Source organism: Chelonia mydas, chromosome 6, assembly GCF_015237465.2.
Source record: "Chelonia mydas isolate rCheMyd1 chromosome 6, rCheMyd1.pri.v2, whole genome shotgun sequence".
NCBI lineage: Eukaryota > Metazoa > Chordata > Testudines > Cheloniidae > Chelonia > Chelonia mydas.
In genome coordinates, this window is record NC_051246.2 from 89,362,137 (window position 1) to 89,434,225 (window position 72,089).

General features: G+C 44.0%; 2 protein-coding genes and 1 long non-coding RNA gene across 3 annotated transcripts; 1 reads left to right on the forward strand and 2 right to left on the reverse strand.

The window, feature by feature from the left end:
• Positions 1-6,833: 6,833 nt before the first annotated feature.
• LOC122466316 lies at positions 6,834-10,016 on the reverse strand. Its single transcript, XR_006291730.1, has 3 exons — positions 9,094-10,016; positions 8,373-8,487; positions 6,834-7,159 (listed from the first exon to the last, which is right to left on the reverse strand). It is a non-coding gene; the product is annotated as an uncharacterized LOC122466316 (long non-coding RNA).
• An 8,608-nt stretch (positions 10,017-18,624) lies between these two features.
• SSTR1 (somatostatin receptor 1) lies at positions 18,625-23,585 on the forward strand. Its single transcript, XM_007065243.3, has 2 exons — positions 18,625-21,755; positions 22,437-23,585. Exon 1 carries the CDS (start codon positions 18,999-19,001, stop codon positions 20,205-20,207), a length of 1,209 nt encoding a protein of 402 aa, XP_007065305.2. The 5' UTR covers positions 18,625-18,998; the 3' UTR covers positions 20,208-21,755; positions 22,437-23,585.
• Positions 23,586-31,409: 7,824 nt separating this feature from the next.
• Positions 31,410-37,264, reverse strand: CLEC14A (C-type lectin domain containing 14A). The gene has a single exon (XM_027827602.3). The coding sequence runs from the start codon at positions 37,120-37,122 to the stop codon at positions 35,668-35,670; it is 1,455 nt and encodes a 484-aa protein (XP_027683403.3). The 5' UTR covers positions 37,123-37,264; the 3' UTR covers positions 31,410-35,667.
• Between the last annotated feature and the right edge of the window lie 34,825 nt (positions 37,265-72,089).

Here is a 72,089-nt window from a genome sequence, read left to right on the forward strand (position 1 = left end):
CCACAAAGAGGAAACACTGCAGCTCGTGTGGTATGAGAGATTGGAACAGGGTTTGGAGAAACTGGTGAGCTAATCCCTAGATGAACCCCAAGGAGATGAGTGGACTAAACCCAGGGACAAGCTCCTTTAAATGTCTGACAGCTGCAGTCCAATTGTAAATTTAAGCACTGCCTGTACTGCTTAAAGTTGTCATTTTAAAACACTGAGTATGCTAGAAAGTACCTTCCAATGTAATTATTACAAAAATAGAGATTCAGAAAAGACTTTTATGTCCTCTACTCCATGCCCTCTGCCAAAGCATTTCCCTACAGTATAGTCTCCTGGACTTGGTCCCATCTAGTTTTAAATAACTCATTTAATGTGCTTCTCTCCCTTTCTTGATGGTAATCAGTTCTTTTTAAACGTATGCTGACTGGATGCCATTTGCCAGTGTGAGCTGTGGAAGCTCAAGAGCTTGTCTCTCTCATCAACAGAAGTTGGTCCAGTGAAAGATATTGCCTCACAACAAATTGTCTCTCTAATATCCTGGGACTGACATGGCTATACCAACACTGCTCACTGCTACTTTTTTTAGCAGCCCTGATCACAATCAGGGACTAACCACGTCACTAAATATACAAGCAGTAGGAGAGGATTATCAGTTATGGAGGGAATGGAATGGGATCGGGGGGAATTCATGTTTGCATACAAATAGCTTTAAATGAAGTAGAAAATATTGTTCTGGAAGCAGGGAACATCATGATTTTATAGACTAGCTATGCTGTATGATGCACAATGAAGTTTTATTACTTGTTTCATTCAGTTTGTAGCAACCAATCTGAATGTGTAAGTTGACAGGGCGATGAAGGGCAATGACAGGCGGTCCGGTAGCAGCGGTTGAGATGGGGACCACAGGATGGGCGGATGAAGGAGATAGGCAAAGGAGGGGCGGCAGGGTCAACCCAAGGGACCCACCCACCTTATTCTCCATCACGGTCAATGGGGATGAGAACAAACACTGGAGGGGGAAAGGGAAGGGTCGACTGCTCCTCCCCGCTAGGCTGCAGGTAGAAGAGGAGAGTGCCAGAAGAGGAGGTGGGGGCACCTACCAAGGCAGGGAAGGAGGGTTGCAGTGACTGACATAAGATGGGATTATCGGCTCCTCCGGCTGCACTAGGGGGTGGGGGGAGATGACGGACAGGCTATAATGTCATTGGGGAGTACGATGAATACTGGGGTTCAATGGAAAAGGGGGAGGGGCACAAGCGGGTAGGTGGGGGACATGGGTGCATGGAGCAGGGAGGCTAGCTGGGGCAGGGGTACCACAGAGGGAGAGGTGAGAAGCAAACATGCTGGGGACAGGGCAAGCAAACGAAAAGCGCTAGGTCTGGGGACTAGGGTAGGGCAGGCAAACAAGCAAAACTCCCAAGGGAAAAGGGCAGGGTGGGCAAACAAACTAAAGCTACTGGGGGGGCTAGGGCAAAAAAAGGGGCAGGTAGTAAGGGGAAAGGGGGGGAACTGCTGCAGGGAGACTGGTGGGCAAGGCAAAGGATGGGAAAGTCCACCAGCTGAAAGTAGCAGGAGAGGCAAGGTCAAGCCCAAGGGGAGGGAGGAGACACATGCGCTGGCAAACGCAGTTCTCTGCTGACTGCTGTCACAGGCCCAAGCCGTGGAAAACGGGCAAGGCAGGCAACTGAGTCTCGGAGTAAGGAGCAGAGGCAGATGGAGGAAGGGGCAGCAGTGGTGGGGAGGTTAGGGGGGGACAGACGGACCAGGGGTAGGCTTCCCGCCACACCCCCTGCCTCCCCACAGCAACAGTCAATACCCCCACCACAAGAGCAAAGTTGAAAAGTTACTCAGTTTTTCAGGAGGCCCCCTCCACAGTGTCCTGCAGGGTTCCTGTGTGATTCTCCAGCAACAAAGGTCTCCTTCTTCCTCCTCAAGGCTCCCAGGCAGCAGCACCAGCAGGTGGTCCAGCAGCCAGGCAGGAGGGACCCCTCAGGTGGTGGCAGCAGAAGCAGGGGCGGGGTCCCTCACTCCCCCTCTGGGGAGCAGGCCAGCAGCCCCCTCAAGCAGCAGCAACCAGGGAGTCCACTGGCCAGCAAGGGAATGAGTGTGGGGGGGGGGGGGGTCTGGCCCAGATGAGAAGCTGAGGCAGCAAGAGCCCTGGGCCCAGCAGCCGCAGCTCCACACCTGCAAGAGCGAGCAAAAGAAATGAAATGGCAAGTATCGTAATATAGCACAGCTTTTTTCAGTGATCTGATCTGAATGTTTTTCACTTCCTAAAGCTGAAATAAACATCTGGATGGAGAAAGTAAAAAGCCACTTATTGACCACTGAACCCCAGCTTGATCCTGTCTCTCATTAATTTGGTTTATATCATCCTTTTTTTTTTTTTTTTTTAACAGAATAGATGCTAATTTCTCAATCAAGTGTAAAAAGACAGACTTTTCCTTTTGGGAACCAAAGCTTTCAAACATACCATTATCAAAATGAATCACTTCCATCTGTATATTTTCGTTTTGTTGTCAACCACCAGTAGAAGTGATGTAAAGTTCAGTCACTGTGCTAAAAGTAAAATGATAATCCGAGATCCAGGACAACTAAAATACACTCATTTTATCAAATGACAGACTTAAAAAAAATTTTGTCATTACTCAAAAGCCAAAATCTCATCTGGCTCACAATCCATGCAATGGGTTTCACGGGGTATAAATCCGCTCAAAATGTGCATCTATGAGATTTAAGTGGTTAGAAATTTTCTTTTGTATCATAACATTATGGAAAATGCATAGGTTTTTTAAAAAAAAAAAAAATACAACTACATAACTTAGCCCAAACACCTTCTAATTCAAATAATTCCTAAGAAAATCCTGTAATAATGGTTGCAAAGAAGCAATCACCCATTAATTAAGAAGATTTATGCTTCATTGTCTTTGAATATTGTATCAGGCATCTACAGTTTGAGGATGGAAAGTTTTGTAAAATTATTTAGTGGGAATCCACCAAAAGTATTCAGCCCATCAACATCTTTCCAGGGTTTGCAGAGCGGCATGGTGTGACTGGGATTATACAAATTAGAGCAGTTTCAAGGCCTGTTACAGCAGTACGGAGCTGCAAATAATGGCAGGATATTACTGACAACTACTATTCATATATAACCCCAGCCACTACAAAGAAAAAGGTGAAACAGATCTATAGAATTTTTTCAGCTCAAATTAGGCCACTAGACATCTAAATGCTCTAATTTTGTGCACACAATTAATTTCTAGTAGAAATTATAGCCCTAAATGAGGCTTTTTTTTGCATACAGGTACCTTACTTTTGAATTGTGGAGTCTTTTGGTTGTTAGAGTGAAACTGTCTGGGGGAGGTTTTAAACATAATTGGCTAGAGTTCAACACATGAGTTGATGCAGCTGTAATTTATAAATTGCACTTGATTTCTGCCATCTAATATGTCTCCTAAAAAATATACCTAAAGTACTATAAATACATTAAACTAGAAGGTGTCTGTGTCAACCCGTATTTTTCCATTAACAAAAATACACTCTTGTGCCCTAACTCTGACCTCCACTGGAGCTCAGCCTCCATAAATGTGCGACAAAGTTGTCTTAACCACTTCCACAGGGAATACCCCTGGCATAAAGGTGTTCTCCTGGTGGTGCAGGGCCAGTATAATAGCCTAAACCGCTCCTTTGCACAGTTCCTGGTCTAGGGCCATGCTACAGGAGTGGCTGGGGTAAGAGGGAAAAGGACAGATTGTGGTATAGCCGCTCTGTACTCTTACTAGTCTAGATTTGTGGAGCAGCTCATTGGAGGCTGTGAGAAGTCACTGTAAATCAGAACAGCCCATAGGGCTGGTCTAAATTATTCCTAGGACTGGGCAGGCAAGCTGGTAAGGCCAGAATTTGGGAGGTGCAAAGGCCATTTAGGTGTCTCTCACCCCCCACTGAATTGTGCCTTCTTGGGAGGTGGAATTGCTTCCTGACTGCTCAGAAGACCTAACACTTGGAAAGGAGAAACTGCTTCCTTTGCAAACAAAGTAGTTTGCTTTGGAAGCTTGCAAAATGTGGTTACTTTCTCTTTAAAAGCCCTTCCCACAATGGCAGTGTTCTTGTGACCATCTTTCTTATTCCGCCTTGATTTCTTGGTCACTTAATCTGGTCTGTCTATGGATTATGAGCCTGAGTGACAGGAGGGATAATGCTGTTGTCCACAACTATGAAGCCGAGTAAGAAAAGAGAATTTGATAAGAAAAATAAGGAACTCAGTTTTGGTTGTGTTAAGATGAGCTGGCAATAGGCCATCCATGACATTTGGGTCCAACCAAGTAGTGACCAAAACAAATCAGCAGGGAATTGTGGAAAAGAGACCTTTACATCCCCTAACACTGATTTTTCTGAAGATTGGTCTGGCCCCTCTCATAAATTATAGCATCCTTGAGGCTTCTTTCATTCATGCCAGCTGCCAATAGCCCCGAGGGCCCATTAAAGCAACTGGGAATCAATGAAGACTAAGGATGCGTTGGCCATGCCCCATTTTCCCTGACCGTGCCTGTGACGTTGCACTCCATAGGTTTTATGGAAATATTCTAATGAGTGATTATAATGTAACTGGAATATGCTTCATGCAAAAGGTCTCTTGTAAGATATCATTACAAAGCTTATAATCTACTGAGTGTATTCATCCTATTTGTATGTATGTATCATTCTTGTATCTAAAACCAGAGTTATACTTCATATTTCTAAAGTCCTATTGTAATTATGCAAAGTGTGGGCCATTAATGGTGTTTAGAATCTTGATGGCTCTCATTGACTAGGACAATTGTAAATGGCTCTGTTTACTTGCAAGCCTTCCTGCATTCATGTGAGTCAGGCCAGGAAGAATGGAGGCTTGGAGTCCCACAGGACATGTGACCATGTCACCTGGTACTGGAATCCATCTTAAACCTGGTACTTTTCCATTTAGAAGGAGGAGTGCGAACCCAGAGAGACAAAAGATTCCCGCCTTGTGCCAAAGCTGTAAAAGGAGATGGAACAGAATGAAGGAGGCTGCCAGCCATGAGAAATCCCCTTGTTACCACTTGAGCTGGAACTAACAAGGACTGTACCAGGGGAAAGGATTGGGCCCACACTAGAAGAAGTCTAGTCTGTGAAAGAAGCTTATTGGAACATCTCGGAGGGTGAGATTTACCTGTATTCAGTTTCTTAATGTATTAGGCTTAGACTTGCGTGTTTTGTTTTATTTTGCTTGGTAACTTACTTTGTTCTGTCTGTCATTACTTGAAACCACTTAAATCCTACTTTTTATACTTTCACTTTTGTTTATTAATTAACCCTGAGTAAGTGATTAATACCTGGGGGAGCAGACAGCTGTGCATATCTCTCTATCAGTGTTATAGAGGGCAGACAATTTATGAGCTTACCCTGTATAAGCTTTATACAGAGTAAAACAGATTTATCTGGGGTTTGGATCCCACTGGGAGCTGGGTGTCTGGGTGCTGGAGATAGTACTTGCTGAGCTGTTTTCAGTTAAGTCTGCAGCTTTGGGGGCATGGTTCAGACCCTGGGTCTATGTTGCAGCAGGCTAGCATGTCTGCCTCAACAAGACAGGGTTCTGGAGTCCCAAGCTGGCAAAGAAAATGGGCTCAGACGTAGTTTCAGCACATCAGGTGACAGTCCCAAGAGGGTCTCTGTGACCGAACCCGTCACAGTGCCCCCTCAAACACATACAATGGCTGGGAGAGAAGATGATGTAGGAACTATCCCAGCAGTTCTGCGCCACACAAGGTTCCCCTACTTAGCCTTAGTTGATATCTAAAGTTGCACAAGTTTAACTAAAGGTTTGATTTTTAAACCAAGGTGGTTAAATCAGTGTAAAACTCTATGGCTACTGTTAATTCTATTTAGATCTGGCCTTTTGAGTTAAGCTAACTAAGGCCTTGTCTACCCACTAACTTTCCCCAGTTTAACTTAAAGGTTTGATTTAAAACCAGTTTAGTTAAACCAATGCAAGTTGAATGCAGGTACTCTTATTTAAGTTTGAGAGGCTTATTTCAATTTAGCTTTATCCAGGACTAGCCTAAACTAACACCTGGTCTACACTACAAAGTTAGGTCAACTAAGTCAACATGCATTGACTTATTTTTACATGTCTACACTGAAACTTGTCTCCGACCAATGTACACTCCCCATTATGGTGGTGCAGTAACACCATAAGCCCAAATGCTATTAAGTCATGGCTGACATACTGTGTTTGATACAATGCAAGTCTAGACCTATGTTGACCCTAACAGTCCTCCAGCAGCTGCTCCACAATGCCCAACTGTGATTGCTCTGGTCAGATCTCTTGAGCCTGTGGGAAGAAGAGGATGTGGACATCTATGAAAAGATTGCACAGGGGATGCAGGTGTAGGGGTACAACAGGGAGCAGCAGCAGTGCTGCAGGAAAGCGAAGGAACTGTGGAAGGCATATCAAAAAGCTAAGGAGGCTAACAGTCATTCTGGTGCTGAGCCACTGAGTTGCTTCTTTTACAAGCCACATGTCATACTTGGCGGAGACCCTATCAGTAGCCTGCAGACCACCATGGATACCTCAGTGGAGTGTGAAACAGAGACCTCTGCGATGGACAGAGGAGGAGGTAAATGCAGTGGAGGCTCCAGCTATGCCATGAGCCAGGATCTATTCAAGACTCCACCCCAGTCTAGTCAGTTCCATCAGCTGAGCATGAACAAACCTGATCCAGGGCAAGGCCCCTCAGATAAGTATGTGCATACATTCTCCATTAAAATGTTTAAATGTAAAGATGGCCCAACCCCAAGTTAGGAGGACACAGGTATCTATTTTTCTTGGTTTTACTTGTACAAGAAGGGGTAGAAGAAAAGAAAATTATCTGATTTTCATTCCCTACTAGGGTTAGTGGGGCAGAGCATGTGGATCAATTTGTTTACATATATAGGAATGTCCGTTGTGTCCTCCTGAGAGATATCGATGACACTTTCATGGCAGTACTCCGCAATCCTCTCCCGAAGGTTTCTAGGGATGGCAGTCTGTCTTCTTCTGTACTAGGACAGTTTCCCACACCAGTCCATGACGACTTCAGCAGACACAGCTGCAGAAAACAGGCTAGTGGCATATGGGCCTGGGCAGCTTCAGCAGTGTTCTCTGTGTCTTTGTAACCTTCAGGAGTGAGATATCAGCTAAAATCACCACCATCTATGGAAAATAGTGCCAGTATTCCCTGCCATTGCCCTGAACTCACACCCATGGAAACAGGGACTGGAATTTTATTGCTTTACACAACTGAAAAATTCCCTCCTCATTTTGCCCCAGCCCTGGCAACTCGTATTTACTTTGGCTGCGGCTGGGGAGCTGTGCTGTGCAGAGACGCTCCAAAGCTGAAGTGTCAATGAGCATGTCTTATTTAAAACTCCTGTGGGAATAAGGGAAAGGAGTTCTGAAACTTATCTTGTGTTTTCCACTGTGACTGTAAACACAATGATACATCTGTCTGTTTTATCTGAGGCTGCTGCCACTGGGGCCTTGAATGGTGCCCCCTCCACACACAGAGGGCCTAGACGGCAGGGGTGAAAGTAAGGGGGTACGAGCCAGTACGGTGTACTAGTAAAAGGTAGCCACCAGGACCAGCCCATACCGCTGACTTTAAAGCGCTGCCCCAGCAGCGCTTTAACGTCGCTGCCCCTTTTGCGCCCCCACCGGGTCCCTACCAGCAGGGTTGCCAATGGGGGAAGGGCCCAAAAGGGGCAGCAACGACCCGGCTGGGGGGCACAAAAAGGGCAGCGATGTTAAAAAGCTGCCGCAGCAGCACTTTAATATCGCTGCCCCTTTTGCCCGCCCCCCCAGCCACTGACAGTGGGGGGGCAAAAGAAATAGCTGTCCCGGGGCCACAATTTAAAAGGGCCCAGGCCTCCGGCTGCCTCTGCTGCTACTGCGGCTGCGCCGGCCGGAGTCCCGGGCCCTTTAAATCGCCCCTGGAGCCACGGGCCAGGGAGCACAGACAGACTGGCTGGGGGATGCTGACCCCCATCCCCACACCTTCCGCCCGAAGCCTTGCCCCTTTCGGGGGGGTCAGAACAGCTCCGTACCAGTAAAATCTGCATTTTACTTTCACCCCTGCTGGAGGGTGAATATAGCAGACAGCCTGGAGAATGAAAGAGTGGACAAGAGAACAGCTGGGACTTCTGGGCCTGAAAAGGAGAGGGAGATGCACCAGGACATAGTGAGGCTTCTCGGGCAGCAAACAAATGCTGCAGACTCTTGTTGTCCTATGAAGGCTAGCTATAATATTCTCTCCTCACTGTATGCCCATCATTTAAATGACTGTGTAACCCCACTTTCTTCACTGGGTTACTCGGGAGCAGGCAACACTCACCTGCGTGCCTGGGTACCTGATGTTGTTGACATTAAAGGAGATCCTGAGTATCCCAGTGGTGATGTCGGATAAGTGGGAATCCTCTATCCACCCCTCTGCTGCAGTCCCTTTACTTCTAAAGGAAGTTAAAGTTGGCAGTGCCTGCACCTGGCTGGCCCCTGTACACACTCAATAGCATGCCTTGGGAACCTCCAGGAATAAACCCCTTCAAATAGTAATAATAACTCAAATACCAATTACAAATAATGTACACCCAATATACGTAAATTAGAGCTAACATTCCTTTACTTAACAACCTAAAGAAACAGGGTATAACAGACTAAGATTAAATGTCACTACTAATTTAAATCCACAGGGGCAGTTGAATAAAATCAATTAAATACAATATACAGTAATGAAACTTATCTAACTGGCATTTACACTGCCACCATTTACCCCACCCCGGAGTGTATGCCCCTCTGGATTTCCGAGTCCTAGACACTTGCGTGGGAGCGCTTGAAGATCTGCAGCTGGAGACAGCGCTCTGTTGGTTCCGTGTATCAGCCCAGACACGGCACAAAACTGCACAACCCCTCTGACGATTGGAGCTGGCCCCACCAAATGCAGCAGCTCTGGGTCCTGGTTCGGTGGGAAGATCACTCTGCATCTCCTCAGACTCAGTCTCTCTGCTATGCCCCCTCCCTTGCAAGTACTTTCCCAAACAAGAGTGGGGGATACTCACAGTTCCTTCACTGCAGGCCCAGCACTAGGCATAGCAACAGTCTCTGCCCTGGCTCCAGTGAAGCCACCAATAGCCTCTGAGGCTCCCTGCTGGATCAAAGCCCCTGCAGGCTCTCAGCAGCAGCTTCTGGCTTCCTAGCAGCAGATCCTGGTATGGACAGAGCTCCACAGCAGCAATCTCACTCCTTTCCCCAAAATGGAACCCACTTCCTGCTCTCCTTGCACGAGGAAGTCTCTCCCCCTTTCCCCAAGGCATCATGGGAGTTGTAATCTCTAAAACTAGATTGCAGCACATGGGCTTTTCTCTTGGAACGCCCCAAAAAAAGTTCAGAGGCCCCTCCAGTAACGGGTGCCTACAACTACTAATAGGAATTCTGAACATGTGCTTAGTGGAGAATAAATGTGTTATTTGTTTACAGAATTCATGAGCTATAAGCATTGTCACTAAGGGGCTATGGGAACTGGTAAACAAGCCACACATGAAGTGGCACGTGATAATCAGAGTTGGTACCCTGGTTAAAACAGGAGTCCTAATTGAACCCATATGAAAGTTAATAATTTAAATAGCATTTAAAAATAACACAAAGGCAAGGCGGAATTACACATAGGGGTTTTTTTCTTTACTTGGGACTGATGATTGTAAACACACTCAGCATTTCTACAGGCTCTCTGGGAGTACCACACAAGGTAATCCCATCCTTTTGGAAATCCTTATAACCTAGCCCAGTCCCCTCTGGCCAATTTGTTAAAGGCATAGTCTCTATTTAAGGAAAAGAAACAAAAATAACAGCACGGGAACATATTACCCCATGCCCAACAGAAAATTCATGCTAGTGAGATGGGATTGCGAACCTTCCTTGAAGAGGAAAAGAGAAAAGTGAATGTACATAGGGACTGGAACTAGGAGTGCTTGAAGTGGTTTCCATCATATGCAGGATTTACAGTTTGGTTCAATGGCTCTCAGCACCTCCACCATACAAATTGTTCCAGCACCTCTGTGAACATAACAAATATTTGCTGGCTAGCAGTTGAACACAGACAAAAAACTGCACACTACACCATCTAATAAACTGGCTTCTCTCATTTTCTGGATCCTGAAGACAGGCCACAGAACACAAAATCTGCAAAAAGAAGGAATAAGATGCCCCCACATATTCAGCTTCAGGAGCTCCAGGTTCAGGAACTTTTACAGCTGGGCATTTCTCATTCTCTACACAGAAACAATAATGCAAAATGGAAATCCTGTATCCCTTATTTTTTCCTACAGTTTCAGGTATCCCTCCCTTAGACAGACAACCTGATTTCATTCTCTGTCCTCTGTACCTTTCCACTGCACACACTCAATTCCTGACCTATTCTTTCTGGCTACAGCGACTCCAGTCTCTGGTGCCAAGTTCTCAACCACTGCTGCTATCATTTCCCTAGAAATTCACTCCTCTGTGCTCCACTCCTCCACCTCCTCACTGATACTGCAGCTAGTTTTCCTGTGCTTTGAGGTCTGCTTCTAACCCTTCTCCATACCCTCTGTAGTAATAACTCTTTCTCCAGGACGGGTGCCCTCATCCACTCTAGCTCCCTCCCTGCTCTCTGTGCAGTTACTATTCCTCCCCATTTATGGAGTTCCCAGTCTGCTTCCCTTACAGCTCCCGTACAGCTATCCCTCGCATAGCTAGGTCCCACACTTAATCCGATTGCAGCCATCATTTCCCAACCAGACTCCCTAATTCATCCCCATTTATTTCCCATTCCTACTGTATCCATCCCTATTCCTCACTGAGGGCCTTACATTTAGTTATAAGTTACACTATGAGTTGTCACCATCATTTCAATGAGACTGTGTGGCCCTATGCCTTATTTACTGCACACGATTCAAACCCTGCACTGAAGGCAGAATTATAAATTCCCCTATGGTGCTCATCATTATAATATCTGAGTTCTTCACAAACATTAATTAGTTTAACTTCTTGTGGGGTAAAAGGGTGGTATCATTACCATTTTACAGTTCGAGAACTGAAGCACAGAGCTTGAGGTCAAAAGCTCTACTACTTTAGGGTGCCCAATGTCAGATAACTACAACCTGTTTTTTTCATCAGATGGTACTTTGTATATTCAAAGCACAGTTCCTATAGACTTTAGATGCAGCTGAGTTTTTTCAGCACTTCTACAAATCAGACCCCAAGATATCAATTTGGGCATCCAGAAAATGAGGAACACACAATTAGTGACTCAGCTGTGAAAAGTTTAGTTTGAGTGACTTGGATAGCACCACATAGGGACTCTGTGGCAGAGGCAGGTATAGAATTGAGTTACTCCAGAGCAGCATTTAACTGCCTTAACCATGTGCCCATTCTTTCGCTTCCTGTAATCCCCTGCCTCATTCACTGCTGGCACCAGAGGAGGTGGTAGCAGTGCCCATCTTGTAACTTTCAGCCCAGTGTTTAGTGCATTTACCTGGGATGTAGGGGACTCAAGTTCAATTCCCCAGTCTGCCTGATAAGGAGAAAGGATTTGAAGAGGGATCTCCTGCTGCCCAAGGCATGCTTTAATCACTTAGCTATGGGATATGCTGATGTGGGGGTGCCCTCAGTCTCTCCTGTTGAAGCTGTCCCACTATGAATAAATAGAGAGTGATTGGACCCTGGGCCTCCCACTTCTCAGGAGGGTCCCCCAAACATCAGGCTGCAAAGTCGTTCTTTTTCTGAGGCTCAATGGCAATACAGGAGGCTGCTCCTCCTCTAGCCATTATGGAGGCACCTCATCCCTACAAGAAACTACGTAGGCACCAAAACTGCCTGACTCCAGGAGATGGGTTCCCATTAGTGGAGCTCTAAGCAGAGATAGATGCAGTGATGCTACACCACATATTCTTCATAGAGATATTGTTATGATATGAATATGGCATAACTAAGATGTGTTTTATGCAAGATGGGTCTTGTGAAATATCATTGGAAAGGTTATGATTTGCTGAATATGATTATCCTATTTGTATGTATGTATCATTTCTGTATTTTATGTTAGGAATATTGACTATGTAACAATTACAAGTGAGTTTACACCTGGGGATCGCTCACCAGATAGTATGCAATCAGCCTGGAATGGGCCATTAGGGAGAACAATAGGACTTTGAAGATGCTAATCTCCCACCTTCCTGAGAAGTTTCCTGGGATGCCACAGCCTTTGACTCACGGCTGCTTTGATGCTGCAGGGTCATGTGATCAAGTCACCTGGTACTGGACTCCATCTTATACTACCAGTATTTTTCCACTGGGGGCAGGGGGAACCACACTGGAAAACAAAGGGTTTCTGCCATATGTAAATCCTATTTCAGGCAGGGAAGTGAGTTAATCAGGGTTTGTTCATTCTTCCCTGAATCCCCGCCCAGGATGACTGCTGGAAACATCTAAGAAACAAAGACAAAAGAGGAGATGGAGAAGAGCTGAGCCCAGGCTGGAAAAGGTGTCCGGCTTGTGAAAGAAATGCCTAAAACACCATTTAGGATGAGAAATTATTACTTGTAACCAGTTTCTTTAGTGTCTTAAGCTTACATTGTGGTTTTTGTTTTATTTGCTGGGTAATCTGCTTTGATCTGTTTGCGATCCATTATAATCACTTAAAATCTACCTTTTGTAGTTAATAAACTTGTTTTTGTTTTTTCTAAAACCAGTTTGTGCAACTCATAACTGGGACGGGGTAAAGCTGTGCATATCTTCCTCCACATTGAGGGAGAAGGTGAATTTCAATAAGCTTACACTGTGCAGCGAAATATGATATAATTTTGGGATTGCACCCCCTGAGGGGGTGTGCACTTGAGTGCTGGGCAATTCCCTAGCTGAGTCTTCCCATGCAGAGCTGATTTCAGTGTCAGTGTCTTTCTGCAGCTGGGTGTGTCCCTACCTGTGTCTGTGTGCTGGAGGATGCTTGAGGGCCTGACCCAGCAGGACAGTGTAAGGGAGCCCAGGCTGGTGGAACAGGCGGGCTCAGTGGTACCCCAGTACATCAGTTGGCACCCCGGGGGGGGGGAGCAACCTGTGACAGATGCCTCCCTGCAGCCCAGACTTAGGCACATATCTCAAGACATGGGAGGGTTCAGCACACACCCTTCTCATCAGCATCCCCCACTGGCTAGTTTAGGTGGCTCCCTGTCTAGCATGCTGGCTTTGTGGATTGCATTCTTAGGCACTTACCTCTCTTGATTCATTCTGTAGGGAGCCTAGGCACCTAACCCAAGCTTTGTGGATGACAGTGGGGTTCCTGTGAATTTCTAGGCACCTAAAAGTTAGGCATCACAATGCTCAGCATTTTAACACCTTTGTGGATCTGGTCCTTAGACTTTCATAGAAGCAGGATTAGACCCTGCATTTTGGGTGAAATCTTGTTCACATGAGTAGTCCCAGCAATGCAACTACTCATGTCATAAAAATGAGCTGAATTGGGACCTTTATATATAAGAAAAAACAGATTCTTATGTACGGCCTAGTTTTGCAGCCTTTTTTATTCAGTCAAAATTCTCATTGAGTTCAGTAGGTACTTTTGAACTCAAACCTGATCCCCAGACCACTGGAAACAATGCATTTAAATTAGGCTGTATGATATTTTCTAGAATAAGGACTGCAACATCCTTTAAATTGAATAACTGTAGGCATAGTTTAAATTGTAGGGAGAAGGCATGTTTCTAAAATACTATAAAATTCTTTCACATTCTTTCATTCAAAATATACACTGCAGGTAAATTATAGCTACAACACAAGACATTATAGCCAAGATTTTCAAAAGTGATTAGTAATGTGGGTACCCTCATTTTTGGATGCCCCGAGATACCTTAAAGGGGCCTGATTTTTGAAAGTGCTGAGCATCCACCTCTGAAAAATCAGGCAACTTGAAGGTATCTCAAATTGGGTACCTAAGAACACTAATTATTTTTGAAAATATTGGCTGAAATGCATTCTCTAATAGCCTAAAAATGAAGGAGAATTTTATTACACAGAACACTGATGTAAAAAGACTGGATGATTCAATATTACAAATATTTTCCAACATAAATGTATTGCTGGTTCCAAGAACCATAATCTGAAAACTGGAAATTCTCTCATTTCAATATTGTTTGTCTGTTGTACAAATCTGAAAAATAAAGTTTTCAATGCAATCGTACTTATTACTGTAGTCATTTTATTGACACTATATGATGTACTGCTTATGCGATTTACAACTACACATATGAACAACATGTGTTAAAATAATCATGTATCGGGGAGAGATTTATGGCCTTCATTTTCCTCTTGCTCATATCAATGTAAATCTGGAATAGTTCCACTGAAGCCAATAGATACACCAGGGTAAAACTGAGATGAGCAGTGAATCAGACCCTATTTTTTAAGCAGTTTAGAAAAGTACCTTTGTTTCAATTAATTAAGCAACTCAATACAAGGTACTTGTTTTTGTTTGATTGATTGTTTCCTAGTACTTTCAGTGCTACCCTGAAAGTAACAATAGAGGCTTCAGAAATGAGAAACATGGCCACAAGTCAACCACAAGTATGACTACTCCAGCATTTAATTTTCCTGGGCATGCAGTGAGACCCAGTAACGCACAGGAAGTTTAATGGAATTAGCATCCTTGCAGGAGTTACAATTTAGAGATAATATATTTCAAATTATTGCATTTAGAAATAGATCATACTATGCCCACACCTATTTCCATGGAAGTCAGAGGCAAAACTCCCATTGGAAGAAGGATCAGGCCAACTGTTAGAATTGTAAGGAATTAAATTACAGAAATTGAACGGAATGGGCCAATTTCATCCCATGGCGTAAACCCACTGAAGTCAGGGCCTCGTTTAGGGCCTGATCCAAAACACACTGAAATCAAAGGAAGTGCTTCCATTAACATCATTCAATACTGCTCATCAATCATTTCAGATTTTAAAAGTGGCTAATAGGATATATGAACAGTTTCAAAAACATTCTCTTTCACATCATATAAACTGGTTCGGTGTTTCATGAGGTGCAGAAGGAAGTTGTGCAAAAGAAAGCATCAGGTGAAAGAGAAAGTTCTCATGAAATATGAAGGAAACTTCTAGGTGTAAGTAAGTGTGTCTGTTGGAGGGGGGGTCGGAGGAGAGAGGAACATGCTGTGAAAACATGGTGGTGATGACAGTTTTATTATTGCAGCAGCAGCTTCAGAGTTGATCCTCTTTACTGCCATTTTCGATCAAAAAGAGCTAACATTTGTATTCAAAATATTGTCATATACCACCTTATAACAATAAGAAAGAAAGAAACCCCTTAACCAATACCTCATAATAAATAGATGCTCCTGTGTGTAAAAATAAGTTCTCATTTAAATGAAAAACTGGATGATATATGAATGATAGATTTCTAATAGACTAAATGGTCTCAAGCAACCAGATGTTCTTTTTGAGGGGCTTGCAATTATTTACTCAAACCCCAGTGCTTATCAGTGATGGAAAATTGGTTCGTGTTCTCCCGGAACAGATTTTAATGCAAATCACTTCTTCAGTTAAACTTATATAACACTAGATTTTTGAACAGTGCCATTCAGTACATTGTGAGTAATGATTTTGAAGAATGTTGTACAAATATGAACCTCTTTCCTTGTAATCTAGATGTCCCAATGCCAACATGTTGTCCCAAATAATATATGATCTCCAAAATCCAAATGGAAAGGAATAAGTCTCTGTTAAAACAACAAATGACGTCCACAAATGTTGCAGCATTAAGCTAAAACACTCATGTACAGCAATAGCCTATGAATATTAAGATCATTTGCAAATCCTGCTCACTAAATTCATTATTGTATTGGAACAGAAATCAAAATGAAGAAAATAAACCCACACAATTCCCAATAGTCACAGAGACTATGGTGCACACACAGAAATCATGTACAATTAGAGACATCATTGTTGTCCAACAGAAAGAGATTTTTACCATAGCATCATTATATATATAAAATCACTATGAACTACTTCTCAGTTATGAAAGGAAAATGCTTGCCAGAGTAGTGTGTGTGTGTGTGTGTGTTGGAGAGGGCAGACGATGATGATATGTGTATGTACTGGAGTTCATAGATGGTGGTGGTGGTGTGTTTGTTGGAGTGAGTGAATGTGTATAAACAAAGTTTGTGTGTTGGAATAGGTAGGTGCTGATAATATGCATGCAAGGAAGGTAGATGGTAGTGTGGGGGTGTGCATTTGTGTGGTGATGAGTATGGTGTTTGCATCTCTGAGGTGGTTCTGGTAGGTGGCAGTAATCTATGTGTGTCTATGTAAGTGGTGGCAATGTGTGTGTAGTGGTAGTACGGAGGGTATGTGGTGGTATGTGAGGCGTCAATAGAATGGTTAGTAAGTGGTGTGTGTTTGTGTAGTTGTGGTAGGTTGTGTGTGTTTGTGTAGTGGGTATGTAATGATGTGTATGTGTAGTGATGTTGTGTCATGTCTAGTGGTGATAGAAAGGGTAGCTGGTGATGTATACTGGGGCGTGTGTGTGTGTGTACAGGTGATAGAATGGGTATGTGTTGGCATGTAGTAGAGGTGCTACATGTAGGGGCAGGGTGTGCGTGTGTGATGGTGGTGCTGTGTCTAAGGGAAGGTTGTGTGTGGACGTGCTGGTGGCACTGTGTGTAGAGGCAAGGTCGGTGTGTGGAGGTGGTGCAGTGTGTAGGGCCAGAGGTGTGTGTGTGGAAGTGCTGGTGTTGCTGTGTGGAGACAGTGTGTGTGTGTGTGGTGGCACTGTGTGTAGGGGCAGGGTGTGTATGGCGGTGCTGTGCTCGGGGCAGGGTGTGTGTGTGTGTGTGGCGGTGGCACTGTGTGTAGGGGCAGGGTGTGTACGGCGGTGCTGTGCTCGGGGCAGGGTGTGTGTGTGTGTGGCGGCACTGTGCCTAGGGGCAGGGTGTGTACGGTGGTGCTGTGCCCAGGGGCAGGGTGTGTGTGTGTGTGGCAGTGGCACTGTGTGTAGGGGCAGGGTGTGTACGGCGGTGCTGTGCCCAGGGGCAGGGTGTGTGTTTGTGTGTGGCAGTGGCACTGTGTGTAGGGGCAGGGTGTGTTTTGTGGTGCTGTGCCCAGGGGCAGGGTGTGTGTGTGTGGCGGTGGCACTGTGTGTAGGGGCAGGGTGTGTATGGCGGTGCTGTGCCCGGGGCAGGGTGCGTGTGTGTGTGGTGGTGGCACTGTGTGTAGGGGCAGGGTGTGTACGGCGGTGCTGTGCCCAGGGGCAGGGTGTGTGTGTGTGTGGCGGTGGAACTGTGTGTAGAGGCAGGGTCTGTACGGCGGTGCTGTGCCTGGGGACAGGGGATGTGTGTGTGGCGGTGTCACTGTGCGTAGGGGCAGGGTGTGTATGGTGGTGCTGTGCCCAGGGGCGGGGTGTGTGTGTGTGGTGGTGTCACTGTGTGGAGGGGCAGGGTGTGTACGGCGGTGCTGTGCCCAGGGACAGGGTGTGTGTTTGTGTGTGGCAGTGGCACTGTGTGTAGGGGCAGGGTGTGTTTTGTGGTGCTGTGCCCAGGGGCAGGGTGTGTGTGTGTGGCAGTGGCACTGTGTGGAGGGGCAGGGTGTGTACGGCGGTGCTGTGCCCAGGGGCAGGGTGTGTGTGTGTGGCGGTGGCACTGTGTGTAGGGGCAGGGTGTGTATGGCGGTGCTGTGCCCGGGGCAGGGTGCGTGTGTGTGTGGTGGTGGCACTGTGTGTAGGGGCAGGGTGTGTACGGCGGTGCTGTGCCCAGGGGCAGGGTGTGTGTGTGTGTGGCGGTGGAACTGTGTGTAGAGGCAGGGTCTGTACGGCGGTGCTGTGCCTGGGGACAGGGGATGTGTGTGTGGCGGTGTCACTGTGCATAGGGGCAGGGTGTGTATGGTGGTGCTGTGCCCAGGGGCGGGGTGTGTGTGTGTGGTGGTGTCACTGTGTGGAGGGGCAGGGTGTGTACGGCGGTGCTGTGCCCAGGGACAGGGTGTGTGTTTGTGTGTGGCAGTGGCACTGTGTGTAGGGGCAGGGTGTGTTTTGTGGTGCTGTGCCCAGGGGCAGGGTGTGTGTGTGTGGCAGTGGCACTGTGTGGAGGGGCAGGGTGTGTACGGCGGTGCTGTGCCCAGGGGCAGGGTGTGTGTGTGTGTGGTGGTGTCACTGTGTGTAGGGGCAGGGTGTGTTTTGTGGTGCTGTGCCCAGGGGCAGGGTGTGTGTGTGTGTGGCAGTGGCACTGTGTGTAGGGGCAGGGTGTGTACGGCGGTGCTGTGCTCAGGGGCAGGGTGTGTGTGTGTGTGTGGTGGTGTCACTGTGTGTAGGGGCAGGGTGTGTTTTGTGGTGCTGTGCCCAGGGGCAGGGTGTGTGTGTGTGTGGCAGCGGCACTGTGTGTAGGGGCAGGGTGTGTACGCCAATGCTGTGCCCAGGGGCAGGGTGTGTGTGTGTGTGGCGGTGTCAGGATGGGCTGAGGCGGGGAGCTGAGGCTGGCTCTTGGCTGGGGGCGGGGGGTCTCTGTGCGCCTACGAGCCGGGCTGGTGCCACAGCGGCCTCGGGAGCGGCCGGTGCACGCCGGGACGGCCGGCGGCGGCTGCCAGGCAGGTGGCCGCGGGCGGGAGCTGAGCAATGCGGAGCCGGGGAGGGGGCTGACTCCTGACGCTCCGCCGAGCGCTCGGGGCCGGCGGGAAGGACACCCACCTGCGTCGCCTCCTGGTGGGGGGTTTTCCCCTCCTCCTTTCGTCGCTGCTGACGCGCCGCTGCCTATTAATCATTCACCAGCCGAAGAGCGGCAATTAACGCCGCTCGGCTCGGCGGCGGCGGCGGCGGCGGCAGCCTCCTCCCTCCTCATGCCAGCCTCGGGCGGGAGACAACGCTGCGGCTCCGCCAGGGTGCCGAGCCGGGCGGGCGGCCAGCGCCGGCCGCTGTGAGCCCGCGGGCGGGGAGGGCTGGGCTGAGGATGCTCCCCAATGGCACCTGCCCCAGGCTCCCGGGCGGTGCAGGTGGCGGCAGCGGCAGCAGCGGCGGCGCGAGCGGAGGGAGCTGCTGTAGCAGCGGCAGCGCCGGCGGGGTCCTGGGGGAGGCAGCGGCGGGGGGCATGGAGGCGGGCGGCAGGAACTCCTCCGGCGCCCCGAACGGCACCCTGAGCGACTCGCAGGGCAGCGCCATCCTCATCTCCTTCATCTACTCCGTGGTGTGCCTGGTGGGGCTGTGCGGCAACTCCATGGTCATCTACGTGATCCTGCGCTACGCCAAGATGAAGACGGCCACCAACATCTACATCCTCAACCTGGCCATCGCCGACGAGCTGCTGATGCTCAGCGTGCCCTTCCTGGTCACCTCCACCCTGCTGCGCCACTGGCCCTTCGGCTCGCTGCTCTGCCGCCTGGTGCTCAGCGTGGACGCCATCAACATGTTCACCAGCATCTACTGCCTGACGGTGCTCAGCGTGGACCGCTACATCGCCGTGGTGCACCCCATCAAGGCGGCCCGCTACCGCCGGCCCAGCGTGGCCAAGATGGTCAACCTGGGCGTCTGGGTGCTCTCCATCCTCATCATCCTGCCCATCATCATCTTCTCCAGCACGGCGCCCAACAGCGACGGCACGGTGGCCTGCAACATGCTCATGCCCGAGCCCACCCAGCGGTGGCTGGTGGTCTTCGTGGTCTACACCTTCCTGATGGGCTTCCTGCTGCCCGTGGTGGCCATCTGCCTCTGCTACATCCTCATCATCGCCAAGATGCGCATGGTGGCGCTCAAGGCCGGCTGGCAGCAGCGCAAGCGCTCCGAGCGGAAGATCACCCTCATGGTCATGATGGTGGTGATGGTCTTCGTCATCTGCTGGATGCCCTTCTACATCGTGCAGCTGGTCAACGTCTTCGTGGAGCAGGACGACGCCACCATCAGCCAGCTCTCCGTCATCCTGGGCTACGCCAACAGCTGCGCCAACCCCATCCTCTACGGCTTCCTCTCGGACAACTTCAAGAGGTCCTTCCAGCGGCTCTTGTGCCTCAGCTGGATGGACAACGCCACGGAGGAGCCCGTCGATTACTACGCCACCGCCCTGAAGAGCAGGGCTTACAGCGTGGAGGACTTTCCCCCGGACAACTTGGAGTCGGGGAGCATGTACAGGAACGGCACTTGCACCTCCAGGATTACCACTCTCTGAGGAAGCGCGCAGCAGCCTCCCACCCCACCCCCCCTACGCCCCCCAGGCGCAGGGCAGCCGGGGACCGCGGGCGGGTGGAGTGGGGGGACGGGGGTTATTATTCTGTTTGGAAACAACAGAGTTGGGCACGAAAAGGAACAACAAAGTGTTCCCTGGTCGCCTGCCCCTCACCCCACCCCCTCTGTATTTCAATTGCGTTGTGTTTGTTCATGCTACTACGCCCCTAGTCAATTATTAACTAAGCGCCCCTCAGATGGACTTTAGGTTCCTCAATCTGTTGCTTCCTCCCCGTTGTGTGTGATCAGCGCGTGTGTGGGTCAGTGAAGTCTCCTATTGACTTTCTCTGTTTCTTTTTGTGCTCGTCTCCGACTCCCCCAGCCCCACCCCCCTTCCCTTTGGTTCACTTGCCATTGTGGTGGCACATCGATGTGCTGCTCTTTTCAGGGTCGTGTTGCTCAGTGTCTAATTGTTCCACCCCTTTGGAAGGTACACTGTTGACGGCAGACTTTGCCCCTTGGCAGCCTTAAAACACAAGGGGATGGTCTGTCAAAAGCTAGGAAATCGCTCAGTTTATACGCCACAGTTTAACTCAACCCCTCCTAGCTGAAACCAACACTGACCGGAAAGGGAGACAGGATTTCTGTTCAGAGTAGAACTAGGAAAGGTCCCTTTCCCCCAGCTGCAGAGAAAGAGCAGACAAGCCTTCATCCCCCACAAGGGAGAGAAAAGCTCCTCTAAAAGGGGCAGGCAAGCTCATGAAGTCATATTGCAAGTGGGACAGAACTCCAGTTCTCTCTTTCTCCCGGGTAAGAATGTGAAAAGATAACGGGGCGGGGGGGGGGGGAGTTGGGGGACGCAAACCACTAGAATTGAGTTCCATTGAGATTTGGCATTCAGTGGCACTCAAGGGGAAATGTCAGTCCCTATGGAAATGGAAACGAAAACGCCTCCTAAGAAAGAAACGCGATTATTTCATTATCTCAGAGCTGCCCAGCAGGCTGCTGATAACATAGAGATATACACCGCCCCGTGACTCGCATGGAGCAGGGTATTGGACGGGGAGGTGTGCAAATAATAAAGTTTAAAGGGGGCACTAGAGTGTGAAGCTATTGTCCTGTGCGTGTTAGGCTCACCGTGAAACAACCCTCCAGGGAATAAAAGAGACGCAAGCTGTGAAGGACAGTCGGTGTGGCCGCTTTTGCAGTTCGAACCACATAGAATAAGGAAAGTTTATTGCGGATCCTTCATCAGGCTTTGAAATACTTATCAGAAACATACACCTGTCTGTTCAATAGTAGATGTTACCTAGCCCCACTTTGCATCGCTCCTAAACTGAAAGGGGTTTCCTGTATCAGCAGTGTAATCTACCTTCTCGGTGCTTCAATATATGTTTGATTTTGATTGTCTTTATGTGTGCGCTTAATATGTTGTTTGATTTGAGTATTTTCTTTTTTGTTACTGTGTCGTGAAAACGTTCTCTTTGAAGCAGTTCATTATTCTATGTACTGAAGTCTTAGCGGCCTCCTACAAGGGAGTGCATTTTAAAAGGTTTCAGAGTAGCAGCCCTGTTAGTCTGTATTCGCAAAAAGAAAAGGAGTACTTGTGGCATCTAGAGACTAACCAATTTATTTGAGCATAAGCTTTCCTGAGCTACAGCTCACTTCATCCGATGCATTCAGTGGAAAATACAGTGAGGAGATATATATACATACAGAACATGAAAAAATGGGTGTTATCATACACATTGTAAGGAGAGTGATCATTTAAGATGAGCTATTACCAGCAGGAAAGCGGTGGGGGTGGGGGAAAGAAACCTTTTATAGTGATAATCAAGGTGGGCCATTTCTAGCAGTTAACAAGAACCTCTGAGGAACAGTGTGGGGGGGGGGGAGGGGAATAAACATGGGGAAATAGTTTTACTTTGTGTAATGACTCATCCACTCCCAGACTCTATGCAAACTGCTGGAAATGGCCCACCTTGATTATCACTACAAAAGGTTCCCCCCCAGCCCCCACTCTCCTGCTGGTAATAGCTCACCTTAAGTGATCACTCTCCTTACAGTGTATATGATAACACCCATTTTTTCATGTTCTGTGTGTATATAAATCTCCTTACTGTATTTTCCACTGAATGCATCCGATGAAGTGAGCTGTAGCTCACGAAAGCTTATGCTCAAATAAATTGGTTAGTCTCTAAGGTGCCACAAGTACTCCTTTTCATTTTAAAAGGGTGATGTTCAAGAAGGCTCCTTCTGGAGAAAAAGATTATAACCTTTTTATAGGCCTTCTTTTTCCATTGTTTCCCCACAACAATTCTTTTTCCTGTCTTTTTGCACCTTGATCATGCATATTTCAGAATCGAGAATATTTTTCTGATAGAAAAACAGTGCTTTTCTATTGGATAAATGATGGTGGAAAGCAAAATCTAACATTTCTGTTCCCCCTTTAAAGATTATCCCAACCTAGACATACCAGTAAAGATTATAGTGACAATAGCAATTCTGCTTTCTGTTCTTTATTGCGTTCCTTAAAACAGAACTAATGTCAAAGACAGTGCGCTAGCGCACTTTTACCAAATCATCTCTCTAGCACAATACTGTGAATTATAGGAATAACTACTGGAGATCGGAAGCAAAAGGATAATTCCCTAAAACGCCTGTAAACACTGCCTACTAATTGCTATATTACTTACTGCGTCCAAACAGTGTTAATACTTAACTTACTAATGTGTCTAGCTCTTTGGGGGGTTCAGTAAGGTTCCTGGATGAACTGTAGCATGAACTTTTCTTAGGAGCAAAAAGCATCAGGCCATTTTGCAAATCTCTCCCACCAAAACATCAGATATTGTCAAATGAATATATAAATTCTAGTATCTCTGTAAGGACCTGATCCATAGCCCATTGAAGTGAATGGAAACTCTCCCACTGACTTCAGTGGGCTTTGGCTCATCTTCTTTTGCTTTAAAAAATAATTGCTAATATGGATGCTGTTACATCCCTATTAAAACATTTTGTGAAAGGCTTTAAAATCTGTATAGTTTTATTCCTTTTTACTTTTCAGAGGACAACTCAATTAAAAAGGACCTTCAAATAATTTTAAAGGTAATTGCTAATTTTAACCTTCATTTATAGTAAAAAAAAAAAAAGAGAGAGAGAAATCTCTCTTACAATCTTTAGGAACATTTCACTGAAGACAGGCATTGCATTGTTTAAAACAGACAAAAACCACAGGGTGCCATGTTTACATTTTTAGAGCTCCATTTCAAATCGTGCTCATTGTTTCCTTAAAAAGGTATCAATCTAGTGCTTTTATACTGTCACTTCACCCAGCAATACTGTAATGCAGTGTTAGCTTAATAAACAGATATATTATACAGTACTCTGCAATCTACTTTTTACTGTTTTTCTGCAATTACTAGGTTTTTTAAAATAGTACAAAATTGCTACTCAGCTTTGATGAGACATTAAGCAAAGGTTGTTTATTTGTTTCCTTTGGCTTCATGCAAAGATATTGGAACTTGTGATACCATGCACTTAATTCTACAGACATACCAACTTGTGTGCTCTGATTTCAGTTCTCTCAAGCTAAGTAAAGTCAAGCTGTGCTAATACTGGGCTAGGAGACCACCCAGGGTGTTGGAGTATTGGGTGCTTAGTTACACAATAAAAGGTATTCTTTCCTCCTCCTCATTACTGAACTAATTTGTCAGCAGTCAACATGGTGCTAGGATCACTGTGTTGTTTCAGCTGGATACAACATTCTTCACTGCTTGTCCTGAACTAATGTGTGGTGCTGTCATTTTTCACCTTGAATGTGGCTACACTTTGGTGGTAAATGAAGTGATGAAAAGCTGTATAGCATTACAGTGTTGCAGCGGAAAGAAAGGTAGTCCAATCAAAGTTATTATTCCAAATAAGTGAGTAATAACTATCTGAGGGGGAAAAAATGCCTTCAGGAACTGATGTGAAATGTATAAGAAAACAAAAGTTTCAGAGTAGCAGCCATGTTAGTCTGTATTCGCAAAAAGAAAAGGAGTACTTGTGGCACCTTAGAGACTAAGCAATTTATTTGAGCATAAGCTTTCGTGAGCTACGGCTCACTTCAAGTGAGCTGTAGCTCACAAAAGCTTATGCTCAAATAAATTGGTTAGTCTCTAAGGTGCCACAAGTACTCCTTTTCTTTATAAGAAAACAAAGTATTATTTCAAATGCTTTGCAAATTCTCAAATAAAATTTGTTAAAATTTCATATAAAAAAGGATTCAAACAACTTGTTGTCTTCAGCAACCACTGAAGAAAGCATTTAGCTGAAATATTTCTCTCCAGCACTCTACATAATTTTATTTATACATAACCCACTTTACCCACAAAAAGCATAAATACTGTTTACCATCAAGAGGGCATTGCTGCATATTTTTTAGTTGTCTAACATATCACAAGTTTCATACTAATGTATATGTTGGCACAGGGTCTGACCCTGCACCATTGACTTCAGTGTGAGTTTTGTCATTGACAGTAGTGGTGCAGGGTAAGGCCCATATAAAATGTGAGTGATGTTTCTCAAAAGCACTTTTAGACTTGATGAAGTGAGTAAGCATGGCCTGTGTTGTCTCATAGATCCACACACAGAGGGGACCCTCTGCACACTGATTTTCTCAGGAGGGGTGTGTACTGGGGGGAGAGCCAGACACCTCTGCAGTATTGTCTCCACCCAAACACACCACAAAGGAGGCTCAGAGTAAGTCTTGTTCCCCACCCCCCAGTAAGTCTCCCCAGGAAATACTATACAACCTAGAGCAGTATCATCTATGACAGGTTTCAGAGTAACAGCCGTGTTAGTCTGTATTCGCAAAATGAAAAGGAGGACTTGTGGCACCTTAGAGACTAACCAATTTATTTGAGCATGAGCTTTCGTGAGCTACAGCTCACTTCATCGGATGCATACTGTGGAAATTGCAGAAGACATTATATACACAGACACCATGAAACAATACCTCCTCCCACCCCACTCTCCTGCTGGTAATAGCTTATCTAAAGTGATCATCAAGTTGGGCCATTTCCAGCACAAATCCAGGTTTTCTCACCTATTTTTTTCATTTTTTCATCTATGAACTCACATCTGATAGGTCTGAGGGCAACTTCAGCCTGGCACTGTTGGGCTGCCAGGAGTCAGAATTAATGCAGAGGCACAAGACATCTAGAGGGGTGGCAGGGCCTCCTGTGGATCCTCTGGGCATTATGTGTAACGATGGGGATCCACCAGGTTTGAAGTATTTTGTGTATGAATATAAACCCCATTTTCCTGATGGAGCCATAGGGGCGGCACTCATCTGGGGTGCAGGATCTTAACATAGATTTCCTCCACAGAAGGAGCTGAGTTGCCACGATATCAATCTTTTGAATATGACATATTCATTTCTGAAATGCCATTTCTACAACATACCTAGATAGAACAGATTTTTTTTAAAAATAATCATTTTAAAAAAGGAAAGTCTATATTTCTAGTATATGTTAATAGAACAACCGTTTGCCTGTCTGGTGTACTGTGGCAACCAGTTTCCAACAACATGCACATTTTAGCTCCAAAGCTTGGGCCAAATCTTGTTCACTTTCCTGAAATCAATTGGCCTCCAGGTGAGTAAGGCAAGCAAGACTTGGCTTTGCAATATCACTTGCCCAATAAAGCAAAGCGTAATTTAATGGGTACCTTAAAATATCACCAACATAAAAAAGCAACCAAGCAAAAAGAAACAGGATCAAGGAATTCACTCTGTTTTCCAAAAAGAATTACTGTTTTTCAGCCTCTGTGATTTCCAACCCCACCAGTCTCCAGCGCTCTGCATTTGAGAATGTGACTCATGCTCATCACCATTGTATCTGAGCTGCATTGCAGAGTCTATCCGTGAACTACTTCAGTACCTAAGCATGGTGGAATGAGACATGCCAAAGTTGGTAGTGTTTGGTGATTGCAAAATCAAGAGTGATAACTAGCTTTCCGAATCAGAATTAAATGGCCACCGTGATGACCCCAGGACTATCCTCAGGTGGTCTTTGGCTCAGTTTACACAGCTGACCATGCTTTTGATCTAGTGTTTAGTTTGGGATTGGAGGGGAAGCATTTGAAAATTATGGGCCTGATTTTCAAGAGGTTCTGATTGCACCGCCAGCTCTAATCAATATCAGTGGGAGCTGCAGGTGTTCAGCACTTCTGAAAATCATGCCCTACACTCATTGTAGGGACTAACCACTGCCATCTTCAAACTGATGATAGGGTGCTTATTTCCTGTTGGTGTGAAAGAGCTGCTTTAAGGCTCTAGCTTTGAAAACTAAGGGAACCTGTTTGCAACAATGCTAGCTGAATTGACAGACAAGGTATTTATTGGTTAGAATGCACTGTAATGAAACAAAAAGGGTGTATCATTTATCAGAGTGCCAACTAAGGCTCAGTGGAAGCTTTAGCTGGATGAAGTGTACAAAATAAAATCCTATGTGGAGTCTACTATATTATATAATCAAGCAGAGACCAGACATGGATAAAAGGAAAATGCAGAATGCACTGATCTTTTGATTAGAAAAAAACTCAATAACCCTATTAATCACTTTCTTTCCCTAGCATCATTGCAGATTTATTTTGCATATGATCTGACTGAGGCCACAGGGAGAGCAAAAAATAAATAAATTCTAAGCTAAATTCAAAATATTATAAAATAGCTCCTTTAAAGAGTTTCTGATTCCTTTTAGAAGAACTGGAACAACATTCTGTTTAAAAACATGTCTTTTATAACTTAGATTCTGTAGTTTCTTCCTTTGGCTTTTTGTTTGTTTAAAAACCTATATAAAAAGCTGCTTATTCACAGCCTAAACACAAGGGGCCAGACCCTCAGCTTATGTAAATTATCGATGTCAATGGACCTACACTAATTTACAACATCTGAGGCTCTTACACCCTGGTTCCTGCCTCAAAGAATTTACCATCTAAACTGATCACAGCACAAGAGATGGAGGGGGGAATATAGAGAATGGGGATACTTGGATAGTACAGTACATGTCAAGTTAATTCTTAGCTTTTGCCTCTTTTTTATAATTATGATTGGGGAGAGGTTGGTGGGATTTTTTTTTATTTCTTTTCAATTGTTCAAAGGAATGGATGAGAAGATCATTGTTTGCAGGGGAAAGGTGGGTTCTGAGTCGTGTGACTAGATAGCAAGTGTGAAAAGTCAGGACTGGGGGTGGGGGAGAGAGGGTAAGAGGGCCCTATGTAAGAGAAAGCCCCTAAATCGGGACATCTGGTCACTCTAGTTCTGAGAGGAAATTGAAGGTTAAGAAAGAATTTGGAGGGAGAACATCCCAGGCACATTGACAGCATCGGAAAAGGGGAGACGGGGACATGAAAGGAGGCAGAATTGGTTGAATGCTGACTCTGACCAAGGGTGTGGCAGGTGACCAGTGATCACAGATAGGCAGGGACAGAGCGCTACATAGCCTTGAAAAGGGAAGGAGACGGAGTTCAAAATGGAGAGAGAAGGGACACAAGGCCAGGGAAGGAACTCTTATAGAGATACAAAAAACAGTCTTTTGGATTGTGTGGCAAGGCTTGGATGTGGAAACAGAGCATCATTTGGACATTAAAAAGACCTTCCAGTAGTCACTTTATATTATTTGGGATTCCTGCACCAACTATTGAAACTTCATTCACGTTAGACAAAGGAGTCAAAATTCTGCTTTCAGCTGCACCTTTGTAACCACCGAAGACAGCTTTGGAGTTAGTGATCACATTGTGAGTGTAGTGAGCAGAAAAATATGCTGTAAATATACATTCAGACAAAGGATTTTTATTTTCCCAAGTCTTGCCCCACAATTCCAGAGAAATAACTCTATCTTTTGAATAAAATATGTTAAGTATATGAGTGTTGAAACTGCTGCTTTCAAAGCTAGTGGTTATTTGTAAAGGTACAAAGTATCTGAGCTTTTTCTAAGAACTGAGTATTACCATAAGCAGGTTGCTGGGTACCCATAAACCATAGGACAAAAGCCTAGAAACCAAACAGATGGCAGAAGCAGTACGAGAGAGAGAAATCCTAGTCTTCTCTGATTTTTTTTTGAATATTTCAAACTGTTATGATCTCAACTTTCTGGCTTTCCCTCTGCCCCTGCCTCTTTCCCTTTTATTATTCAAATAGAAAATTTTCTTACAATATTTTTGTTTGATACAGAAAGTAATGTAAATATGTTAACAAAACGGGAATGGAAAACTATTGTACTTCCCCTCACCCATACATAAGATTCAGAGATTTAATACTTTATTTTAAAAAAGCCTGTAATGTGATATATAAATAAAACAAATATACTTTCTTTTAAGAACCAGAAGTGGCTTATGTCTTGCTCCCCATATGCTTGAACTAAATTCACAATTTCATCATTAAGGGCTACAATAGATCCCACTCTGCTTTATCTGATCTATAGAGGATTTCAGTTTCAAGAGCACTTGGTCCAGGGTCTTTCCTCAGAATCAAAAATTAATTAAAAAGCATGAAAAGAAGAAACCCCCAAGAATGGGAGATAAGCTCATCAAACACCTATATTTATCAAAAGTGTGTATCACTTATGGTCTGTTAGCTAGATCATAGGAGTGAGTATTTTATCTAGAAGAGCTGAATATATTATATTTCATTATGATGGATTATATGTAGCATGAGACTACTGTTCCTGCACAGGTAGCATTCAATTTACATAAACTATTCCCACTTTCCCAAAGTTATTTAGGGAGTATAGAAAGAGCATTGCAATCTTCTTTTTAAATCTAGCTAAACATGTGGCCACTTCAATCTTTTAACACAAAAAAGGAAGGCACATTCCAAACATAAGGTAAACTATTTTACTCCAGCAAACCTGTCTTGCTCTGATGTGCCAGCAAGGAGTTCTTTTGAGAGTTCTAGACTGAATTTGTAAAACAGCAAAATAAGTTACGTTCAGAATTTTTGAAAGCCGTGTTAGCAATCTCTGTCTGATGTGCAGGGCAATCCCTGGTCGCTGTCTCTATCTGATTTGTAAGGTAAGAAAAAGGGAATTTGCGATGAATACATTCAAGAGTTGGCTATTAAACTAAAGTCATTAAAGTATGGAACAAATTAGACCATGATGCACAATTAATACAAATAGGGTAATGCTTATGTTGCTTACTGTGTTTTAATCCTTTTTAATTTCATGATATAACAAAGAGAGGGAATAAGCACTTTTTGTTAGTGAAGAGGAAAAATATTTTATGTTAATTACTTATTCTTTTGGGAGGTAAGAGTGGTTTTGACTTCAGTGCTAAGGGTCTTCCATCAATCTTACTGGCTAAGTAGGGCTGGAGGAGAGTTCATTCAGAGCCATCATTGATACTCATTATCTAGTGTGAAGGGTTGGTGCTGAGCAATGTGTTGGACTTGCTTTCTGAACAGATGCTGAGTATACTATCTCCACAAAATTCATTGCTGGTCTAGAGAAAGCAACATCTAAACAGAAACCAGGCTTCCAGCCTGGTGAGGCAAAACGTTATCATTAGACCAACAGACCAGCCCTGCTAATTATGTTCTGGGAAACACATCACCCTGTTCTAACATATTACAAGATGTGCTGCTCCTTGATCAGCAAATGGAACTCTTGATCTATTTGAAGGCCAAGGCCTTATGAGTTCAAACACTTGAAACAACAAATGGGGAAAGTTTATGTGGTGTGCGGCCGGAGACAGATAGTTGGCTGAGTCTCTTTGCAAATTATATGTTTTATTTGTTTGTAAATTGGTTCTGATGCTGATTTGTCCCCAGAACTTCTACAACTGCAGCTAGGAGAGAAAGAAGACATTTAAAAACAAACCAAGTGTGTGGGCACAAGTGTTTCAGCCTAACAGGTTCCCCCGACCATAGGCATTATGGGTAAAAATCAGCACTGAGCCGAGGGCCAGCGCAAGGCCATGCACAATCCTAGCACTCAATATAGGGCCTCAGTGACATTTAAGTGTTATATTGACTTTGTACTGCCCCCTGAACAGGGTATTAATATCATCCTCAGCGCAGCATTATCTAGAACATCAACAAATGGCTATATCCTTCAGAAATAAAAAAACAGTTCTATCTAAAAGGAATTAAGTATTGTGTATCAATGATTAAGCTCCATGCAATAGCCTAAGAAAGATAAGGCAGTTTTAAAACACGAAGAAGCTTAATTAAATTATAGGGAAATTATATTTCCTGGGGGAAAACTTGAGTTTATTCATTTTTTAAATCTTCAGTAAACTGTAATATGTGGGAACAGGACAGTATGTTTGTTTGTTTTTAAAAATGCTTTGAAGCATTTGAATTTTGTCCGTGGCCACCTTTAGATTTCACTTTACTCTCATAACACTGAAACCTTCAGTAGTTAAATTATTATTAAACATTTTTTGGAAGATTAAAATGTTATTGATTATATGATGAACCTAAATCATCAAATATTCATCATACATTCATGATCAAAATGTACACACCCCAAAATATGTCTATAACCGTTTAAACTACCTTGGAAGGAATTAAGGGATTAGAAATGAGATTCAAGAGATGGCAAAGGGATGCATTTCTTGGACTACTGTGCTAGATGAGAGGTGTGGACAAATTTATTCCTTACATAAGTATATGGCCCTTCAATTTTTTAACATAGATTCATAGATTTTAAGGTCAAAATGGACCATTATTTATTTATTGTGTTACCATAATACCTGGATGCCTCAGTTATGGACCATATGCCCATTGTGCCATGTGTTGTACAAACACAGAACAAAAGGACAGATTGTGAGATCCTTGGGGTAGGAACTAAGTAAATCATCTAGTCTGACCTGTATAACATAGGTCATAGATATCTGATAATTTAAAACATTGAATGATATAAACATGACCAATACAATACATTTGTACCCTGTACAAACCCCACCAATACAATATATGTGTTCTAGTAGGCGATGGAGTAGTATTTTTCATGTGTCAAAAAATCATTCAAATAACACCCACTTTTAGGTGTAGTATGCCATGTTCAAAAACCATCAAGAGACACACATGCTACTGCAGTGACATGCATGGACCAGGGCACGACATCTCTCCATCCCTCTCACATTTTGGATATATAGTTCCATTTCATTGGGGTCTCTCACATGTGGTATTACATGATAGTTAAACAAAAACTATACACAGTTTGCCCATCTCAGAAGTTTTAATATATATTTATGAATTTATCCAAACGTATGGACTTGATTCTGCTCCGACTGAAGTGAATGGCAAAACTTCAATTGACTCTGGATCAGACATGTTTCTTCAGTGCTGACAACTGCATTGAGGTTATTGTGTTAGCACTTATATGTGCAAAAACTGTATTTTGCAAACATATTGGTTGCAGACTTATTGGTTGTATATCTGAGAAGACAACGATCTAAATGTAGGGTGTTGGGGAAAAGCAAGGACTATTTACCTCTGCTCCCAAAATATCTGTTCTCTGGGTTTTAAACATTCCAGAAATTTCCAGCCAACAAAAAATGTATCTCCTTCCCCGCCCATATTTATGTGATCTGCATCACAGGTGGATGAATTTATTTTGTACCAAAGTACAAATTTCAAGTCCATCCAGGCATCTTGGGTTCAAACCAAATTCAAATATTATTGGGTTTGTATTTTTTTAAAGAAAAAATACATTGACATAATAAGGTAAAAACAGAGCAGAAAGTAGGCAGAGGGGAAAACAAATACAAAGGGGAGAATGTGAAAAAAGAGAGAGAGAGAGAGAGAGAATTACTGTAAAGCAAAAATAAATACAGCATATACAATATCCAGGGTACCCACACATGCTAACTTTGCTTTTGGAGGGTTTTTTTCATCTCTGATATATAAAACACCTTCCTTTTAGGTAGGACAACTTTTTATTTATTAAGTTTCCCTTAGGAGAAAATTACAAGTCGGGGGAAGAAAAGATGTATGACCTAGTTTTGTAAACAGCAAAAATACTTGGAAAGCTTTAAGAAACCGTGAACTCCATGAGCTTCACCTAACTATAAAGCCAGATTGTACCTCCATAGACATGCATAAGGGAGGATCCCCTGACCTCAGATCTCCCCTTCCTCTGCACAGAAGAGACGCACCAATAACCTTGTGGAGGGCTCTCTGTTTGTTCAGGGTCATGTCAAGTGGTGGGGGAGTGAGAGGAAGGGTAACTGGAGAAATGCACATTGCCCTCCCTCCACCCCCCATGGAAGTTAGCTGGAAAAGTTAATCCAGGCCCAGGCCCTTGGAGCTTTGTGGCATTGGATCCCATGGTAGTCCAGCTCCAGTAAAGCCACAGTGCCAAGGAGTGGGGACCTGTGGAGCCAGAGCTGCTGTGTAGGTACAGCCAGATGCCCCAGGGTCTGCCAACTTTGGTGTGGTTTTTCTCCAGGGCAAACCCTGTCCCAGCAGGACAATTTGAGGCCCTCTCCATGAAAAAACCCAGCAGAGATTTCCATGTCCCCTCTCCCATGGTTTTTCAAAGGGAGGGAGGCAACCTGGCCCTTTGTGACTTGCTGAATAGATATCCTGGCTCATTATGTTTCTCGATCTGGAGACGCAAGACCTTTGTGTGGCTTTTCCTTCCCTGCAACTCTAGCAATTTCACAAATAAAATACCATGATCAGGATGTAGAAAATAAGATACTTCACTTTAGTTCATAATTTATGTTCTTGGGGCCACACATTGCTTTCTGTCCATATACTCTCAATGAAGTAAATGGAATTTGAGAATTTGCATCCACTGACCAGGAACTTACGTAAACACACAACTAACTTGAGCTTTGGGCTTATAATGACCATTATTAGGCAAATCAACCCACCCCAAAATGTATAAATTATCTAGTGGCCCACACATTCATGTCTCTGGGTGATGCCAGACTTCATGCATTTTGAATAAGTTACATCCTCTGAGTCAAATCCTGAGAGGTGCTGAACACCTGCAACTCCAAATTAAAGTGCAAGGGAATTGCAGGCGCCTAACACCTCTCAGAATACAGCCATGTGTGTGCAAGGTTCCTGGAAACAAAGAATTACAATAATTTAGTCTTGAAAAGACAAAACTGTTTAAGCAGTTTCATAGCCCTTTTTGGAATTCCAATGTCTGAAATGGGAAAGAGATGAGGATTTTGTGTTAAAAACTTTGCAAAAGTAAGGCAAGCAAGAGTTTCCCCAAAGCTCCAAGTGACTTAAATAGCCCATTTTAGAAATATGGGTGAATGCAAAAGACCTGAGTTCAATGTGTGGACCAACAGAAAGCCCAATGTATACTGCTTCCAAGTCTACACTGGTTACTCACATTCCTGACAATGGGAATTGTGCAATGACTGAAAGCCGCATATGACCTATTAGTCACTTTTCAGAAATATGCACATCTGAATACAGAATCAACCCTCCTGGAAGGCTTATATTTGAGATGAAAAGTATTTCTCTTTGTAAAGTATAACTGCAAATATATTATAAAATATGAAAATTAGGAGACAGTTTGTTTTGTAAAGACTAGTTCACCTCTGATTCTGGGGCAGGCCAATGAGACAATTATTTGAGGCACTCCAAATGTATCTCATTAACATGGGATTGCGACCCACTTTGGGGTACTGACTCACAGTTTGAGACCGCTGTATTAGAATATGTAGCCAGCTCGGAAGGAGCTTATGGTGGACCTAGAGCCATCAGCAAAGGTTGGTGCAGCACTGCACCACACAAACGTGAATTGGGCTGCAATTCCCCTGCCAAAATCAAAGGACCCTTTTCACAGGTCAAAAATATTAGACAGATGTAGGTTGAGGTAGAGGGTACTCTAAATATTTCATGATCTTTAGGAAAAAAATCACTGTGGCAAACTTTAGCCATAGCATCACTTTACATTGGTGTACATTTTCATAGCTATCTTTGCATGAAAAAAGTCTGGGAATTTATTTTGTTTTTGAAATCAAATCCTCAAAATTAGGAAAGAGGGGGGCAGAGGGAAAGAGGGAGTTAAGGCCAGGTCTGGAGAGGAAAAAAAGTGTCGGAAATGTTTAAGAAACAGACTTTTCCAAGCTCTTGCTTCTTTTAAATAAACAAAAGGTTTTCTGTGGAACATGTTTGGTGGCAATCCAGTTTATCTGTCTCTCATTGCACTCAGAAGACTTCAAATCAATACTTACCATTAATACCCTAACTAGGGTGACCAGATGTCCCGATTTTATAGGGACAGTCCTGATTTTGGGGTCTTTTTCTTATATAGGCTCCTCCTAGTCTCCACCCCCTGTCCCGATTTTTCACACTTGCTGTCTGGTCACCCTAACCCTAACTGAGAATCAACAATGCCATAATTGGAAGAGAGTATCAGCATTTTGAATTGCAAACAAAGTAAGTTGTGTGCCCAGACTTATAACTGATTTATGGGACTTCTGAAAGGAAATCACAAACAAAGGGATTGCATCACCTAGGAAGGACTCACAGAGGGCAAACCTTCCATTCTTTACTCCCAGGAGAAGCCCATTGAAATCAACACATCAAACTCATGTGACAAAGGAGAGAAGAATTTGGGCTATATTTAGACTCATGTCCACTGTTCTAACCTGAAAAATTTGGCAACATTCTGGATGTGCAACTCTGGGTATCATGGGGGTGGCTTATTTGCACTCAGGAAGTTTTGCATCAAACTGCCTCAAGTCTAAACACTTTAATAGAAAGATGGGAGTTGTGCAATCATATGGAAGTGTATATCTCAAAATGTTCAAACAATTTCAAATAAAATTAAAGCCTCCAAATACCACTCAACAATTCTACATCAAGGGATAATTTAGAACTTGTAAGGCACCTTGGCCAACATTTTCAAACTTGGTTGCTTCCCAGAGATGCTAAGAACCCAAACTCCAGTTGAAGTCAACAGGACCTGCCGGTGATCAGCACTTCTGAAACTCAGGCCCCATCACCCATATTTGGTCACCTAAATAAGTGACCTGCTTTTCAGAATGTGATTAAAAACTCCCAGGGAAATTACCAGAAGCTTCAGGTGCTCAGAACCCCTGAAAAACAAGCCACTTAGTTGGGTGCCTAACTTTCGGCACTCAAGTCTGACCTTTTGGCCCTAAAGCATAAATGCATTAAAGGCCACATCAAGCCCTATGTTGCAGAGATCCCAGCCAGACCCTTCCTTTGTCACTGCATTGTCCTGGGCACGTCTGCCAAGCTGGGTGGCAATTTACATGAATACGTTTAAAAAACAACAAAACCGGGCGATGAGATTTTCAAGGTTTCATTGAAGCATCGCCAAAACCTTCCTCTCCAGAGAGATGCCTTGACACGAAGAAGCCTCCCTCCAAATGAGTGGGAGCTGCCAGCTCAGCCTGGGCTCACTCACACGAAAGGAAAGCCAGGGCTGGTTCATTTCAAATTAAGCTTCCATGGGTCCATTGTGCCCTAGAGGTTCCTAATTCCCGGGTGGAGCTTCCTCCTCTGGGCTGGGCTCGCCGGGCAATCTCTCTGCCGCGTCTCCCCGGGCCTTCAGGGAATTCTCGGAACTGGTGCTGGTGGCCTCCGCATCACTCTCTGAGGCCGCTGCGGGAGCCGGCTCCTTGCCCTCCTGGCTAGCCGAGGAGGGGCTCTTCATGAAGCAGAGTTTGAAGACCCCCAGCACGGCCCCGACCAGGATCACCACCGTCACCACAGCCGTGGCCACCAGGATGAAGACATAGGTGGGGGAGGACGAGGACTTTACCTCCCCAGCTGTGCTTGGCTGAGGGCTGGAGGGAGGGGGAGGCGCACCCGAGCTGCTGCTGGGGAGAGTCCCCCCCGCAGACAGGGTCGGGTGGGGTGCCGCTCTGGCCGAGCCCCCAGCGTGCCCGGGGCGCACACAGGATTTCTTGTCGGCCCCCAGGAGGAAGCCCTGGGCGCACACGCAGAGGAAAGCGCCCTGGGCGCTGGTGCAGTCTCCGGGCTCCAGGCAGGCTCCAGTGCTGGGGCTCCGGTACCCGGAGGGGCAAGGGCACAGCTGCTCCCCAGCGCCCGTCCAGCTGTAGCCGCCCTGCCCCAGCTCGCAGCGCAGCCGCACGTCTCCCTGGGGCCCGGGGCAGGCCACCACGAGCTCAGTGCCCGGGGGGCTGAAGTCCAGGGCGGCGCTGTGCAGCTGGTAAGGGAGCGAGAAGAGGAGGCTGCGGGCGCCCTGGGGCCGCGGAGCGGGGCAGGTGCCGTTGTAGGGGTACTTACACACGTAGCCCTGCGTGGTGCTGTTCTTGCAGGTCCGCTCCCTCCAGCCCCAGGGCTCCAGGTCCTGGCGCCCCGCAGTGACCTGCAGCCCCGCGCACCGCCGGGTAGTGCACGACCTGCTCGGCTCTTTCACCCACTTGTCCAACTCCTCGGGCTCTCCCTGCAGCGCCTGCTGGGTGCCCGCCAGCCAGGAGAAGCCCCGCAGAGGCCGTTCCACCTGGGTGCATTGCGGCGCTCTCCTGACCAGCCCGAGCCAGAACACCCAGGAGCCGGGCCCGGCCGCAACCACTCGCAGCAGGGCGAGGATGGCCCGCACCTCTGCCTGCCCGCTGGCCGTACTCAGCGCTCCCCCGCGCAGAGCGCAGGCCTCCTGGGCTCTGCCGAAGGGCACTTGGGCGAGGTGGACACTGTAGCAGGCGCCAGAGCCTTCGCACCAAGTGTGGTTCCCGCGGGGCTGCTCGGCACCGCACAGCACAGAGCTGGCGTGCAGGAGGACGCACAGGGGAATCGCTCCACGCATCTTCCCTTCCCACTGTGAAGTGGGGGAGGACTGGATTCTCAGGCTGAAACCAAGCTCGACCCCAGCCAACTCTTTCTCCTTGCAGTTCCCAAGAATGTCTCCGAGCCCACAGCCCTCCGCTAAAGGAAATGTGTCAGGAGTGAGGTTTGACCTTAACATCCTTGTTTTGTTGAAGTACAAATGACAAATAGTTTCCCCCCAACCAGTATGGAAACATTAGATTAAACCGAGTTGAAGATTAAGCAAAAAAAAACCCAAGCAACCAACCCACCCATATCCTTTCCTTGCTTCCATACCCCGGCAAGTGAATGGAGCCAAGCATAACAGGGCGGGGAGTATAGCCCCATTATCATCTTTCAGGTACTCCAACTCCAGTTGTGGGTGCTCATCACTGCTGAACATCGGGGCCTGTATTATGTAGTTTCTCTCACACAGTTCTGCCAGTGTCTCTCAGGCTTGGCTTATCAGGACAGAAAATCAGTTTAGTTAAACTAGTGCAATTGTTAATTCCATCTAGTTAAACTGGTGCAAAGCCCTAATTAACCCTCCCCCCCCCCCCACACACATACGCAAACCAGTTTAACTCTTTCTTAAATTTGTTTAGTTTTTGTCAATAAATTACTGAATTAAGCTAAACTGATTTAAAGCAAGCATTAAAATGGTTTAAATGTGTCTGCATTAGTGGTTTGCACTGGTTTTAACTAGTTTGATTTCCAACACCTTCAGTAATATTCAGGCACTGTTCTGTTCTTTTCATGTTCTTATACCACACCCATTATTGTGGTATCTGAGCATCTTCCCTTGATGCATTAAGCAATGTGACTAGCAAGGGGTTCCTTCTCCATTCCTCTCCCTGGAGGAGAAAGAAGCTTGTGTAGGTTTGTTTTCTTGTGTCTGATTTATTATGAGCTTCTAACGTTTGAATGCTAGGGAAAGGAACTGCATTTTGCGTTTGGAATGGAAAGTGATGAAGTTTGTGGTCATTCTTAATTTCTGCGGAAGTGAGTTTCAAAGTCTTGGATCAGTCCCCAAGAAATTTCTGTCTCCTACCCAAAGAACCATAAAAAAAGTAGACCTTGCATTAGTTTCTTTGAAGTGTAAACTCTTTGGAGCAGAGACAAATGAGAATTATGAATTGAATCGAAATGAAAACGATGGCCTCTGGGTCCACCTGTTGCAAGGTCAGGGTCTAGGTTGAGACCAAACTCATATTCACTTGTGCAAGGCAGAATTTGAACTCTGATGCCTAAAGATAAAAGGCAACCGTACTAACTCCCTGCAACATGAAACTTGGAAGGAAAACATATGTTAATAATACAATCTAAATCTTTAATAAGATTTAAATTTCCTCTAATAGGAAGCTTTCCCAGTGAACAGAGTGTTTTAAAAATGAATTAGGGCTAAACTGAATCACATTAATAATTCTGGGCCATATTGTACCACAGATTTTGAAGCAGAGCTTTGAATTCATTTAGCTTGCACTTTGTTATTGTTGATCTTTCACTAAAGTAAAGCTAGTTCAAATATTGTCATTGCCAAGGGTATTACAACTATTTCACTAAAAGATATTAAAGTATTCAGGTGGAAAGAATTCCATATTGTAACTGGGTATATGAGGCTTGTCATCCAGATACAATTGCAATGTATTTAATAAAAAACAGCATGATGTATCAAGTAGATACTTTTGTTAAGAGGCTCAAATGGGGGAAAGAGCACTGACTTCAACAGAAGTGCTAATGGGCTAGTTTGTCACAGCTCTTGGTCAGCCCCACAGGAAAGTAAGACCCTCCTTATTCTTGTGCTCAGCTGTTCAGATAGTGATTCAGGCTGTGGGGAGGAGAGCAAGGGTGGTGAGTGAGAGGGCAGAGAGGGGCCCTGGAAGGAGCCCTGGCTCCAGTTTCCCAGCTTGCAGCCCACAGCAGCTGGTTAGATGCACAGCAGGGAGGAAATTGCTTTATGAAGAAGGGTGAAGTAACTTATTCTTTCCTCAGAACAAGTACAAAAGGGAGGAACTATGACACTGAGTCACAGTTTGTTCTTTGGACTATTTGTGGGGCAGTGCAACTGTGCACAATCTAGTCCTATGTGAGTAAGAACTACTTGTGTGAGTAAAGATTTCAGGACTGGGTGGTAATGTGCTACATGTCTTTACATATCCTATTAGCCACTCACTGCAATACGGTCTGTGCTCAAGGTTAACAACCAAAAATATACATGAATTTTGCCTTTTACTGTTCATTTATTATGTATGAAGGCTATCCATCTATACTATGCCCAGCACCATGGTATCTGGGCCCCTGTCACCAAAAATGTGTTTTGGTTTGTTTGTTATATGAGAAACATCGGGTCCCCACTTCTTCCTCTCTGCTGGAGGGCCTTGGCAAAAGGTTGAGAAATGTAAATCCTGTTGGCATACAAGGTTGTAAACTTTTCTGCTTAAAAATGGAACTTATTTAGTTTGTAAGAGGTGCTGGACTGATGGCTCTGGGTGGATACTAGCAGCCATTATTTAGGCACAGAACAAGTAAAGCAACAGCAGCAAAAGAATTCCTTACTCCACCAATGACAGGTTTCAGAGTAACAGCCGTGTTAGTCTGTATTCGCAAAAAGAAAAGGAGTACTTGTGGCACCTTAGAGACTAACCAATTTATTTGAGCATGAGCTTTCGTGAGCTACAGCTCACTTCATCGGATGCATCCGATGAAGTGAGCTGTAGCTCACGAAAGCTCATGCTCAAATAAATTGGTTAGTCTCTAAGGTGCCACAAGTACTCCTTTTCTTTTTACTCCACCAATAAACCTCAAACTTGTTCTGAAGAATCTATCTTTAGGGATGAGAAGGCAATTCAGTCTCCATGCCCATTCACTCCTTGGCTTCTCTTCTGAGACTGCCAGTGAGGGCAGAGATTGGAACCGATGCATCCGATGAAGTGAGCTGTAGCTCACGAAAGCTCATGCTCAAATAAATTGGTTAGTCTCTAAGGTGCCACAAGTACTCCTTTTCTTTTTACTCCACCAATAAACCTCAAACTTGTTCTGAAGAATCTATCTTTAGGGATGAGAAGGCAATTCAGTCTCCATGCCCATTCACTCCTTGGCTTCTCTTCTGAGACTGCCAGTGAGGGCAGAGATTGGAACCAATTGTGATTGCTTAGCCACTAGGAAATTGACAGGTACTACCAATTCATTTCACATAGTAGGCCATCAGCTTTAAATTTCCTAATAATCTAGGCTGGATGTGAACCAACAGTTCAGAGATGACAGTATAATCATAACCAGTGACCTGAGCCATCCACTCCCTCATGAAAAAACAAAACTGTGAACTCATAGAATGACAGAATGCTTAAGACTTAAACCAGCACAGTTGCAAAGAGAATAATAATTAAATAAAAAAGAACTATCTCACTAAGCAAGTTTTTTCATGTCCTCATCGCTCTTTTTCCAAAGTATTACTTTCTTGGATAATCTGACAACTACAACACTCAGTTACTTTTTACACAAACACTGTTATCAGTCTCCATGAAAGGCCCTTAAAATATCTGGTTTATGAAGAAGACAATAGTAGATGTCATGAAGCAGTCAGCTGCATAATTTCAAATCATTCTATTCATTGGTCAAAACCTTAAAAATTACTTTAGTTGTGATCAGGAGTTTTTGTGTTATAGCAGGGGTCTCAAACTCAAATGACCACAAGGGCCACATGAGGACTAGTACATTGGCCCAAGGGCCGCACCACTGACCCCCCGCCCTGTTGCCCTGGCCCCGCCCCCACTCCACCCCTTCCGTGAGGCCCCACCCCTGCCCCGCCTCGTCCCACCCCTTCCCGGCCCCCATTCCAACCCCTTCCCCGAAATCCCCACCCCAACTCCCAGGGAGTGCAGGAGGGGCGCAGGGTGTGGCAGGGGGCTCAGGGCAGGGGTTGGGGTGCAGGAGGGGTGCGGCACGGGGCTTAGGGCAGGGGGTCGGGGTGCAGGAGGGCTGTGGGGTGCAGCAGGGGGTTCAGCTGCAGGACGGCTTTGGGGGGCGGGTCCAGCCCAGTGCGCACTGGGGGCAGGGCAGGCTCCCTGCCTGCCTGCCCTGCCCCCGCGCCGCTCCAGGAAGTGGCTGGGACCTGGGGGGGCACAGGGGTCTGTGTGTTGCCCTGGCCGCGCCTCCAGTACCTCTCCCGAAGCTCCCGTTGGCCGCGGTTCCCCGTTCCCGGCCAATGGGAGCTTCAGGGGAGGTACCTGGAGGAGCGGCCAGGGCAACACACAGACCCCTGTGCCCCCCAGGTCCCGGCTGCTTCCGGAGCGACGCGGGGGCAGGGTAGGCAGGCAGGGAGTATGCCCTGCCCCCGGTGCACGCCGGGCCAGAGCCGCTCTAGGTTAATGCTGGGGGGACGGAGGTGCCATGGGGGGTTGGTGGGCTGCAGAAAATAACCCCGTGGGCTGCGTGTTTGAGACCCCTGTATTATAGCTTGACTCTTTATGGTAGCATTCTTCAGTCTTCCACCTACACGATTTGATCTTTTGAGAAAAACAGTGGCGAAATCAGTTTTCTTTTATTAATAGTGTGGAGCATTTTCTCCACTATAAAGGCCTTGATTAGCACAGTGTCTATCCATTTTGGGTAAGACCTAATGGAAAATCGAATGAGGTTTTACTAAAACTCCTTTTTTTAGTAAGGCTTCCATCTTGCATTTTTATAGGTGAGCTTGAATTATTTTCATGTGACTGACCAAGAAACTGATCAGCTGTGTGCAGACACGTTTCACAATTGAGAGGGTTTAAGGAATACATTTTAACTAGAGGTAGACTGAAAGAGGGATTGTAGGCTGCTGGCATACCTCCCCCAGCCCAGGAAGGGCTAGCAGATTAGTCATATGCCACAGCCAAGTCTCTTTCAAGGCCTTCCTTCAGGATCTGGTTTATTAATTCAAGCACAAAAGAAAACTAGTCCCCTGACTAGTTGCAGGGTCCCAGAGGCCTTTCCCTTTGTGACTCTCTCTGCTTCAGGACCTGGCACAGGAGCCAACCTCCTTCCTGCAGCTCTCATCTAACTGATTTCTCAGTCCTTCATAGACACCATCTGACCCTTTCCCAGCTGGGGCTGATAAGGGAACAGTGCAGGCTGACAACAGGCCCTAAAAGGGGCAGGCCTCCCTGTTGCAGGGATACACTAATCTAATCTTACTAAAAGCTATATTTTGTTTTCCAGATGCATTGGGGGAGATGCAGGAATCAGCCTACTCATGCAGGAGACAAGAAAAATGATTACTTAGAATGCCACTAAATGGTAGACAGGTAGACTAGCTAAGATGCCCAGTGGCATCCATTACCCCCAAGGTGATACGGGAAAGTGGTGTGGGGGGCACGGTGGGCTAAGCTCTTCTTTAGCAGATATTGTTCATTTTTGGACCAGCAACAAAAGAATTCTGCTGAGTTCAGTATCCCCAATTTCCCCATCTCTCCCCATTCCCTGCACAAGAAGAATAGCTCAAGAAACCTCCACTCAGCCCCTGAAGCTCTGCTGCCACTTACTCACCCAGCCATACTGCCTTGGAAAACCAACCCAGAATTTATCCCTAAAGTCCCACCACTCTGTTAAAGCTAAGGGCTAAGTAAGAATTTAGCCCTAAATTGCCTAACACGAACAGGCACTCTGCATAAGTGAGAATCACCACCATAATTCCTAAAAAGAATGTCTCTGACAGGTGATCTGTTGGGGTATGACATCACAGCTTCAGCAATCAGTGCTGCACAATACTTATCTCATGCCTGAAGCACTGCTTTAGTGAAATAATAAGCACCACCCACATTCCATATATGAAATCATATACGAGCATGGAAGAATACCCAGTGATTATATGGTCCATAAGTGGCCTGTAGGTATATACTTCTTCAAGAAAATGCTTAGGGTGAAATACTGACCCCACTGAAGTTAATGAGACCGAGATTTCATCCTTAATCTCACTGCATTCTTACAATGAAAATAAAAGAACGAAAGATTCCACTTAGCATTTATATTCCATGCTGCAATTTTGTTATTTTACAGAAAACAGGAGAGGAAAGGAAAATGGGAATTTCTGTTCTATTGTAACAACTTGCAAGATCACAAAAATGTAATTATTCACCTTCAAAAAGGACTACAGCGATAGCAATACTGACTTACAAAGTTATGAAGAGAGAACCTAGTAGAGGACATGCAAGTTCCTATCTACCATAATAACTATTTCCAATGGCACTGTCTCATAGTTTCTAGATCCCCCCCCCCAAATAAAGCATATTGCACAGTAATTATTGAATCAATGTGTATCATATACAGTTTAGCTAATCATTTGATGAAAGGTGGGACAAATGAAATGAAGCGATGGGGGGGGGGCCGAATCCTCGATGTGACTTTTACATATTTATTGTAACTCAAAACCCATACTGGTTCCACTATGCCTGTGTATTTGTCATGCTCCCTTTTAATAATTACATAAGAAAATCATTTGTATTGTCAACAATTCTGTTGACCTTTAATAAAAAGTCAGTAATGTAAGCTCCAACCCTGCCGTAAGCTCCAGGAAGGAGGGCTCCCAGCATCTGCACATTTAGTACACTAAATCGCGAGGAAAAAATGTACCAATGTCTCAGTATCTTTTCCATAATAGCCTATCTATAATCAAAAAGTTAAAAAGCCAATATTTGTGAAAGCTTGGAGGGTCATAGAACTCTTATACGTTCCACCACTGACTGAAACCTCTTGAAACCTGATACATTACAATGCATGGTCTATTTTCTAGCCTGGATCTTCATGCAAAAACTCTCTCTGATGCCAGTGAAGATTTTGCACAAAGACTGGAGGGAGAGTATATCCATATGATATTTTCTTTAAACTGAAAATAATAATGGGAAGAACTGCAAATGTATTTTATCATGTTAGTCATATGATTTATCTTTTCCCTGTCTAATCTCCTCCCTCTGTAGTAGGGGTGTCAAACACCCAGCCTATGGGCCAGATCTGGTCCACTTGATGTATTTTTGTGGCCCCACATGATGTACATATATCATATATACATTTTTAGCTCTTGTGGCAGCAAAGAAAACATTCCAAATGTCAGCTGAGGGCCGTCCTTAGGCATACGCACCCTCCCAGCGCTTCCTTATCCTTGTTCTGACCCTTCCCGCAGGCTTCCACAGTTAGCTGCTGCAGCCTGGTGACTCTTACTCCAGAGGGGATCTAGTAAATTAAAAGTGAAAAAGCCTTCCCCTTCCAGACCTATTAGCAAAACACTGAAACTGTTAAAGAGCCTTTCAAGTGGTAATAAGCCATTTAACCGGCATTTGCCAACCCTCAGGTATATACTGTCAGTTTCTGAATTTACTGACAAAAACGGTTGTGCATTACTGTAATATTTACTCAGAACATGTTAGTCTACAGGACCTTGTTTAAAATTTGCTTTAAAAATATTTCATTAGTGAGTTGGTGAAGATTATAAAATCACATCTCTAAAAAATCTTTGCGTAGATTTTTAGATGCACAATCATCTTTAGCCTCAAATGCTTGGATCTTCAGACATATAGTTTTTTAAATAAATCCTTCAAAAGACCACCCTTATCTAAAATACACATTTTAATTTTAATTACTGTAGTAAAAAAAGCTTGCTTCCAAAGTCTTCCTGTCCTTTCTGTCCAGCCCTTTCTTTCCCCCTCCCCCCGCCCCCCATTGAAGAGAGCCCTTAAAGGAACAACACCCCTTTCCTTCTAGATAGCTGGACAAAGAGTTTCCCTTTCTTCACTTCTGAGTATCTGATGAACTAGTTTTAAAAGAACCCTCAAGAAAAATCAGTACCTAGTAAGATATAAAATCCTTTGTTATGCCTAAAATCTTTGGAAACATATTTTTTAAAGGTTTCAGAGTAGCAGCCGTGTTAGTCTGTATTCACAAAAAGAAAAGGAGTACTTGTGGCACCAAATTGGTTAGTCTCTAAAGTGCCACAAGTACTCCTGTTATTTTATAAAGTTGGTGGAATTTCATAAACATGTCTATTGTTATGGAGCTCACACAAAGTAAATTAGTGTTCCCTTTTTCTAAAAGCAATGAACATTGTTATGAACACACTAAACCTCTGTGACTGATTAATTTAAAATAATGCCTTTGTATCCGTGAGTTAAATATGTAGTAATCTGGAATTATTACTTTATGAAGGCTTAAGAGTACATTTAAAATATAAAATCAGCTTAGAAATACTGATTAAGAAAATGTAAAACAGAGAAGAGCTGCATCATGTATTCCATAATATTTAATGTTGTATTCAGCAAGACAGCTGACTCGCCCTTACTACAAAGTTTTTTGCAAATAAATCTCTGACAAACTGCAGGGCATATCAAAAAACCTGTGACTGACATTTTTTATTCCCAGGTTTAGTGATTTTAATTAGGTACCTTCTGCATGTCCAGTCTTCACCATCTGGCATGCAGTGGAAAACATGCTCTATTTTCTTTAGAAAGACATTGCAGAAGAGTGTTTTTTTCAAATGTCATTTGCTTCATTTGGGTTCAGGGATTTGGCTGCAAGGGGGTGAGCAGGGTGGGGGAGGGAAGAGAGGAGGGAGACAGTGGGGAAACGGCGGGGCCTGGGCGGAGTGGGGCGGAACAGGAGTGGAATATGGGTGGGGCCACAGGCAGAAGAAATGGACTGGGGAGCTAGCCTCTCCAAGTGTCAGCTTCACCCACTGCCCATGACAGCAGGTAAGAGCAGGTCAGCTCCCACACACCCAGCTCACGCTGCAGTCTCCTCAGGCAGGGGCCATTTTCACAGAGCTGAATGTGCCAGTGCTGCACATTCTGTGTGAGGGAGAAGGTACGGGGGTCTCTGCGGGGAACTGTGACTCTCCGCTGCTGTGAGGCAGGCCGGGCATCTCAGTATCCTCTGCTGCCTCGTCCTTCCGCCTCCCCGCTGGGTTTGCAAGCCCGGGCTGTCGTTGGGTATAGGGGCACCAGTTTAATAATACTACGTAGGGCCCCATAAAACCTAAGGATGGCCCTGGTCAGCTGAGTATATCCGTTTGCTGTTGTCTTCCTAAGTCTGTAGACAGCCTGAAACAATGATTCAGAGGTGTGAACTCCCCTATACGCATTAATTTAATCGGAATATTAATGCTAAAACCTAATGATGATACTTAGTCAGCTGATCATTTTAGGGATAGAATGGGAAAAGGGGCTGAGCGTGAAGAACAAGGTTGGTGGGAGTTGCTATATAGAAGGAAATACAGAGACAAAAAGGAGGAGAGACACAAGCCAGGGAAGAGAAAGGAGGATGGAGAAGGAATAGAAACAAAAGGCAGAAGTAGTGGTCATTCTAAACTGAGTGGTGCCGAATCAAGTACTGAATAAATAATGATAATAAACAAACGTTTAGGCCCAGATCCACAAAGGCACTTAAGTGCTTAAACTCCGGTTTCAGGCTCCACTTCGAACTACAAACTCCCCATGTGGTTGCCACCTAAAACTGCAAGTGCCTAAACTCACTCAGTGCCTAAATTTTCACAGTATAAGTTCCCTAGGTGCGTATGTCTTTGCCTCTGGGCATACACACTGCTGCCTGTGAACATGACTACTGGATCAGGCCCCATTCACTATCCATCCAAAAGAAGCGGTGGGGGTGCTGGCAGTACAAGTGCCCAGGTGTAAGAACATAAGAACGGCCTTACTGGGTCAGACCTACGGTCCATCTAGCCCAGTATCCTGTCTTCCGACAAAAAGAAAAGGAGTACTCCGACAAAAAGAAAAGGAGTACTCTATCCCACTCCTTTTCATGTCCATAGGGAGATTATTGGGAACCCTCCCTAGTCAGACATTTCAAAGGCCTGGAAAATTTTTGTTTGTGACTCTAAATGTCCTTACACACTAGGGAAAGTGGTCAAACTACTTCCAGAGAGAGAGAAAAAGCAAGATTGACACTGACACGTCTACATCTTTCAAGAAGTGTTTTTAATCTTGTACTGGTTTTTGAGCTAAATAAACAAACTGTGTTTAAGAAATTATTGAATTTTTCATTCCAAGTAAAATTCATCTTTGTTAGCTCCTTTAAAAAAAATAGCATAACAAAGTCTCCTGGGACCCCCAGGTCATTTGTGAAGAGGCAGAGTTTCCAAAGGAAACAAGATAGAATAGCAGGAAATCTAGTTGTAAATAGGTGATTTCACTTCCTGGCATTTTGCCCAGATTGACCGTTCCACTGAATGTCTTGAACCATTTGGTTAAGAGAGGGTGAAGTATGCAGAATTGGAAGAATAAGCCCAACAGAAAGCAGCTGGGAGATGGGGAGGCAGCAGGTGCTTGTCTACAGGAGCAGTTAATTCAGAAAGGGGGAAAAAAATAGAAGGAAGGGTGGTTTGACCTTAGTGAAATAATTGCTGTCTTGGAGGATATGGGAGGAGTACAGTGCTTTTGCAGAAACATCAACTGCTGTTCTTTGTGCGAGACTGGCCCATTCAAAATAGGGTTTGTTTCATTCTACAGACATTATAAACAGCCCCTTGTTGAAGCACTTTCTTCTCTTTTTTTAAATATTCCTCATCTTTTGTTTGGAAGAGGCGGAGGTAGGAATGTAAAATTATTTGTGCATTACAAAATGTGGGGGGGGGAGAGGGGGATTAAAAGATTCTTGTACTGTACATGGGTATTTTGCTTTCTCTTTGAATGTGGTAATATGCACATGTGCTCTTTTGGCAATAGCATCTATATTCTACATAGTAAAAACAACAACAACAACCACAAACAAAACTGTGCTCTGCACCTGTATTTTAAAACCGTCTGCATGAGTATTCTAATAGTATATACCAAATCCACAAAGATATTTAGACTTCTAACTTCTGTTGATTTCTGTGGAAGTCAGTAGCCTAAATAACTTCATGGTCTTGGGCTTTGGACACCAAGAACTCAAGTAAATTACTGTTGTCTTTTGGAGGGAGTGCATATTAAAAGCAGAGATAGGATCAAGCAACAAAATTAGCATCTAGATTCCAAACACTGTAAAGTTTGAAATTATTCAGAAGTGGGATAGGGGCTCTGGTCCATGTCTAGTTAAAATGGAGAAACTTAGGGTTATTTTTAAATGAAAGAACTCCCAGCTGTGCTGAAGACGGCTTAGTGATCTAAGGCACAGGTATGTAATGCCTGTGTTTCTGACAATTTGACCTTCAAATCCCAGCAGCATTGACTCAGACTTTCATCTTTCTAAGGCAAACAACTGGAGTTTCATGGATTTGAACATATGGGGGATGGGATTTTGGACAAAATCAAGTTCTGTCAACACAAAGCAGACCATATTTTTAATTTTAACAGAGTATTAACCTAGCTGCTATTTTGCAAATTCATCTTAGAACGCACAATCACATATTTTGTGCATTAGCACTTACACATTCACATTACAGAATTTGCATACACAATTAATTGGCTCTAAAATGTCAAGCACAGGTAGGGTTTGGTTTATTAATTATATTATTATTATTATGTAATGTTTGTATTACCACAATGCCCAGAGGCCCCAATCAGTATCATGGCTCCATTGTGCTTGGTACTGTACAAAAAATGGTCCCTGCCCTGCAGAGTGTAAAAATCTAAGAATATATAAACCACATATCCATATATTGACTTCTGTGGAGCAATGCTAATTAACACCAGCTGAGCACCTCGTTTATACATTCTTTCATGCACACGATGAAGCGACAATACCATAGAATTGCACATTCAGAGTTTGTATAAAAATTCGTAAAGTTTGTAAAGAGCTTTGTGATCCTTTGGAGTGAAAGATATATGCATTGTATCAGCATTATGAACAACAATAATAATAACAGTTTAAAAAAACTAGTTAGTGCCCAGTTTGAAAGAGACTTTAGAAATGATTGTAATAATATTTAAAACACATTAATAAAGGGCAAAAAGAAGACTCAATTCAGGAGTTAATTTAGTGTGATGATGGTTATTAATTGGCCAGGCAAGTTATTAGTAGCTCTGAAACTGCTATTCATGTTGTATAAAAAGGACCTATCACAACAGAGATAGAGTCTGTACATAGTTCCGAATTTGAACAAATGTGTATTTTGGGGGGCTGTATCTTTAACTTTCAATAGTACAAGAAGTTTAGTTTACACTGAGTTTTTGTTGAGTTATTCATTGCTTCCTGCTCACCAGCTGCCACATTAGGGAGAGGGCTAGAATCTACAGGAGATGTTTTTAGGCAACAATGAGCTCTACTGGCCAAATTTACCTGGTAGCTAAGTCATACTCAGTAGAGTTTCAGCAGTTTATGCAAACAGTGGAATTAGCTCAGGGAGTGCACATTGCTAAGTAACATAAATTTAACTGGATATAGCCTTTGGACATTGTCCCAGAATCCAGCTGAAATACTGAACTGGTACTTGGGTTCAAAGTGTCTTGATATTATATTGGTTGAATAAAAAAGTCAGTAAGAGGTTTGAGGCAATCAGATGTTAATAAATGGTAAATGAACAGTGATTTGAAGCCTTTTAACCCACTGCCTGCTGCTTTCACATCAATTAGGAAAAAAACAGAAAATTATATTCTGTGAGTAAGTAGAAGATAATAAGCAGCTCAAAGATGTATTTGCAGGTGCTAAATAGAAATAAATTGAGAACAACATTTCCTTAGGGTCACAAATCACCTGTCTATAAAGATCTAAATTATTACAGAATAAGGGTGTTTCCATGTGTGTTGAGATATATAAAATCCTGCCCCCAAACCCCATTTCACTCCACTCCTGTGATCACAGAAGACTTTGAAGGTAGTGAAACATGCACAGGACAGAAAAGGCAGGATACAAGGAGATTGCCCAGGGAAAGAGATGTGGTCTATTGGAGTTCCATCTGAATTAGCACACAGGGAGGTTGCGGTGGGAGAAGAAGCCAGTGGATTTACTCTGCACAGATTTTTTACTCTAATTATGTGTTGGGTCTAGTGTTTTGGTCCTGTATGTTGTGCCCACCTAGACGCCAATCCTGCAACTGAATCCTCATTAGCAGATCCCTGCACTCACACAGAAGCCCACATGGCCAGTTGCAGGATGACAGCTTTAATGCCTGATGTATCTTTACTTTTTGTGATAAGGAAGCTCCTTGAGGAAAGCTACTAATTGCATTTGTTAATGAATATTTTAAAAGTCTAAATTCACTTACACGTTCTTACACGTTCTTACATGTTGAAGGTGCAGGGAGCATTCCGCTCAACAAATTTACACCCCTTTCCCTTCCTAGCAAACGGGGGCTGATCCTGTCAAATGCTGAGTGCTGTCCACTCCCATCAACTCCAACAGGATTTGAGGGCATTCAGCACTTGACAGGATGTGTTCAGCTGGATCAGACCTGAAATTGGGCCCTGTTCACCCTTTTATAAGGAAATAACTGCTGTAAAAATATTGATAGAATATTTATAGAAGCACTGCTTTTGCTGAGTTGTTCTATGCTAGGCTTTGGTCATGTCAGGATTTGCAACTTTAAAGCCACTGAGACACATCATCTTTTTATGTATTAGTTTTAGTCTTAGTTGTACTAGTTAATGAAGGAGGGATTTTCACTCTTTATTGTATAAATATTATATTTAAGAATGCTTAGTGAAAATGGAAAATTACTACAATAGCTTCAAATACTTTATATTTCAAAGCAATCATTTTTTTAAATGGAGATCTTTAATCCCAGGTAAAATCTCAACATTGTATTTTAATAAAGATGATGGGTTAGCCTGTGGCTTCAAGCCAAGGCTCCAATTGGTGGTAGTGCTGGCGGAGCTGGAAAGAAGCCACAGGAGGCATTTTGGCTGACTTGGCCAGAATCCCTCTGTGGAGTGGCACAGTGCAGCAGGTAAAGTTGCCGCGTTTGCATCCTGATGCCAGGCCAGCTCTGCTAGTTACTGCAGAGTTGGGGGGGAAATATCATGCCCTTTTGACATTTGAAATAGCTTAATTGTTGAGTTCTGATTGGCCATAAAAGTCACATTGTATCGTTTTCTGTTCGGTGGCTAAGGTGAATTACCCACAATCAGGAGAAGGGTTTGAAAGAGCCATGGCAGCTTTGAATTTCTCCGGGAAAAGTAGTGGTTAAACAGGATTGGGAAATTTTAGACTATTTTAAGCCTCTTCCTTTCTGGCATCATTCCTAGGAAAAGTAGGCTATTGTACTATTTATTGGCTGGAAGAAGAGATTAAATTTAAATTTGTTTTATCATATTCACACATATTAATTGCACATGTATGCACAATCCCAATTCAAAGGGTGGGTTCAAATGCCTGTCATGTTTGTTTAGTTGCCTCTCTGTCGGGATTCATGCATCCGACAAAGTGGGTATTCACCCACGAAAGCTCATGCTCCAATACGTCTGTTAGTCTATAAGGTGCCACAGGACTCTTTGCCGCTTTTACAGATCCAGACTAACACGGCTACCTTTCTGATACCTGTCGGGATTATGGCAATTGGTTTGGGGAACCCCGACTTCTTGTTGTGCCCATTCCCCTATAAATGTACTAACTGCACTGCATTTACTAGTCTAATCTTCTGTTGTTGCCAACATCAATGTGCTCTCTAACTTTTTTCTGTGTGAGGGACAAATGTCTGTCTGAGCCCAAGTTTAAAACCTATAGGCCTGACTCTCCTCTGGGGGAGGAATGCAGCAGGAAAGTAAAGATAGCTTTAAGCCACCTTTGTGCTCTGAGCTGCGCAGAGGCCTGCGCAGTCCTTGGTTTAAGTTAGAGCAACTTCTTGGCTGTTGCGATTTGTGCTCTTCTTTTCGACGTCCTTCTTTGCCTTAGGAAGCAGAGAATAGTTATAGTGCAGGGTGTTCCAACCATATCCTTGACATGCCCCCAATTTGTACCCTGTGCTAGGGGCTGGGAGCAGGGCTGATGTATAGAGTCTTTATGCTGGTTCCATGCTGTCCAGGGAAGTCTCCTGCACGAGGGGGCCATTTGCACCCAATTATGATTTAGAACAGAATAAAGAGACCTTACTGTACCTGGGGATCAGGCCCTATGAGTGAATTCATAATGTCAAACTCAGGTAGTCATTTGTTACACTGAGAGAAAGAAGGACCAGTAGAGAAAAAGAAAAGGGGAGGAAAGGAGAACACTGGAGAGCCTCCTCCCGCTAGTTAGGAGGAGCAGCAGGCCTCCTTCTTCTCAGGAAGAGTAGCAGTGAGTGTGGGGAAGGGGGGAGAGGAAGGGAAGGAACCTTGGAAACCCACTTCTCTCAATGTCACTCAGCCTCAGGGAACCAGAGTACCTGCCCGGGCCAGGAGGAGCAGCACTGGCCAATGGGTGGGGGTAGTCTCCAAACCTCTCTTATCACCTGAGTTAGCAGTAGCAGTGCCCATGCAGGAAAGAGGGCTCCAACGCCTCCTTTCCTTGCCAAGCAGGAGCACCAGTAGCTGCTGTGGGGAAAGGAGGTGACAAAAGCCCACGGGTAAGTAGAAAAAAAAGGTGACCTTAACAGAGGACTAGATGTTCGGGAGGAGGATGGAAAATCACAGCCAGGTCATGGGAGAAACAAGAGGGAAAACAGTGGGGGAATCCACTCAAAATCTTAGATGTCTATACACAAATGCAAGGAATATGAGGAATAAGCAGGTAGAACTGGAAATCTTAGTACACAAGCTAAAATATGACTTAACTGGCATCACTGAGACTTGGTGAATAAATCTCATGACCAGAATACTGGTATAGAGGGATATAGTTTGTTCAGGAAGAACAGACGGGGAAAAAGGGAGTAGGTGTTGCATTATACATTAAGAATATATACACTTGTTCTGAAGTCCAGAAGGAGATGAGAGGCAGACCAATAGAAAGTCTCTCAGTGAAGATAAAAGGGCACAAAACAGGGGCAACTGCATGATAGGAGTCTACTGACTGCCAAATCAGGAAGAGGAAATGGATGAGGCATTTATAGAACAAATAACAGAATACCCAAAACACAGGACCTGGTAGTAATGGGGGACTTTAACTACCTAGATCTCTGTTAGAAAAGTAATATGGCAAAAACAAAATGTCCAATAAGTTCTTGGAATGTACTGGGGACAACTTCTTGTTTCTGAAAGTGAAGGAAGTAAGTGGGAGGGCAGCCATTTCAGACTAGATTCTGACTAACAGGGAGGAATTGGTAGCCAATCTGAAGGTGGAAGGCACTTTGGGTGAAAGTGATCATGACATGATAGATTTCATGACTGGAAGGAAAGGAAGGAGTGAGAGCAGCAGAATAAAGACAATAGACTTCAAAAAAGTGGACTTTCAAAAACTCAGAGAACTAGTAAGTAGGTAAGGTCCCATGGGAAAAAAAATCTAAGAGAAAAAGGTATTGAGAAGAACTGGAAGTTTCTCAAAGTGACAATATTAAAGGCACAACAGAAACAGTGGTGGATTAGCCACTGGGCCAATGGGGCCAATGCCCAGGGGCCCAGCAAATTGGGCGACCTCCAAAAAATGGGTGCCCCTGTGCCCCGACCCACTCTGCCTGCCAGGCGCTGCTGGGGAGTGGGGTCAGGGCATGGGGACTTGCACTGCCCCCCACCCCGACCGGTGCTCCAGCCAGGGCATGGGGGCTTGCCCTACTCCACCTGCTCAGTGCTCCAGGCAGGGAGCGGAGGCTTGCCCCGCTCCGCCAACCCGCCCAGCATTCCAGCCTGGGAGTGGAGTGGGGGCAAGCACCTTCATCCCATTTCCCTGGCAAAAGCGCCAGAGGGGACAGGAGGACTGCAGCAGAAGGAGTGGGGAGGGATCCCCACTTGCTCTGGCCCCAGAGCCCCACAAAACCCTAAACTGCCCCTGAACAGAAACAACTGGTTGAAAGACCATACTCAAAGAGTAATTATCAATGGTTCAGTGTCAAACTGGGAGGACGTGTCTAGTTGGATCTCATAAGGGCTGTCCTGGGGTTAGTACTATTAAACATTTTCATTATTGACTTGGGTAATGGAGTGGAGAGTCTCTTAAGCATGCAATTTTGTTCACCATCACTGGTGCATACAAATGATAGAACATATACATACAATATCTATTTTCATATGATTTGCATGTGCAAAATGGTTTTCATGTGTGTAAATTCTCATTTGAATTGTTCATGAAAGCTACATGTGGGAGTGATTGGGCAAGCAAAGTTAAGATTTAAGGTTATGTCTACACTGCAATCTGAGGTGTGACTGCACCACAGCAGTCACACTAGTTTCAGCTGTGCTAACGCAGCTAAAAATAGCAGTGTAAACATGCCAGTATGGGCTTCAGCATAGACCAGCACTCTGAGTTTGTACTTAATGCACCCACCAGGCTTAAGCAGCCTAGAATGAAGCCCGTGCTGCCTTGTTCACACTGCTATTTTTAGTGTATTAGTGCGGGTATGTCTACCCATTTTGCAATCAGACCTCCCACTGCAGTGTGGACATACCCTTTGTTTGAAAAGGTGAACCTCAGTGATTCACCCAACTATGTGCTGATGGGGGGTACTATAAAAATATAAATTCTGAGAGTAAAATCCTGAGTCCCATTTAAGTCAATGGAAATTTTGCTTTTGACTTAAGTGGAGGTAGGTTGGCTGCGGAACTTTTGTAGAAGTATGTAGTCATATATTTTTGGATACAGTAGTAAAAAGAAAAGTCAAGGATGTTTCCTCTAAAGAAGGAAGCTTTTTAATCAAAAAAGGAAAACAAAACAACTTGTTATTTTAATTAATTTTTAAAGGAAGATCGATTTTAGTCTAGAGAGTATTATAAATGTAACACTTTGGCTTGTTCTACCCATGCCAGCAGTGTTAAATTGCCTGTTACCCAAAGGCAGAATGGCAAGTAATTGAAATTACTATGACATCAGTTTTCTAGAGTGCCTATCACTAAACGTTAATGCATCCTTAGGATAAAAAGAAAGGTTACCTGTATGTGGTACTTCAAAACAACAGAAAACTTTCCCATTTTCTGCACAGTATGAGTATATTTCCTACAGCATATTGTTGGGATTTTTTTCATCTATGCAGTGCACATGGATGGGATGGTACAGGGAACTGGTAATGGGATATGGATCATTTCTTTCCCATGAATGAAATCCTGACTCTATTGGAATCAGTGGCAAAATTCCCATTGTCTTCAGTAGGGCCAAGGCTTCACTCCAGGTCACTATTTTGATTATCAGCCTAGGACTAGGATTGAATAGGCATGGAAACTACATTACTTTTCATTCCAGAGGTAATCCTGCCTGGTCAGGGGTGAGGCATTGGTCAATGTGGGGACGTTTGCACTGTGGCTGCCCATGATGTACAAATTCTGTGGATAAAATGGGGAGTTTATTCTCTAGGACTACCAGTGTGGAACCTACCATTAGAAATGGAAGAAAGAAAGAATAAAAAGACAGACAAGGGTAGAATTTGTCTTCTAGATATTATATGGATTGGCCCTTGGCAGCATGGAATGGCAATGGAAAACAACATTCATAAAATGAGCAAGAACTGGATTTTACATGGTTTCTACCAAAACCGTGAACCAGACTTGATTTGAGCAAAACTGAGACCTCACCAAAAGTGTTCCAGAGTAACAGCCGTGTTAGTCTGTATTCGCAAAAAGAAAAGGAGTACTTGTGGCACCTTAGAGACTAACCAATTTATTTGAGCATAAGCTTTCGTGAGCTACAGCTCACTTCATCGGATGCATATTGTGGAAAATACAGAAGATGTTTTTATACACACAAACCATGAAAAAATGGGTGTTTATCACTACAGAAGGTTTTCTCTCCCCCCACCCCACTCTCCTGCTGGTAATAGCTTATCTAAAGTGATCACTCTCCTTACAATGTGTATGATAATCAAGGTGGGCCATTTCCAGCACAAATCCAGGTTCCCCCCCCCCCCCCCCAAACAAACCCACTCTCCTGTTGGTAATAGCTTTTCTAAAGTGATCGCTCTCCTTACAATGTGTATGATAATCAAGGTGGGCCATTTCCAGCACAAATCCAGGGTTTAACAAGAACATCTGAGGAACAGTGGGGGGGGGTGGGGGGTGGGAGGGAAGGAATAAACAAGGGGAAATAGTTTACTTTTTATAATGAATCAATGAGTGAGAGTGAGGGATCATTTTTCAGGATAGATTGTAAATCTTTGATGATGCGCTGGAGAGGTTTTAGTTGGGGGCTGAAGGTGACAGCTAGTGGCGTTCTGTTATTTTCTTTCTTGGGCCTGTCCTGTAGTAGGTGACTTCTGGGTACTCCTGTTCTTTTTTCAGGGGTAACAAGGTGACTCTGTCTTGGTACCCTGGGAGAACCATCACAACCTCTTACTCATGTTTCTCTCAGTGCTGCTATTCAATGGGACTGCTCATCTGAGTAAGGGATGCACAGTTGTGCCCGTAGTAAGCAAATTTAATACATCTGAAGTCAAATCTTTACAGTACTTCCTAAAATGGTAAGTTTAAAAGAAGTGAAGCAATTTCCTGATGAGTTAAATTTTTTGAAAAACTTGAAAATCTTTACTGGAGCCAGGTTGAGTTTAAAGCAACCTGGGATTTCTTTATGATCATAATCAATATAATGCAAGCATAATCACACTGCAAGGAGGGAAACACAACACATACACACAAAAATCCACTTACCACTTTACTACCTAGGACTGTAATTTTTACCTGTGATTTCTTAGACAGAGTGCATGATTTCAATTCTATTTTATGGTGATTAATAAAACACTGCCAGCCCTGATGAAAGAATAGTTTTTAAAGGGCTTGTTAACATCTGTGTATCAGACAAATGTGCTAAGTCAAAGAGTATGAAAGCACTGCCATTCTTGTTTGTACTATATACCCCCCCCCACACACACACACACATGTTTTTAAATGGCACACAGTGTTTTTAAAAAATCTTTTATCTAACTCAGCAGATGCAATCAACTAAGATCATTTTATGATGACACCATTTTTTAAAGTTTCCCCTCTGTTTATTCTGATAATTACAGGTATATTTACAAGGGCAATTAATTTAGTTTTTATAACATCTCAAAATATTTTTTAAACGACCAAAGAAGATATTTTCAACATCTGCCTGGAGTCAATTAAGAATTCAGCTATTGGTCAATCATGGGTACAATTAATGAGAGGCCAGCGTGGTTATTGAAAGCCTGATCCTGTGAGGTGCTGAGCACTTGATTTCAGTCAGGAAGCTCACTTCTGACATGATAAAACCCATACTGAAAATGAGGCTAAGAACCAGGAAATTGTCATGGGAATCCTGGCCTTGCCACTGACATTGTGTGACATCTCAGACAAATCACTGAGGGCCTGACCCTGTGACGTGCTGAACATCTTCAGTGTCCAGAATTGGGCAATGGGCACATTGGCTGAATAAGCACTGAGTGCAGACTTCCAAAGTTGGCCTGTGGTTGTTAAGCAAATGAAAATCCACAGTCAAAATTATTGGAAAGGAGGTTATTTCATTTCAAAGATAGAGCTCCTTCCTGCAGCCCATAGGAAGGCAAAACTCCCATTATGGTTAATAGGATTTTGGCTTAAATGGGCAGGATGAGGCCTGTAATTGGGAAGAAGGAAGAGTCTAGAGAGGGGAAAAGAAACCTCAAACATATATGTAACAGAAAAACAGGAAAAACTCTGGTTGAGAATGCAAATAATAAATTATATATGAATGCTGCTATGGAAATTGCACCACATTGAACAAAATTTGCTACAGCATTGCAGGGGACCTTCTATAAATACCCAACATCTATGGTGTCTTTTTAATATTCAGCGTGAATATTTCCAATATCATAGTTCTTTCGACACTACTTGTGAGTTTCAGGTATACTTTCTGAACTTGCGAGGTACTCTTAATTGACACACGTTAGAGAATGCTCCAAGGGCAGCCCACAACAAAGGAGCCTTGTTCTGATTTGAAAACGCTGTCGCAATTGTCAGTACTACCTTTTATTCCCAAGTGTGTTTCGATTTTGATACAACGATCAACTGTTGAAGGCAGAATAGTGACTAAGTATATCACTGGATTTGTAACGAGAGTACTAGCTGAGTCCTACAGTCCTTGCTCAGGCAAAACTCCCGTTGACATTAGTGGATCTTTATGAAACTGGGCTCTAGGCATGGTGGAAACAAATTCTGACAGAGTTTTGCGCCAGATGCCCTGTAATTACAGTTACAACATATTGTAAATCAGTAAATATTTGGTATTACAGTATAGCATTTCACTGGCATTATCACCTCATCCTCTCATTCTAGATTCAGCAAACAAGCAAATAAAAATGTTTTTGAAGTTATTACCGTTGCTCCAATTACAGAATTAGCCAATCCCTAACACAGATATTAATGGCAAGTCAACTGAGAAGCATTTAATCTTAGCTCTTGAAGCTGGATCCTGCAGGGTGCTGAGTGCCAACAATGCCCAATGAAATCAATGGGAGTTGATGGCACTCGGCACCTTTCAGGATCAGGCCGTGAAGGGTATATCTACATTGCAGGTGGGAGTGTGCCTCCCAGCCCGGGCAGACAGACTCGTGCTAGCTTGGCTTGAGCTAGCACACTAAAACTATCAATGTGGAAGTTGCGCCTTTGGCACAGATCCAGGTTAGCTGCCCAATCTCAGACCCAGGGGATCCGGTGGACATGAACTCAGATCTGCCCAACTCCCTGGGTCCAAGCTCAAACCTCTGCTGGTGGTGCAATATCTACATTGCTATTTGTAGCCCACTAGCTTGAGGTAAGCTAGCACAAGTCTGTCTTTACCCGGGCTTGGAGGCTTGGTCCCGGCTGCAGTGTAGACATACCTTATCTTCTGTCGACTTCAGGGGGAGTTGAAGCAGCAAAGGGTTGAACAAGAGTTACTCAGCACCTTATAGGATCCAGGCCTTAATAAGCAGCAGCAGCCACTGCCTTCTAGGCTATGAACTTTAACTGGTGGCCTGAAAAATGAACTCATTATAAACCTGCCATGCAATTAACATGCTGCAGTAGTTCAACAACAGTCGTGAGTGGACTGGTCACAACCTTTCTGAACTTCAGATTAGCCTTGTCTTGCAAAACTATGCTGAAAATCTACCAGCCTGGATAAGAAAGTACCTTCCGAGACATGCCATGATGAAGAGGATGATAATGAAAAAAACCAGGCAAATAAATATAAATTATGTGCCCTGGGCAAGTGAGCGTGTAGAATTTTGCAAGACTGGCTTAGCCATTTTAAAAAGGAATTTAATAATATTCGCCTGCTGGACAGGAAAGATGTGATCATTAATGTTTAAAAAGCCCTTTGACAGGGGTCGATGAAATATATCAGTGCAAAATCTGGGCCTGATCATTCCTTTCCCCCCAAGCCCACCCTAGATCTATATGCAGCAGGGACTCTCCAAATATGGGACTGCTCCTACCTATGTAGAAAAGCTAGTGGAAGGAGGGTGGCTTCACATTCCTCCTTTCCTGGACCCCCTAGCTGCTCCGGTCTTGGATTCACACGTGAGAGGTGATGGGCCAAGATGGGGCCAATCTCACACAAGTGTGCTCCTTTTTGGCTTGCTACATAATGGCAAACAGAAAGTTATGGTTAGCTCTTATCTGGAGAATTTCTTACTTTTCCTATTTATTTCCAAATGTTATTGCTATTGATATGAAAAACCCAGTCACATTTGAGGTAAAAATATATCCAGTAGCAGAGGGGCAGATTTTTTTCAACATATATTTTCATTTTCAAATTTCCTGCACATATTTTCATGTTCAGATTCCCCATGGTACAGAAGCCCTGCATAAGGCTTCATAATGTTGTACTTAAATTTTGTGCTAAAGGTGCAATTGGAGCCTATATATAAGGTCTATCTGATATATATAGTTCCTTGCATGGGGTCTGTACACTGGAGTGAAATTTTGCCCATTAGGTCTAAGGGTCTGTTCTCCCCTTGATGTCTGCATGACTCCCATTCATACTAATGACAGTTACACATGGTGACTGAGTGAACAATCAACTCCCCCATGCCCCCGTACAGCTCTACCCCAAAGAGCTTACAATGAAGCACATTACTCCCTCTAAATAATACAATTAAATAAATAATAATGAGGGTGTTAGGTGGTAAGTATATTGTTTGGCACAAGCCCTGCACACAGTGTGAATAGAGTAGTAATAAGGGTTATTTTCAGACCCATCATAAGATTTTCCAGTTGACATACTACATTTAACCTATGTTACCATGACCTCAACTCACAATTCAGGTGGAAATAATGGCTTGAGATAGTAGAAGTGATTGCGAAGTGTGAATGTCAGCCCTATAGCTGTATTTTTCTGTAAACCAAAAAAATAAATATTTTTAAAGTTTACCATTTTAAAATATTCTGCAGCTTCAGAGTGTAACAATTTTTCTCAGTTTCTCTCCATCTCAAGTATATAAATAAGGAATGTATGCAATTTGCCTAATTGTCTAATTAAATACAGTGTAGGGAACAATCCTGCATTGTCAACAGACACACCAGATGGCTTAAAATGAAACATCTTTCCATGACTAATATATAATACTACAATTTTTGTGCAATATACAATATGCTGATAAGAAACATCATTCTATAACATGAAGGGAAATAAAGGATTGTGTGTTTTAGTGTTTAAATTGCTGTACAAACAGAACATTGATAGCATTCTTTATTATTTAATTTAAGTCAATACAGTACAGCAAGGAATTAAGAAAGTGACTAATCCAGTCAGAGTTAAACAGCACCTTTGAACATTCCCTTTTCTCAATCTGCCAGTCTTTTGAGAGTATCTATTCTGTTAAAAATGCTATTGATGGCCATGATGGCCTTTTTTTTTTTTTTTTTTAATAAAATGGCCAAGAAATTTCAAATCTCTGGTGGGAAATTTCCTGTAATATTTAAAAAAAAAAAAAACAGAAAGGATTTACTGGGGTCAGTTTTCAAAAGGGCCATGCCAAATTGCATGCCTAACCTGCATACAAAAGAACTGCAGCTCTCCCGCAAATCAAGTGTATGTGCACACGGACATCCAGTCAGACATCTAATTAGATCTTAAGGGTAACGTTTTCCAAAGCACCTAAGTCCCTTTGTGCAGAATTGAACTAGTCCCCCGGCACAGATGTGCAGAGATTCATAGGGTTCTGCTCCTATCAAAGGTTAATTTGTGGCTACCAGTGTGTGGCCTTGGGCTTCTGTCCTTTTAAAAATCAGGCCTACTAAGTCTCGTTAATTATTTCATTTTCCTTTTGGGGGGAATAACATTATTTTCTCGTTCTCATTTTATTCCTTCTAAAGTAAGTAATCTTATTATCACTCTCTATTGTATCTTGTTCGTTTTGGTGATTTAAATGACTCGCCCTATTCGGAAACACCTGTTTTCATAGATACCTTGAGCAAGACCCTCAGCTGAGGTAAATCAGTGTAGAATGGAAGTCCTTGGTCTGGAAAGTTAACTCCGTGTTTGGAAATGACAATTCCAACTGCCTGCTCAGCTTTTTCATTTAGATCTATGTCTGGTTTCCTATCTGAAGTTAATTTACACTAGCTAAGCGGCTGGCCCCACATCTTTATTTTGTTAAACTGTTCTTTTTCTAACTGGCTGCCTGTGTGAGTGAATTGTGTTGGTTTAGATGTAATATGCTGTCTCTTGACATACAGTGACCTTGATTGTTTTAAGAATGTAAATGAGATATGACACTGTGGTTAAGTAAGTGTATAATCTACATTTATCACACGGGAAGGGTATGTAAAGGTTTATATAACAAATTAAATAAGTTATTGGCTGGAATGTGACTGGGGTGTATTTGTGAGCAGGCCCTGTTCAAACCACCATTTCCGGAACAGAGACTGAAATGTGGAACATGATATTTATTCACAACTGCCACCTAAGTAGAAGTATCTCTTGTGATTTCAGAACCACAGATTTTTTGAACAGGCAGCAAAAATCAAGCCACTTTGAAACAGAGGGTACCTCTCCTGCAAAGGACTACATCTCACCTCTCCAGTGCCTCTTATTATCTTTCAACAGTTCAGATGCAAACCATCAAAAAATAACTGAATAATCAGCACTTTTATAAGATTCACAAAAAGTTCACATACATTCTAGATCATGTACAGGACTTACCAACACACAAGTTCCAGTTATGAAAACATGTTTATTTACCCTCCAGTTTCTATTGGCTATTTTACAGCTATTACACTATGCAGTTTAAATCTTCTTGCACTTACCTCGATTCCAGCTGATTGGTTAATACACATTAATGATAAAGGTCTATATGCTGAGGATACATTGTGAGGTGTGGGGCATGCCATGTAATAGCCTTTCCTGTCTGCAAGACCCCCTTTGTTCATATTACAAATGATTAACACTCATTTGCTCCTTACTACGCCAAGGACAGGAAGGAAGCATAGGACACAATGGAATTAAACTGCTGTATTAATTTTGGTATTCATCTCTGCATGATTCATTTTTGCCACTTGATTAAAATATAGTAAGTCAAGAGCAAGAAAGTCCAGCATAACTATACACTAAGCGCCATATGGTTGCTTCATCATTTTATGCCCCTGAGAGTTCAAGGGATAATGTCAATGTCACAGAATGTTGTGATGGTACAGTGGCCTACTGCTGCAATAATAAATGCCAAGGTGAAGCAAAGGCATTTATAGAAAAGGCAATGCTTAGAGAATTAATTTCCCAGGTCAGCTATGCCACCCAGGATAATGATCTATTGAGTATAAAAGCACAAAATAAATTACAGCTAAAGGACCATATTGATTCAGAAAAATATATTTAGCTTTATTCAAAAACAACAGCATACATTAACGTGTGTGAATTGTGGCTGACAAAAGCAAATCCGTAATCTATTCTCCTTGACAAATTCAGCTCTTTGGTCATGGCACAGTGAAGCATCATATTCCTGCACTTACTCTCTGACAATGCAAGTTTGCGGTTGGCTAGTGAAATACCCGACTGTTAATTTTATCTTCTTATTTGGCGTGACAGGCCGATTAAAGCTGAACATTATGACAGTCAAATGCCTCCACTTTGGAAGTAAAGGCCTCAATTCTGCCTTTTCTATAAATACCTTGGCATTTATATTGCAGCAGTGGAGTTTGTGAGCTGGTTACAGCATTCCTTTCCACTGTCATTATTCCTTCATTATACCAAGTGGAATTGGTGTTTGCCATTTAGAGTGCTGTAGGTGGACTCAAGTACTGATGAAAGAAAAAAAACAACAACCCTGGCTGTTGTCAGCCCATAATGCATCTTTCAAAAACAGGAGATCTATAGGGGGGGACGATTAAGGAGTGGAGAGAAATCCACAAATAAATGTGATTTACTAATCAAAATGCAATAAATATAGGCCCAATCCTGCAAACCCTATTCATGTGCATAAACCTTACCAGTGCAAGTAATCCCATTGATTTCCTTGGGAAGCCATAAACTCAAAAATCCAGTGCTTCAACTTTTACTCTTCTAAATGTTCCCATTGAACACAACAAGACCACTCTTGTGAGTACAGACCTTGAATCCCAACCTATTGTTACTACTAATCATTCAATCTTGCAAACGCTCACAGAATCATTTGTTTAGCCATGGCACTGAGCCCAGGGTTCTATTCTTGCTTCTGCCACAGATCTCCTGTGTAAGCTTGGCCAACCCACTTCGATCAAGCCTTTCAAAAGTGACGAGTAATTTTGGGTGCCTCAACTTGAGCCAACTTCGAGGATCCTGATTTCTGAAGGCAGGTGCTCAGGGTATACAGGGACCATATACAATTTTAACATCACAGATGTATTTGTTACTATAAATTCATGAATGTATATTATCATTGGCATCAGTGAGACTACTCAGTGAGTAACAATTTCTAGGATCAGGCCCCAGACAGTAAATTCTTTGGGGCAGGGTCCACGTCTTTTGTTCATCACTTAAGCATATTTTTAGAAATTCTCTACAGCAGATAGTTATATATCATTCACTGTACTTTTAATCTCCTCTTGTAAATTTGGCATTTGGTCATTTTCTTCTTCACTAGTAAAGAATATAGACTTAGATAGTTGCACTAATTTTCCTTCTTTTGCTATTATGCCGCAGCACTTGATTTGTGCATTTTCAATTTCATGGAGGCTTAGACTATATTATTTATGTTTTTTAATAGAAGTTATCCATTGGTAAACACGGCCAAAGAAAGGTATTTGCTTCTAACTGGCTGACATCCTAATGATTACTTCAATTTTCAGTGCACTATTGGGTACTCAGAGTTAACTTTGGTAAGGATACAGTTCTGGTAAGTTTTTCATAAAAATATTGCAGTGTTTCATGTCTATTGGGCAAACGAGCTGAATATTTAGGTAAAAGAGAGACTCCTGATGCATACTTCAGCAGGAGACACTGCAGTGGTTCAGCCTGTGTAAATAAATAGAACTGACTTCACACCCTTAACCTCAACAATGTGCAGAAAAAACAGAAATACCATGCTTGCCAGTCATTCAGATGTACACTGCTTTATCTTTACTGCAGTATTAGCAACCAACTCCGAACAATTTGCACACAGAACTGGCATTATCTGCAGTTTGATAAAGGTATAGGTGAACTTTGTTTAATTGATTACCAGCCTTAGCAAGCTGCTCTCAAAATAAAAAAGGATTTAAATGTACAAAGGAAATTCTGTATGTTTCATTATTCCTCAGAAATCAAACTTAATAAAGACCAGAGTCTTATGCCCCCACTCTTCTGTGTGTAACTCTTCTGCCAGGTGGAGCCGGCAACAACCAGGGCCGGGTTCAATATCTAGGGGTTCCTTTTCAATAATACAACACAGAACTGGCTTGAGCCCCACCCAGTAATCTGGGAAAATTACACACCACCTCTGGGCGCCTCTGAGAGGCCATACTTCCCCACTCACAAGCACAGAGTCTGAGTGTAGAAAGGTTCCAGAGTAGCAGCTGTGTTAGTCTGTACCCGCAAAAAGAAAAGGAGTACTTGTAGAGCCTTAGAGACTAACAAATTTATTAGAGCATAAGCTTTCGTGAGCTACAGCTCACTTCATCCGATGCATACAGTGGAAAACACAGTGGTGAGATTTTATGTACACAGAGAACATGAAACAATGGGTTTTACCATACAGACTGTAACAAGAGTGATCAGGAAAGGTGAGCTATTACCAGCAGGAGAGCGTAATCCCCTCCCTCCCTCCCACCCCCCGCTCTCCTGCTGGTAATAGCTCACCTTTCCTGATCACTCTTGTTACAGTCTGTATGGTAACACCCATTGTTTCATGCGCTCTGTTTATATAAAATCTCCCCACTGTATGCATCCGATGAAGTGGGCTGTAGCTCACGAAAGCTTATGCTCAAATAAATTTGTTAGTCTCTAAGGTGCCACAAGTACTTCTTTTCTTTTTGAGTGTAGAAAAGAAACGCTTAATGAAAGGAGGGAAGTCACCCAACATTAATTGGGGAAAATGCCACAAGCAGGATTCATAATCATAACACCCACCCCAGAGTCTTCTGCCTCATGCTCTTGAGTTCTACAACTAAAAGTTCCTTTATGGTGCCCCCTCTGCTCCCTCACCATACCTCACGCATAGTGGTTGTCCTTGGTCAGCGAGAATCATAGAATCATAGAATATTAGGGTTGGAAGAGACCTCAGGAGGTCATCTAGTCCAATCCCCTGCTCAAAGCAGGACCAATCACCCACTAAATATCCCAGCCAGGGCTTTGTCAAGCCAGACCTTAAAAACCTCTAAGGATGGAGATTCGACCACCTCCCTAGGTAACCCATTCCAGTGCTTCACCACCCTCCTAGTGAAATAGTGTTCCCTAATATCCAACCTAGACCTCCCCCACTGCAACTTGAGACCATTGCTCCTTGTTCGGTCATCTGCCACCACTGAGAACAGCTGAGCTCCATCCTCTTTGGAACCCCCCTTCAGGTAGTTGAAGGCTGCTATCAAATCTCCCCTCACTCTTCTCTTCTGTAGACTAAATAACCCCACTTCCCTCAGCCTCTTCTCATAAGTCATGTGCCCCAGCCCCCTAATCATTTTCGTTGCTCTCCGCTGGACTCTGTCCAATTTGTCCACATCCCTGCTGTAGTGGGGGGACCAAAATTGGACGTAATACTCCAGGTGTGGCCTCACCAGTGCCAAGTAGAGGGAAATAATCACTTCTGTCGATCTGCAGGCAATGCTTCTACTAATACAGCCCAATATGCCATTGGCCTTCTTGGCAACAAGGGCACATTGCTGACTCCTATCCAGCCTCTCATCCACTGTAATCCCCAGGTCCCTTTCCGCAGAACCCAGGTTCAGAGGTGCATCTGGGTGAGTTCACCTCCCACCCGGGGAAGAAGGCACCTTGCTTGCTCTGCCATCTGAGCATTTGTTCTGACTGGCTGCCCCGCCAGCCATGGTTCCTCACCACTTGGATGCCCCACCAGCCACTCATGCCGCTTGCAACCTCACCAGCTGCTTGTTCCCTTGCCGGCCACTTGTTCTGCTCACTGCCTCACCAGCCACTCGTTTGCTGGCCAGCTGTCAGTCACCTTCTGCTGCCACCTGCCTCTCTGCTGTGACCTCTGCACATCTGTCTCTTAGTGATTTTCAGCTCTTTGCAGGCTGGACAGAAACACTGCTCCACCACAAGTGATTTCAGCTCTCATTTGAGCACTTTAACATAACAAAAAGGCTCCTAATGAAGCCTATTTAGCTCTACCTTTAAACAGTGGAGAGGAACAGGTTAAACCAGACTGGGGACCCTTGGGGAGAGTCCACACCTCCTGGCTAGGACACCTGTCCCCACCCCTCTTACTTTCACAGGGGTATGACATTCAAGCCCCTGGCTTAGTAGTTCCTTTCAGCTGAGGGTGACCCCTCAATTGGGACAAGCTCCGCACAGTTATGCTACCCTTTACTCATACAATGAAGATAACATTGATAACAACACTTCACTACCCCTACATTCAAAAATTTTATTAAAGCTAACATTAAAAAATTACATAATACACAGGTTAAGAAAAGAGTATCTGTACGTCTGGGTATAGTGCTCAGATTATCCACAAATACAAAGTTTGTTTTAAAAGTCATAAGATACATATAGTACATAATCAGCAATAACCCAAATTTAGGTGAATAAATTTAACAATACAGTTTAGATATTAGCATCCAAGTATCCAGGTCACCCAACACCAGACAAAGCTGATCACTTGGAGCTACACAACTCCTGTCTGCGAGATACCTAGACAAAGTAGGTGTGTTCATTTAAATACAGTTTGCTCCTGAAGTCTTTCCCCCTCCTGAACTAGCTGTCAGGGGAGAGTTTATTCAGATCCTGCTTACATGTGGTTTCACTGTGATGATTTCCAGCAGCGCCACAAGACTCAAATTATTGAATTGAGTAAGTGTTACTTGGACAGGCTATGTTTTAAAAGAAAGACTTTTGACTGAATTGACCATGGTTAAGTTTGAAAAAAAATTCTATATAGAAGTTAAAACTGTAGTACATAGTTATCAATACATAAACCAATTTAGCACTTTCATGCCTTCTTTGGAAGAAATGATCAGGTATATGAATTCTCAGTGTGCCAGGCCACCTACAGCAAGCTTCTCTTGGTTATACAATATTGTATTATGAAGCAGGTGGATACCAAGTGATGCCTTTATTATTAGTTATTTTTACAAAGCTAGTCGTACACTAGATACACCAGACACTACTGCATCCTCACAGAAGCCCTTTTGCTGGCTTTCCTCCTACTGTTACATACCTGTTCTACAGAGATGATGCATAACTGTGGATAGTGGGGGTGGAAGGCACAACTGAAAGGTTCTGCGGGGGTACATGACTGCTCCACGAGTTGCCTCTACCTCCACCCCTTGAAACTTGATATGTATGTAGACAACATACACTAGCAACTACCTCCTCCTCCTGCTCTCTGTCCTGTGGCTGCCCAACCCCTTGCTGCACTTGCAGGCATTCCTCCCTGCCTGAACTGTCCTCAATCAATTTAGCAAGTGTTCAAAACAAGACCAACAAAAGGGGCAACACCGTTGGGTTGCACAGTACCCCATGTGCCATCAGGGTGGGTGGTGCCAGGGTGGGATGGTGCTTGGGGATGGATTGTTTCAGTTAACAAGAAATTGGAGAATTATCAGTCACTTTTTGTTGAAGGGGGGAATATGACACTCCAAAATGGCCTTCTCCTTCATAGGCACATTGGACGTAGCTGCTTTTTCAATGCACCCCAGGGTGCACTGAAGCAGCAGCAGCAGCAGCAGGGCCCACCCCCCTTTTCCCAGTCTCCCTCCAGCTTGCAACCCCTCACTCATCCCCAGGGCTGTTGCGCTGGATGGGGCTCCACCTAAGCTGACTGGTGCTGAGCACCACATCGCAGTTTCTCTTCTCAACCTCAAAGGTGCCCCCCTGACTCACCTCAACAGATGGTCTGCAAAGCAGGCAGCAGGAAGCGCTGGGATTCCAGCAACCAGGAAAGAGAAGCAACCCCTTGCAATGGGGTGGAGCTCAGCCTGCAGCCAGCCACCCTGCTGTTTCCTCCCTCCCCATGCTGCAGGACACAAGGTGAGTGCCACTACCAAGGGGAGCTGCTGCCTCCCTGCTGCTGGGCATCCTGGCGAGAGGCAGCCTGAGAAATCTGCTAGGGGGCACATGACCCCACACACACACGTGCTGTTCTCTTTTGTACTATGCAAATGTTGTGCTTACTGACACAATCATGGCTCAATGCAATCACAGGTTCTTTCATCCCCACCTGCTGTCCCTGCAGGTTCCATCACACCCAGAACATAGCAGCCCTCCCCACCAATACCCCCAAAGGATGTGTCATTTCCAGAGCAAGGGAGCCCTCTCCCCCTTTCAAAGCCCCCACAGGTTCCATGATCCCCAACTTGTGCCAACACAGATTTTATTAGCTCATCTGGGATGGGCACAGCAATTCCAGGTGAAAGAGGGAAAAGCAAGTCCCCAAACTCTGATAACATAAGACCTGGAGAAGAAGCAAGTTTTAGAGCTGGTGATCTTCCAGTTAAAGTGCCCTGCCAATGGAGACTGACTGCAAGAGTATCTGAATTGATTGAAAATGATGTGATTGTACAAAGGGAAAAATGTGTTTTGAAGTAATTCTCACCCATACATCTAGGTTGCTTTCACAATCTTATTTATAATGGTGAGCATTTGCTCACTGAAATCAATGGGCCTAGTCATACAAGTATTTGCTCATCCATGTGTGTAAAGGGTCACAAACCAGGCCAAGGTTATTTCTGGTGAAGTGCAGGGTTTTAAGGTAATTACTTTAACAGCAATCATGCCTAAAGCTGTATGATTGCGGTCAGCTAGCTCAATTCTGCTCATTATACAGTCAGTCATGGACAGGCATTGAAAATGTCATTGTTCAGTGACAGACCAGAACCCCAGCCTACATGCCTGAGTGCCAACTTTCAGAATTTATCATCCTAGAACATTTTTTATTGTTAATTGTCCCCTATGAAAAACCTGTCCAAAGACTGGATCCTGTGAAGTGTGAGGCAACCTCAGTTGGCAGTGAAATCAAAGGGAGTTGAGGGCTCTCCCCCTCCCAACATCAGGCCAAAATACAAAGAGCATTGTAAAGGCTGCTTTCTTTGTACCTAAATCCCATTTTACAGGTCCAACTTAGATGCAACACTTTGAAAACTCTGCCTCTGGTCTGCAAGAAGTATTGATTTCACATCCTGGCTAAATTTAAATTAAATCATGAGACATTGCACTCCTGTTCTTTAATGTACAAATCAAAATGACTAATGATTGGGTATGCAGTGTACTTGTAGCCACATTGGTAGCAGGACATTAGAGAGAGAAGGTGGGTGAGGTACTATCTTTTATTGGACCAACTTCTGTTCGTGAAAGAGATGAGATTTTGAGTACACAGAGCTCGTCTTCAGGTCTGGGAAAGGTACTCAAGCATCACAGCTAAATGCAAGGTGGAAGAGATTGCTTAGCATAAGTAGTTGGCACATATTCTAAGAGACCATTCAAAGTACAGTGGTCCGTTAACACTTTTACAGTCACAGGACTGGGAGCTTAAATTCATAACTCTGCTAGACACTAAAAATCATGGATTGAACATAGACACTGACTTGATGACTTATTACAACAATCTGCAATCCATTAACCCCCCCCCCCGCCTTTTTGTCCTATGACTGCAGAGGTGTTAGTGGGCCACTGTACCTTGAATGGTCCTTTAGAATATATACTAACTACTGTTGATAAACAATCTGTTCCATCTTGCATGAAGCTGTGATGATTGAATGCCTTTTCCAGACCCGAGGAAGAGCTCTGTGCAGTTCAAAAGTTCATCTTTCTCACCAATAGCACTTGGTCCAATAAAAGATATTACCTCACCCATCTTGTCTCTCTAATAGTTGGGTGGCAATCATAGAAATATTTATAGCTTTATTTAAAAGTTCTTATTTCATTGTAATATGGTGACCATCCGTCCCATTTTTAATGGGACAGTCCCATATTTAAGCCCTATTGCAGGTGTCCTGCCTTTTTTTAAGGCAGGCAAATTGTCTTGTATTTTCTGCTCCCCCTGCTGGTCAGTCATTGGTCAGTCAGTGCAGCCCCAGCCATGTCTTGTTTGTGGCTGGTGAATGAGTGCGGGCATTGGGCTGGCAGAGCCCGCAGGGAACAGGGACTGCTCCCTGTACCCTGAGCTATCTCCGGCCCGCACACAGCCCCTAGCTACCCCCTCACTTCACCCTGAGCTACCCCCTGCCCATACACAGACTTAGCTACCCCCCTGCCTGCACACAGCCCCTAGCTATCCCCCTCCCTGCACCTGGAGCTACCCCCATGCCCACACACAGCCCCCAGCTATCCCCTCCCTGCATCCTGAGCTGTTTTCAAACTTTTTGAGCTGAACCCCCGCCACACACCCCTTTGAGTTATAATTTTTGGTTGTGCCTCCCTCCCATCACAACCAAGACAGACTGTGAAGGACATATCTAGGGGTAAAAGCAAAGAAACAATGAAAGTATACAGCAATGAAGGTTGTCTTTCAAGTTGTTCATTTGTGTTTTAAGGCAGGCATTGGTCCCTGGGAAAGGGAGGTGGGAGGAGACCATATCTTATACTGACATGCTTGAATCTTTCATACACTCAAGGTTGGATGTGTGGGAAGAACATCTCCCTACAGAAGAAACTAACACAACAGAAACAGGGCTTCTTTGTTCTATTTGCAACTTTGAATAAGACACAATAATTGCCTGCAACATCTGGCATTTTGCTGACCAGGCATATCTTAGCAAAAGCAAGGTTATTTTTGGTTATTCTGCTTTTTTTTAAGCTAATCACTCTTTGCTAGGCCTCTGACCTCTTGACCAAACTCTGGACTTTGGGCCTGTACACAAATTTATATACTAAGTTATTACATCAGCAATGGATTTTAACCCTTCAGTCTGGGTGGCCTTTTGAGGTGAGACAGGGGTGAAGGTGGCAGTCCCTCCCCAGACCTGCCATGTGGAGCTGGCTTGAGCCCTGCTGGCCCCTGCCCCCTGAAATAGAAGTCATACTACACCTATGCCCGAGACCTCCCCCCCCACAATCCCTGAGGCCCCCCTTTCCCTGCTGGGCTCTGGAGTTTTTATAGCATGTTGGGGGGAGGAGGGAGCTAATGCATAGTTCTGATTGATTGCTGTTGAACACAAGCAATTTTACAAGGTGTCCTGTATTCAGCATAGGGAAATATGGTCACCCTACATTGTAACCTTATTTCAATGATGAGCCAGCTACAGCCGTGGCTAACAGACAGATGTCTTTTAGCTCATGCAGTAGCAGCTCATGTATTAAGCTCCAGAGGTCCCAGGTTTGTTCCCCATTGTGGCGCTGAATTGCCTGAAATCCCCAATGAACCACCACTTGCAACACTGACCCACATGGGGCATCGGCAGCAGGGAACAAACCTGGGCCCTCTGGCGCTAAATGGATGAGCAGCTATTTCACGAGCTAAAAGACATGTCTCTTAGCCAAGGCTATCACAGGCTTATCAATCGTTATCTAGACTAGCCACAGAGTGCCCCTCCAACCAAGCAGGGGTTACATCATTATTTGATATTTGACTGTTTGACTTGGTATAAATGTGCAAGCAATTTGCACGTAATTATGCACTTGTCACTTACTCCTACTCTG

Excerpts from the sequence above, each read along its gene's own strand:
- CLEC14A (XM_027827602.3), bottom strand. The coding sequence starts at position 37,122 with ATGTTAAGGTCAAACCTCACTCCTGACACATTTCCTTTAGCGGAGGGC.
- SSTR1 (XM_007065243.3), top strand. The coding sequence starts at position 18,999 with ATGCTCCCCAATGGCACCTGCCCCAGGCTCCCGGGCGGTGCAGGTGGC.